This window comes from Saccostrea echinata, unplaced genomic scaffold (assembly GCF_033153115.1).
Source record: "Saccostrea echinata isolate AGI-Se365-2 ecotype Australia unplaced genomic scaffold, CSIRO_AGI_Sech_v1 ptg000045l, whole genome shotgun sequence".
Classification (NCBI taxonomy): Eukaryota; Metazoa; Mollusca; class Bivalvia; order Ostreida; family Ostreidae; genus Saccostrea; species Saccostrea echinata.
In genome coordinates, this window is record NW_026889794.1 from 2,303,541 (window position 1) to 2,375,629 (window position 72,089).

At 33.9% G+C, this 72,089-nt stretch overlaps 3 protein-coding genes across 3 annotated transcripts; all 3 read right to left on the reverse strand.

The window, feature by feature from the left end:
* Positions 1 to 43,642: 43,642 nt before the first annotated feature.
* LOC133201623 (uncharacterized protein F54H12.2-like) lies at positions 43,643 to 45,067 on the reverse strand. Its single transcript, XM_061337414.1, has one exon. The coding sequence runs from the start codon at positions 45,065 to 45,067 to the stop codon at positions 43,643 to 43,645; it is 1,425 nt and encodes a 474-aa protein (XP_061193398.1).
* Positions 45,068 to 48,446: 3,379 nt separating this feature from the next.
* On the reverse strand, positions 48,447 to 49,124 carry LOC133201624 (uncharacterized). The gene has a single exon (XM_061337415.1). The coding sequence runs from the start codon at positions 49,122 to 49,124 to the stop codon at positions 48,447 to 48,449; it is 678 nt and encodes a 225-aa protein (XP_061193399.1).
* Positions 49,125 to 52,592: 3,468 nt separating this feature from the next.
* On the reverse strand, positions 52,593 to 55,913 carry LOC133201625 (uncharacterized). Its single transcript, XM_061337416.1, has one exon. The coding sequence runs from the start codon at positions 55,911 to 55,913 to the stop codon at positions 52,593 to 52,595; it is 3,321 nt and encodes a 1,106-aa protein (XP_061193400.1).
* Positions 55,914 to 72,089: the final 16,176 nt, after the last annotated feature.

The window sequence follows — 72,089 nt, forward strand, 5'->3', positions numbered from 1 at the left end:
TGGGTTTTGCTTTCGCACATCATTACTCTGAATTTTCTGGATTATAGATGTAATATTCTTCATAAATACACAACAAAATTGCTACTTTTCTTAAGAATAAAGGATAGAGTTAAAAATTGTGAAAGTGCAAGGATGTGTTAATCAAACGCCTCCCGAAATTCCTAGTTTCAATAATTTCCAGACTAAATAAGTTTTTAATTTTATTTTCGTGTGAAATGCTATCGCAACATATCAGTTGTGATATTATACAGAAAATTTGAGAAAATATAAACTTCAAATCTGTGTCTAAGCACCTTTAAATGGAGTGTGCAAGATATTTTACACAATCGCTAGTACTAATTAATGATAAGTAAAACTTGACTTAGTCTATTACATTTTGTATTGAATATGCTACAGTTGTGCACTACACATTTTTTAACACTTCACATCCATAACGCTGTGCAACATATCGATCGGCATCATCATGTGACAAAAATCTAGGAAATTAGCACCCGAAAAGTTTACGTCATTTTGTCGGAGTTAATTGGTAAATATATATTTTCAGTATAAGAATATTATATTTGTCTTTTTCGTTTGATGATAAAACATTCAGGGCTACCCTTTAATATCTGATTTTCATATACATGATTTACAATGTATTTACACCGAAAATTTAAGTTTTTTTTTCTGTTGATCTCACAATATGTGATTCTGATTTGTAAATATTATTTTTTTTAAAATAAAAATTTCATACTTTTCTACTTTGGAATAAAAATATGTCATTAAAAAACTCAAAAGTATTTTTGGAGTCTTTCTTGTGGAAACACTTTGAAATGCTTCAGTTAGATTTTTATTGACATTTGTTGCTTTACATCAATCTTAACTTGTTTAGGTGTGATATTAACTACCACGCAAAACATGCTGATAATAGGAACAAAACATCCCCAGCACTGGTGTGTTCGGTGAAAAGAGTACTGAAAAGCCATCTTCTAATCTTCATGAAGGTATACAACATTGTTTAATTCTGTTTTTATTCAGTCCTCTGAAAGTTGCTAAGCAGACAAATCGGCTTTACATAAACTATTTCTTCGTAGGTTTCTAACACAAGAACGCTGTATGTTTTACATTTCATCGCTTTTCCTGATCCATTGCTGAGAATGTTTAATTAAGGTTTTGAATTTTTTGCCAAATCCTGCTAAATGCATACAAAGCACCATATTTTTTTTTTATCAATATTTGCGAAAAATTAATTTTCCTCTCGAAGTGGATTAGGTGAAAACACAGTTACTATGCGTACGTATAACCAAAGTGTCTTTCTTTGTGAATCATTAAATAATATCTTTTATCCATGTTACAAGTATAGATTACAACATGAGTATTTAGACAGTCCATGAACATGATGAATGCATTCCTATCTGTTACTAAATGATACTGAGATGCGAAAATCAACACCATTGATAGCTCTCTACATGGTGCTTAGATGATAATAGAAAAAGCTTGTTTTTAGTTACATTGTCTGAAATAATGGTCTGGAAGAAGAAATATCAATTGGTTTGGATATACATTTCGTAGAACTTTTTTTTTTTAAATCAATTTTATGTAAAAAAAAAATTCTACCCAATTACTTTATTCCAGTTTGAGTTTTAAATACTTATTAAAATCCCATCTGAGTTTTAAAAATATGTACTTATTCAATCACTACATTACATTACCTCATTACTACATCATTACATGATATGTAATGAATCCCTTTAAGGTATTGCACCACGCATGTTTTTTCTTTACTCCTTTGAATTAAATTTCTATCAATATTATTCCATCTACCTGTTTCAATTGGAAAATGATGATTACATGTTTCGTAGTTTTTTAAATGTAACTCTTACATCTTTTAGTAAAATTCAAAAATACATAAAGATGATTATTTTGTAAAACGTAGCTATACATACTTATATTGTATTGGGAACAAATTTTGCACATTGCGACATAAGTTTTAAAGATTTTATTTTGATGTAATTAGTTACTGTTGACCACCAAGTGCCCTTGTGGTATACTTTAAAATTATAACTTGACGCTATATTTTAATGTGTTTTCGAAAAAAACAAACAAACAAACAAATAAACAAATTTCCTGCAATAAAGGGATGCATATGCATTAATATTTCAAAATACAGGCTATATTCCTGCTTAAATAATAATGTTTCCTTGTTCAGTTTTTCAATTCTCAGAATGTGCATGGTGCATGGAAAATGTAGTTTGACTCGTATTACTTAATTATAAGTTTTAAAAAATATCAAAGTTTACAAAGTGGTCGAATATATATTGACTCTCCATTTTTTATTCAAGTTATCCAATCAGGTTTGGATGAAGAGTGACAATTATATATCACTATTAGTCAATGTTTAAAAATGACAATAATGGCTTCATAAAATACTAAATTTTTCATAATTTTGCCAGAAAATGCAACAGGAAACAACTGCAATACACATTATTATAAATTCTTCCTGAAGAGATTCATTTCTAGACTAGCAATTAAGGATATTAATTTAATCTCTTTTTCCTTCATGCTAAATATGTTCGCTTAATGTATCGTTTAATTTTCATTACCAACCAAAAAAATAAATAAATAAATAGATAAATAAAAAAAAAAAAAAAAATCAATACATCTGTGTCTTCTCCTCGATAGATATATGGTCTTGTTGAATCATTTGAAAGACGTTTCCCTACATACGCTGCATCTCCAAATTAGTTGCTTATGATTTTGAAAAGAGTAAATTCCATTTTATTTATACATCTACTTCCCAGATTTTTAAAAGTCTAAGACATAGGAGATTCTTTTTGTTTATTTCAGTGACTTGAATGGAAATTTAACAATAATTAATGTGTTTTTTGATAAAACCTTTCTATTATGTATAGTATTTTTAATTTAAACAATACTTTATTCACAAAAATGAATAAAATTGAGTAACAAGCACCCTATTCCTAATATGTATAATATTTGCTATTACCTGGCTTGATCTATGCTAATTTTGACTACGGATTAATCCGTTTACCTGACCAATACAGAGGGCTCGAGGCAGGTGTGACCGGTCGACAGGGGATGCTTACTCCCCCTATACATCTGACATCACGGCGGGTGTTTCAAGGGGTTGGCGTTCATTCTTAATATATCATTTTGATAAAAGTAATTTTTTTTAAACCATAAGCATTTAAAATGCTTAAGTGAAAGAGTACATAATCAAAGGAATCAAATAAGTAGCAGGACACAGAACTTTATCTAACACCGATCCCAAAGCAGATAAGATGTATTTGCATGTACAAATCTGAGTCAAACTTATAAAAAATAAACTAATATATTTTATTATGAAAGGGTGAAGATGACAAATGTTGATCGGTCCTAAAAATTATACAAATCTGCAGATACGGCGTGAACCCCCGGAAATTCCAGAAGCAGGATTAGGTGCCTTTGAGGAGTAAACATCCCTGGTAACCGGTAACACCCGCCGTGAGTCCTATGGATTGATCAGGTAGACGGAATATTCCGTAGCTAAACTATTGTTTACTTTAGATTAACTATAGTATCAAAGGTTTTACTATAGTACATGTAAATCAAAGTTTTCACTATGGTGAATCAAATTATTTTCACTATCGATTTCTTATTGTTATATTTTATTTTCTATACTATATACATGCATATTTGTTATATTAATTGGAAGTATTATTTGAATATTATCATATTATTTACAAATTTTACATCATTGGTATTGAATTTATGAGTTTTTAAACATTAAAATCTCAGAAAAAGTTCTAAATTAAAGTTTCATAGTAAATCAAAGTATCAAAGTATTTACTATTATATTTAACTATAGCTAACTATAATAAATTTTTGTTAGGGAATGACCAAAACAATTGGTATGAAACACGTCAGCCATAATACGACCCTACCTGCACGTGATTTTTCAGGTGAACACAAGGGTTTATTTTTTCTACAACTGCACCAACTTCCACTCAGGTGAACATAACAATTCAGGCACATAACATCACGCGTGCGCTTTTTTTTCATGAACATAAATGTCTTATTTTAATTTGATATTAAAATGTTCATTGAAAGGCTGGTTGCCCCTCCCCTGTTAATGGATTTACCCCCACTCCCACCCCAAGTAAAATTTGGAATTTGCAGAATTCTCCTCTTTTGGGGGCTAGTCAAAGATTTTTTTTATCAGAATTGCTGCCATTAAGCCTATTTGTTTTAAATAAATCATTGATTTGAAGAATTACCTCAGACAAGCGAAAATAATTTCAAATCCAGTATGAATTGTCTTTAACATTTTTTAAAAGAACCAAACATTTTGAGCTTCGAAAAATTTAAATATATTGCAAATATCTCTGTGCAGATAGAAAGTACCCGGTAATAACTAATCTCTAGATACCTTATAGATGTCTCTAAAATTTCATCACTTATTTTTCACATTTTTTTGTATTATTATAGCAGAAAAGAAATTGTGCTTTGCATAAGATTTGGAAGACAGAACATTTTTCAAGTTGTTTGAAACAAGGACCAAGAGTTATAAATCAAATTTCCATCGTAGTAACCTACTCTAAAATGGTTATCTATGTTTATCAAATAGTTATCTTTGCTCAGGTTTTGTTGTTGTTTTTTGTTCATCATTATTATAGTGGTGCTGTAAATATTGATTGAGGTAATCCTGATTATATTGATTTTTTTTTTTCAGCATAATATCCGTAACATTATTGGAAGAAAATATGCACCAGTGACATTTAATGAACGAATTCAGTACATGACAAAACATCAACTTATACAATATTTATTTCTTAAAATCAAATAAGTAAACTACTTCATCGAAGATATGTTCTCTCTGTAATTCAAATTACAAATTTACATAACACATGTACTTACCATTTGACTTTTTGAAACTCTCACTTCAGATGCAAAATGTTCAGATCACTGGAAATCATTTCAAAAAATCATTATATCATTAAGTTTTTAAAGCCACGCTTAAACAGCCTGCACGGGCGGCAAAAAGAGTAAAAAGACATTAATGCACAACGAACATTCGTTTTCATACGTTTTGTGTCATTTATTGTTCATCTAGAACTCATCAAATATACGTTCGATAAGAATAAGAAATCAAAGTATTGAAAGTACTGGGAAGCGCTAATCAATGTTTGCATTTCGGAATTCAGTAGAATTATTTTGAATTTAAATTGCCTGTTGTATTGGAATAAGTAATATTTTGACAGTGCTATCGCTGGGGTGAGCACAGCTGTTTGATACATATTCACTTTAAAATAAAACTTATATCCGCTTCTTCAAACCGCACGAGGATACGTTTGAAAGTTCGAAACTGTGACATCATATGACGTCGTATATACGTTGTTTTTTTAACATTATATTATCTCCCAACAAAAAAGTATATTTGGGTTAATGTGCACAATCCTAAATTACTCTTCGCCTCGGCCTTCCTTTAAGGGCCACTAGTTTGCAGTTATGAGCAGCACTCGCTTCTAGATTTCTTTTTCTTTGACATTATTACAATTATGCAAATTTGTCCTTGCGTCGTGGGTTCGAATCCCACTGTGGGACGTGGAGACCGGTCCTTTGGATGAGACCGTATAAACCGAGGTTCCTTGTCGCAGTAGGTGCTGGTACAAAAAAGATCCCTCACTGTTCAAAGGCCGTAATAGTCGAGCATAGATCTAAATTTGCAGCCCTCTACAGACAAGTAAATCTGAGTGAAAAATTTTCGAAAAGGTTTTAAATACACACATACACACACACGCACGCACACACAAACAGTTATGCAAGTGTATAGAAATTTCAAGTGCCAATCCTAATTTGCTAAACTTCAAATTAAAATGGCTTTATCAGCCACAATTCTCCGTATTCGTAAAAGTATCAATAAAAATGTTCCAAGGCAATAACATATATTTTCTCTTAAATTTAGTTAACGTGGTTCTCCAAATGTAAGGCAAAATATTTCACTAGCACTTCTTTCTCTCGTGTCTTTAAAAGGTCTTTAAGAAGCTTTTAAAAAGCCCACAGTGATTGATGTCGCGGTGTATTCACCATAGGCGCTTGGTTTCAGAATTGTGTATTTTGTGTATTATGTGTTTTTCTAGTTGTGTCTGTATACATTCATTAAAATACAAAGTCGCTGAAATTACACTGTAGAACTTTTTAAAAAAAAAAAATATCAGAGTTTTGTATATAAAAAGACAAAAGGTTCGACACACGTCATCTTGGATTCCTGGGGTGCCTCGGTTTACGCCTGACTTTATTCAATGTCTATACACTTCTCCTTCGCCTTAGGAGTCCATAAGAGGTAGCTTTGCATATAAATCGCAAGCAACTGGAGGGGGAATGGTCGACGACGAGTTTTCAGACTATACATGTAGCTATACATTTGTTGGAAAATGTGTATTTTGAACAATTTTGAACACTTTAAAATGTCGCTGATATTCCTTTCCTTAATGTGCAATACTGACACATAAAAAGGTTCTGGTGATCATTTTTAATAATAAATTCATTCCGTGTTTAAGAGTGTTTCAGACTGAAGATTAGCTGTTGGTGACTGTGATTTTATTTGTTAGAAATTGAAGTGCAATCGGAAAAAATAAGACGTTATTTTTTATTGCTTCGATGAAATAATTCCTCATTGATAACATATTTATTAAAGTTATGAATGAAAGATCTTAAAAATAACGAAATATTCCGTCTGAATTGCTTTTTGTATTTTTCAATTTTTTTCCCTTATATTCATAAGAGATTTATAAATTTACGATTTTACAGAAAGGATTTTACAAGAAGTACATTGAATGGAGTGTGGAAGATATTTACACAATCGCTAGTACTAATTAATGATAAGTAAAACTTGACTTAGTCTATTACATTTTGTTTTGAATATGCTACAGTTGTGCATTACACATTTTTTAATTCACATCCATCACGCTATGCAACATATCGATCGGCATCATCATGTGACAAAAATCTAGGAAATTAGCACCCGAAAAGTTTACGTCATTTTGTCGGAGATTATTGGTAAATATATATTTTCAGTATAAGAATATTATATTTGTTTTTTTTCGTTTGATGATAAAACATTCAGGGCTACCCTTTAATCTCTGATTTTCATATACATGATTTATAATGTATTTATACCGAAAATTTAAGTTTTTTCCCGTTGATCTCACAATATGTGATTCTGATTTGTAAATATTATTTTTTTTTAAATAAAAATTTCATACTTTTCTACTTTGGAATAAAAATATGTCATTAAGAAACTCAAGTGTATTTTTGGAGTCTTTCTTGTGGAAATACTTTGAAATGTTTCAGATAGATTTTTATTGACATTTGTTGCTTTACATCAATCTTAACTTGTTTAGGTATGATATTAACTACCACGCAAAACATGCTGATAATAGGAATAAAACATCCCCAGCACTGGTGTGTTCGGTGAAAAGAGTACTGAAAATAATTGATCCGTAATTTTTCTGCTGGTTCCATGATAAATAGTTCAACAATCCACGAAAGAAAAGATGATAAATTAATCTCATGAATGAACAAATGAAAAGCCATCTTCTAATCTTCATGAAGGTATACAACATTGTTTAGTTTTGTTTTTATTCAGTCCTCTGAAAGTTGCTAAGCAGACAAATCGGCAACGTAGGCACAACTTTACATAAACTATTTCTTCGTAGTTTTCTTACACAAGTACACTGTATGTGTAACATTTCATCGCTTTTCCTGACCCCTTGTTGAGAACGTTTAATTAAGGTTTTGAATTTTTTGCCAAATCTTGCGCACTGCATACAAAGCACCATATATTTTTTTTTTTTATCAATATTTAATTTTCCTCTCGAAGTGGATTAGTTGAAAACACAGTTACTATGCGTACGTACAACCGCAAACTGTCTTTCTTTGCGAATCAAAATTAAATACTATTTTTATCCATGTTACAAGTATAGATTACAACATGAGTATTTAGACAGTCCATGAACATGATGAATGCATTCCTATCTGTTACTAAATGATACTGAGATGCGAAAATCAACACCATTGATAGGATAGCTCTCTACATGGTGCATAAATGATAATAGAAAAAGCTTGTTTTTAGTTACATTGTCTGAAATAATGGTCTGGAAGAAGAAATATCAATTAATTTGGATATACATTTCGTAGAACGTTTTTTTAAAAAATCAATTTTATGTAAAAAAAAAAAAAATTCTATCCAATTACTTTATTCCAGTTTGAGTTTTAAATATTTATTAAAATCCCATCTGAGTTTTAAAAATATGTACTTATTCAATCACTACATTACATTACATCATTACTATATCATTACATGATATGTAATGAATCCCTTTAAGGTATTGCACCACACATGTTTATTCTTTACTCCTTTGAATTAAATTTCTATCAATATTATTCCATCTACCTGTTTCAATTGGAAAATGATGATTACATGTTTCGTAGTTTTTTAAATGTAACTCTTACATCTTTTAGTAAAATTCAAAAATACATAAAGATGATTATTTTGTAAAACGTGGCTATACATACTTATATTGTATTGGGATCAAATTTTGCACATTGCGACATAAGTTTTAAAGATTTTATTTTGATGTAATTAGTTACTGTTGAACACCAAGTGCCCTTGTGGTATACTTTAAAATTATAACTTGACGCTATATTTTAATGTGTTTTCCAAAAAAAAAAAAAAAAAAAAAAACAACAAAAAACAAACAAACAAATTTACAGCAATAAAGGGATGCATATGCATTAATATTTCAAAATACAGACTATATTCCTGCTTAAATAATAATGTTTCCTTGTTCAGTTTTTCAATTCTCAGAATGTGCATGGTGCATGGAAAATGTAGTTAGACTCGTATTACTTAATCATAAGTTTTATAAAATATCAAAGTTTACAAATTGGTCGAATATATATTGACTCTCCATTTTTATTCAAGTTGTCCAATCAGGTTTGGATGAAGAGTGACAATTATATATCACTATTAGTCAATGTTTAAAAATGACAATAATGGCTTCATAAAATACTAAATTTTTCATAATTTTGCCAGAAAATGCAACAGGAAACAACTGCAATACACATTATTATAAATTCTCCCTGAAGAGATTCATTTCTAGACTAGCAATTAAGGATGTTAATTTAATCTCTTTTTCCTTCATGCTAAATATGTTCGCTTAATGTATCGTTTAATTTTCATTACCAACCAAAAATAAATAAATAAATAAAAAAGATTAAAAAAAAAAAAAAAAAAAAAAAAAAAAAAATCAATACATCTGTGTCTTCTCATCGATAGATTTATGGTCTTGTTGAATCATTTGAAAGACGTTTCCCTACATACGCTGCATCTCCAAATTAGTTGCTTATGGTTTTGAAAAGAGTAAATTCCATTTTATTTATACATCTACTTCCCAGATTTTTAAAAGTCTAAGACATAGGAGAGTCTTTTTTTTTATATTTCAGTGACTTGAATGGAAATTTAACAATAATAAATGTGTTTTTTGGATAAAACCTTTCTACTATGAATAGTATTTTTAATTTAAACAATACTTTATTCACAAAAGTGAATAAAATTGAGTAACAAGCACCCTATTCCTAATATGTATAATATTTGCTATTACCTAGCTTGATCTATGCTAATTTTGACTACGGATTAATCCGTTTACCTGACCAATACAGAGGGCTCGAGGCGGGTGTGATTGGTCGACAGGGGATGATTACTCCCCCTATACATCTGACATCACGGAGGGTATTTCCAGGGGTTGGCGTTCATTCTTAATATATCATTTTGATAAAAGTAATTTTTTTTAAAACCATAATCATTTAAAATGCTTAAGTGAAAGAGTACATAATCAAAGGAATCAAATAAGTAGCAAGACACAGAACTTTATCTAACACCGATCCCAAAGCAGATTACATGTATTTGTATGTAAAAAATCTGAGTCAAACTCATAAAAAATAAACTAATATATTTTATTATGAAAGGGTGAAGATGACAAACGTTGATCGGTCCTAAAAATTATACAAATCTGCAGATAGGGCGAAACCCCCGGAAATTCCAGGAGCAGGATTAGGTGCCTTTGAGGAGTAAACATCCCTGTTGACCGGTAACACCCGCCGTGAGCCCTATGGATTGATCAGGTAGACGGAATATTCCGTAGTTAAACTATAGTTTACTTTAGATTAACTACAGTATCAAAGGTTTTACTGTAGTACATGTAAATCAAAGTTTTCACTATGGTGAATCAAATTATTTTCACTATTGATTTCATATTGTTATATTTTATTTTCTATACTATATACATGCATATTTGTTATATTAAATGGAAGTATTATTTGAATATTATCATATTATTTACAAATTTTACATCATTGGTATTGAATTTATGAGTTTTTAAACATTAAAATCTCAAAAAAAAGTTCTAAATTAAAGTTTCATAGTAAATCAAAGTATCAAAGTATTTACTATTATATTTAACTATAGCTAACTATAATAAATTTTTGTTAGGGAATGACCAAAACAATTGGTATGAAACACGTCAGCCATAATACGACCCTACCTGCACGTGATCTTTCAGGTGAACACAAGGGTTTATTTTTTCTACAACTGCACCAACTTCCACTCAGGTGAACATAACAATTCAGGCACATAACATCACGCGTGCGCTTTTTTTTCCATGAACATAAATGTCTTATTTTAATTTGATAATAAAATGTTCATTGAAAGGCTGGTTGCCCCTCCCCCTGTTAATGGATTTACCCCCACTCCCACCTCAAGTAAAATTTGGAATTTGCAGAATTCTTCTCTTTTGGGGGCTAGTCAAAGATTTTTTTTTTCAGAATTGCTGACATTAAGCCTATTTGTTTTAAATAAATCATTGATTTGAAGAATTACCTCAGACAAGCGAAAATAATTTCAAATCCAGTATGAATTGTCTTTAACATTTTTCAAAAGAACCAAACATTTTGATCTTCGAAAAATTTAAATATATTGCAAATATATCTGTGCAGATAGAAAGTACCCGGTAATAACTAAACTCTAGATACCTAATAGATGTCTCTAAAATTTCATCACTTATTTTTCACATTTTTTTTGTATTATTATAGCAGAAAAGAAATTGTGCTTTGCATAAGATTTGGAAGACAGAACATTTTTCAAGTTGTTTGAAACAAGGACCAAGAGTTATAAATCAAATTTCCATCGTAGTAACCTACTCTAAAATGGTTATCTATTTTTATCAAATAGTTATCTTTGCTCAGGTTTTGTTGTTGTTTTTTGTTCATCATTATTATAGTGGTGCTGTAAATATTGATTAAGGTAATCCTGATTATTTTGATTTTTTATTTCAGCATAATATCCGTAACTTTTATTGGAAGAAAATATGCACCAGTGACATTTAATGAACGAATTCAGTACATGATAAAACATCAACTTATACAATATTTATTTCTTAAAATCAAATAAGTAAACTACTTCATCGAAGATATGTTCTCTCTGTAATTCAAATTACAAATTTACATAACACATGTACTTACCATTTGACTTTTTGAAACTCTCACTTCAGATGCAAAATGTTCAGACCACTGGAAATCATTTCAAAAATTCATTATATCATTAAGTTTTTAAAGCCACGCTTAAACAGCCTGCACGGGCGGCAAAAAGAGTAAAAAGACATTAATGCACAACGAACATTCGTTTTCATACGTTTTGTTTCATTTATTGTTCATCTAGAACTCATCAAATATACGTTCGATAAGAATAATAAATCAAAGTATTGAAAGTACTGGGAAGCGCTAATCAATGTTCGCATTTTGGAATTCAGTAGAATTATTTTATTTAATTATTAAATTGCCTGTTGTATTGGAATAAGTAATATTTTGACAGTGCTATCGCTGGGGTGAGCACAGCTGTTTGATACATATTCACTTTAAAATAAAACTTATATCCGCTTCTTCAAACCGCACGAGGATACGTTTGAAAGTTCGAAACTGTGACATCATATGACGTCGTATATACGTTGTTTTTTTAACATTATATTATCTCCCAACAAAAAAGTATATTTGGGTTAATGTGCACAATCCTAAATTACTCTTCGCCTCGGCCTTCCTTTAAGGGCCACTAGTTTGCAGTTATGAGCAGCACTCGCTTCTAGATTTCTTTTTCTTTGACATTATTAAATTATGCAAATTTGTCCTTGCGTCGTGGGTTCGAATCCCACTGTGGGACGTGGAGACCGGTCCTTTGGACGAGACCGTATAAACCGAGGTTCCTTGTCGCAGTAGGTGCTGGTACAAAAAAGATCCCTCACTGTTCAAAGGCCGTAATAGTCGAGCATAGATCTAAATTTGCAGCCCTCTACAGACAAGTAAATATGAGTGAAAAATTTTCGAAAAGGTTTTAAATACACACATACACACACATGCACGCACACACAAACAGTTATGCAAGTGTATAGAAATTTCAAGTGCCAATCCTAATTTGCTAAACTTCAAATTAAAATGGCTTTATCAGCCACAATTCTCCGTATTCGTAAAAGTATCAATAAAAATGTTACAAGGCAATAACATATAGTTTCTCTTAAATTTTGTTAACGTGGTTCTCAAATGTAAGGCAAAATATTTCACTAGGACATCTTTCTCTCGTGTCTTTAAAAAGTCTTTAAGAAGCTTTTAAAAAGCCCACAGTGATTGATGTCGCGGTGTATTCACCATAGGCGCTTGGTTTCAGAATTGTGTATTTTGTGTATTATGTGTTTTCCTAGTTGTGTCTGAATACATTCATTAAAATACAAAGTCGCTAAAATTACACTGTAGAACTTTTTAAAAAAAATATCAGAGTTTTGTATATAAAAAGACAAAAGGTTCGACACACGTCATCTTGGATTCCTGGGGTGCCTCGGTTTATGCTTGACTTTATTCAATATCTATACACTTCTCCTTCGCCTTAGGAGTCCATAAGAGGTAGCTTTGCATATAAATCGCAAGCAACTGGAGGGGGAATGGTCGACGACGAGCTTTCAGACTATACATGTAGCTATACATTTGTTGGAAAATGTGTATTTTGAACAATTTTGAACACTTTAAAATGTCGGTGATATTCCTTTCCTTAAGGATGGATTCTTCTCATATTTCTTATAATGGCAGAATCTTGATTTTCTGAATACTCAATATTCAGACTGTTTACACTATTTTAACATCCAAAAACATTGGTGTCATCGGCCTTGATTTTCAGTCAAGGTCATTTGAAAGTCAGTCCTAAAAATAGTACATTTACACAGAGAAGTTTTGAAATTTCTGCATATGAATAAATTTTGCTGACTGAAAAAATACCTTTCACTATAAAAATAAAGTTGTTACTTATTTTTGATGACTAATTCATATGAAATGAGCTGGTGAAAAGATAACATGAAATCCTTTATATTCAATAAATATATTTAATCCGAATTTCCTCGATATTTTTTTTCAAAATTCTCAGTTTTCATGAATTCACATGAAATTTCATCTCAATTTTTATAATTGACCATATAATGTCAAATATTTAGATTTTTGTCTTATGAATATTCAAAGGTTTAAGATTAATTTACAAGGTAAAGAAGAAATAGTAATCAGGCAAATTACCGGAAAAAATTAGCCCGAATTTAGTCTCTACTTTCTGAAATCTTCAGTTTACAAAGTGTTTTTAATGTCTATAAGAAAGATTTTTAATCCCCAAAAGTATATCAATTTAGTGTAATTGTGACATAAATACATTCATTTCTACCAGTTATACCTTCTATTTTTATGGTATTTCACACTAATGATATTCAAAATATGCGTTTCGAATTTCCTCTGTCATTTTATTCTGATGAATAAGTCATGTTTGACAATTTTATAAAATACATCAATTTTCTAGTGGCAATTACAGAAAAATTATCACATACATTCTTCGCATGCACAGGACTAATTCAAAGCAACTTAACCTTCAATATAACCAGGAATAAAGAGAAAAATCATACAAAAAATTTTCATAGACTACAGAAAGATTTCAATACATTATTTATGATATAAACATGAAATCAATATACATGTATAGTGAACATGCCATATGAATCTAGACATTCAATGCTTAAAATATGAATATCAGAGGGACTAATATACATGCCTGTACATGTATATGTAGTTATATACATATAGGTCCCTGGTATCATGTTGTTATTGGATATTTCACATTTGTCGACTGAGTTTTGAAAACAACAAGCAAATTCAAAGAATTGTGGTCCCCCGCTTTTGATGTCTTAGTGGATGGAATGCCATTATTTATGGCATATTGTAACTGTTATGTTTGTTTGTCCTGTCTTGTCTGTGCATCATACAAAAAGACATAAATTATTGAATTAATAACAGTTATGGCAAAGACTATAGCTTCTCAAAACTACATCAAACTTCAAGATCAAGGTCATGAGGTGAAATATCATAACAAAATCCAAAAGATCTTCTCACAAGTGATGCACATGTAAAAAAAAATATCAGAAACCAGAGTATACAATCGGAAAGGTCTTGAAACAGGTAATGCACATGTCAAATGTAAATACCATATCCTCTCTCAATCAAACGTTATCAGCAATGCTAAACTTTTTAAAAAATAGGTCAAACTTTAAGGTCAAGGTCATGGGCTTAAAAATCATAGTAAATTTGGAAATGTTTGTCACAGGTAATGCACTTGTCAAATATGAATGCCCTATCTTTGCTCCTTCAAAAGTTAGCAAACTGATGAAATGTTTGAAAATTAGGCCAAACTGGAAGGTCAAGGTCACAGAGTCAAATACCATAGCATATTCAGAAACATTTTGACACAGGTAATGTACTTGTCAAATATGAACACCGTATCATATGTCATTCAAAAGTAATCACCAAAGTTAAAATTTTTGAAATTTAGGTCAAACATGAAGGTCAGGGTAAAGGGGTCAAAAATTATAGCATGCTCAGAAACACCTTGTCCCTAATAATGCACATGTCAAATATGAGTGCCCTAACTATTCTCAATCAAAAGTTATAAGCAAAGATAAAAATTTTGAAAAGTAGGTCAAACTTCAAGGTCAAGGTCATGGGATCAAAAATCAAAGTACATTTGGAAAGGTATTCTTACAGGTAATGTACATATTTAATATGAAAGCCCTATCTTTTCTAATTTAAAATTTAATGACCAATTTAAAGAAATGTTAATTTTTTTTAAAAGTAGCTTAACTTCAAGGTCAAGGTCACGGGGTCAAAAGTAATAGTATATTTTCTAAAGGTCTTGTCACAGATAATGAACAGGCATAATATGAAAGTCCTATCTTTTCTCATTCAAAAGTGATGGCCAATTTAAGATAATGTTAATTTTTTGAAAAGTAGGTCAAACTTTAAGGCCAAGGTCACGGGGTCAAAATTCACAGTATATTTGAAAAGGTCTTGTTACAGGTAATGTACATGTGAAGTATGAAAGCCTAATCTCTTCTCACTCAAAAGTTATGGCCAAGGTTAAAGTTTTTGTGACAGACAGATGGATAGACTGACAGACGAATGAGATTTAATGTCCCCTCGTTTTCGCAAAAGCGAGGGACAATAAATACCTACACACATTTATAAGTATATAGTTTGTTCAGCACCAATAAATATAACTCCTCAATTTGATCATATATTGCATAAAATTTGCTGGAGTTTTAAGATGCAAAATACATATTCAAGGATGAAATTTCTTTTTGAGAATTTGTAACACAAACATTTATTTATCACTGTCAATAACTTGTTTTGAAATTGAATTAAAAATTACCTCTTGAGGGTTTCTACTGCAAGTACATGTATATGTAGTTCATTTGTAAAAATCTAAATTTTAACCCGGCCACTACCAGCAATTTTGTTCGGCATGTTCTTGCTTAAAATCACCCTTTAACTAAAGGATCTAAAGCAGGCACATTTTTATACATTTCAGAACTGTATTTTAAGATTTTAACTGTATTTGAAAATGTAAAGCAACTGAATACATAGAGCTAAGTATATATCATTTACAAGTTGTTGTAATGCCAGTGCATGTAAATCTTCACATTGTAATCTTATGAAAGATAATGCTTGAAAAATTTACTCTGGGAGTAAGAATTCAAATTTGAATCAAAGTTTTGTAAAGTAATCACATTTTACAAAGCGTGCACTCTACCAGGTACTTGGGAATCAAATAATTAAACATTATATGATTATAAATAAACTGCTTTTGACTGAAAGTTTCTGAAAAAAATCAAGAATGGAATCATGCAACAAGCAGCAGGGACTTTGATAACATGCATTGACTTCCATATTTCTACAAAAAAATTTCTTTGATCAGATAAATATGTAGTTCCTGCTTCTGACATGATATATTCTGAGAAAATCTCTTTTCCACAGACAGCCATCATTCATTTGATGCGAGAATTTCTTGCTGAACATTTGTCCACCTGGTGAAATTCCAAATTTTTTGTTGACCTATAATTTAAAAAAATATATATATATTTTACATAGCAGCACAGATGCTGCATTACATGATAGTTAGATAAAGTTGTGTCCATATTTCTTATACATGTACCTCAATAGTCCATCTGCCAGCACCCCTTGCCCAATCATCCTGCATTCTGACCTCCAGTCTTTTTTCTAGTCTAAGAATTAAACATGAACATCCCTTATACTATTTTTTTCTAAAATTAATGGAAATTGATTATAAGATTAAACAACTATTCTCATCTGTATTTCATTTACTGATTTAAATGAATGAAGATATTTTAATAGATTCTACCACATGTATTTCTTATATTATAATGTATTAGATATAAATAAAAATAAACATTTTTTATCCTAAAAATACAGAAAAGCACAAAAACAATAATGTAAATAGTTTTTGAACAATAATGTTTCATTTTGCTCTATTTATTAGACAATTGTGTGTTTCAATATTATTGATATTTCCACATACAATATCAAGTTATTTTTCCGTTTGATTTGTACCGAAGCGGAACACCTTACTTTTCTAATAACTTGATGATTGTTGTGTCTTAAACAAAGTAGGCTAGTTACAGATATAAAATTTGTTATAATCATATACAATAAATGCTATTTTTGTGAATTATTATTCATAAACCTGACGAACACACGAAATATATCCTCTTCAAGTGTTGACAAGTCGCGGGAATAAGCAGACGAAATATTGATAACAAATCAATAATTTCCGTGCGAATCCCCATAAATTAATGCAAACCAGCATGTAATTACATTTCAAAATTATAAAAATATTCAGACATATATATAACTAACTTACATGCTCACTGCACACGACATGACATCAGACGAGGCAACGTGGATCTGCAGTCTTGCACGTGTTTGTGAACTTCAAGTTCAAGCTTCCCTTTGGTTGATCGGAATGCCCCGGGCATAAATAACTATGTATTAATTTTTCATAACTGTCCCTGGGCTTTGCAATGCTTCGATAATGTTCACAGTTTGTAGATATTACAAAACGGCCCTCTCAGGGTTTTCTACGGGAAATGATCTGGACATGTTGACATTCGCTACTGAACTGCGAGTATTATGGCGATTGTCGCAAATCAAAGAAAATATTACGAAAATTTTATATATTTCAAAAGAAATAGATTCAACATTACTTAAACTGGCAAATTAACTTATAGTTTTTCCTTCAGTATAATTAAATATGAATTTTGCATTTTACGACTTGCTGCATAATTTATGGAGACCCATTGACGACGTAAAATGCTGACAAGAATCCATCCTTAATGTGCAATACTGACAGATAAAAAGGTTCTGGTGATCATTTTAAATAATAAATTCATTCCGTGTTTAAGAGTGTTTCAGACTGAAGATTAGCTGCTGGTGACTGTGATTTTATTTGTTAGAAATTGAAGTGCACTCGGAAAAATAAGACGTTATTTTTTATTGCTTCTATAAAAAAATTCTTCATTGATAACATATTTATTAAAGTTATGAATAAAAGATCTTAAAAATAACGAAATATTCCGTCTGAATTGCTTTTTGTATTTTTCAATTTTTTCCCTTATATTCATAAGAGATTTATAAATTGACGATTTTACAGAAATGATTTTTGCAAGAAGTACATTAAAGGTGCTTAGGCACAGATTTGAAGTTAATATTTACTCAAATTTTCTGTATAATTTCATGACTTATATGTTGCTATAGCATTTCATACGAAAATTTGATAAAAATCTTATTTTATCTAGAAGTTATTGAAACTTCGAATTTCTGGACGCGTTTGATAGACACATCCTTGCACTTTCACAAATTTTAACTTCATCCATAGTACTTTAGAAAAGTAGCAATTTTGTTGTTATTTAATGAAAAATATTAAAACTATAATGCAGAAATTCCAGAATAGAAATGTAGAAAGCAAAATCCTCTCACCAGTATTGTCGGTCCGTGTTCAGTGGTGTGTGCAGAGTTTAACAATTGAACACACCCGGTGAAACGTAAACATTAACAACAACAAAGCTCGTGCCCTGTTTACAAAAACAGTTTACGTTTCACGGTTGTATTCAATTTGTTAAACTTTGTACACAACTACACAACACTGAGCACGAGATGACAATACTTAAGTGAGTGGGTTTTGCTTTCGCACATCTTTACTCTGAATTTTCTGGATTATAGATGTAATATTCTTCATAAATACACAACAAAATTGCTACTTTTCTTAAGAATAAAGGATAGAGTTAAAAATTGTGAAAGTGCAAGGATGTGTTAATCAAACGCCTCCCGAAATTCCTAGTTTCAATAATTTCCAGACTAAATAAGTTTTTAATTTTATTTTCGTGTGAAATGCTATCGCAACATATCAGTTGTGATATTATACAGAAAATTTGAGAAAATATAAACTTCAAATCTGTGTCTAAGCACCTTTAAATGGAGTGTGCAAGATATTTTACACAATCGCTTGTACTAATTAATGATAAGTAAAACTTGACTTAGTCTATTACATTTTGTTTTGAATATGCTACAGTTGTGCATTACACATTTTTTAACACTTCACATCCATCACGCTGTGCAACATGTCGATCGGCATCATCATGTGACAAAAATCTAGGAAATTTTACGTCATTTTGTCGGAGATAATTTGTATATATATATTTTCAGTATAAGAATATTATATTTGTCTTTTTCGTTTGATGATAAAACATTCAGGGCTACCCTTTAATCTCTGATTTTCATATACATGATTTACAATGTATTTGCACCGAAAATTTAAGGCTTTTTTCTGTTGATCTCACAATATGTTATTCTGATTTGTAAATATTACTTTTTTAAAATAAAAATTTCATACTTTTCAACTTTGGAATAAAAATATGTCATTAAAAAACTCAAGTGTATTTTTGGAGCCTTTCTTCTGGAAACACTTTGAAATGCTTCAGTTAGATTTTTATTGACATTTGTTGCTTTACATCAATCTTAACTTGTTTAGGTGTGATATTAACTACGATGCAAAACATGCTGATAATAGGAATAAAACATCCCCAGCACTGGTGTGTTCGGTGAAAAGAGTACTGAAAAGCCATCTTCTAATCTTCATGAAGGTATACAACATTGTTTAATTCTTTTTTTATTCAGTCCTCTGAAAGTTGCTAAGCAGACAAATTGGCTTTACATAAACTATTTCTTCGTGGGTTTCTTACACAAGGCCGCTGTATGTTTAACATTTCATCGCTTTTCCTGATCCATTGCTGAGAATGTTTAATTAAGGTTTTGAATTTTTTGCCAAATCCTGCTAAATGCATACAAAGCACCATATTTTTTTTTGATCAATATTTCCGGAAAATTAATTTTGAAAACACAGTTACTATGCGTACGTATAACCGCAAACTGTCTTTCTTTGCGAATCAGTAAATAATATTTTTATCCATGTTACAAGTATAGATTACAACATGAGTATTTAGACAGTCCATGAACATGATGAATGCATTCCAATCTGTTGCTAATTAAAACTGAGATGCGAAAATCAACACCATTGATAGCTCTCTACATGGTGCATAGATGATAATAGAAAAAGCTTTTTTTAGTAACATTGTCTGAAATAATGGTCTAGAAAAAGAAATATTAGTTAATTTGGAAATACATTACGTAGAACGGAAGAACATTGTAAATCAATTTTATGTAAAAAAAAAAATTCTACTCAATTACTTTATTCCAGTTTGAGTTTTAAATATTTATTAAAATCCCATCTGAGTTTTAAAAATATGTACTTATTCAATCACTACATTACATGACATGTAATGAACCTCTTTTAAGGTATTGCACCAGACATGTTTTTTCTTTACATCTTTGAATTACCACTGCAGCAATTGTTAACTATACGTTAAACAAGTGGTATTTGTGCAACGCCCTTATCCACTTACAGCGGATGTTCGTACTCTCATCCTTACTAATTAACACCTACATGTATAATTGGAACTGCACGTAACTCAGTATTAGACCAGTTTAGCCGAAAGAGAGTCCAGGATTTCCAGTTGCATATTTTAGAAGACTCTTTGGAGTTATCTATACTTGCTTAGTGGCGCTGGATCGCGAACGGAAGTAGTTTTACGATGACAGAAAGCGTTTGCGCTGCGCTTAGCGCTTAAAAATGGGTGAAAACGTTCGGTATATAAAGTATCCTACTCGCAGAATCATAAAATTTTATACCGTGACTATGATTTGTATTCATATGAAACTTTTATTATACCTTATGGGTTATGTCGTTAGCGTAATGTAACGTAACAAGTTGTCAATTCCCAAGTCTACACAATGTTGTGCATACTAGACAGTTTTCGTTTACATGTTGCACAGTTCTGTAAAGATAGATAGTTACCATAAACAAATTGTGCAATAAACAAATTCTAAATAGTCGCCCGCGTGCCCCGGTGATTAGAGCGTTTGCTCTAGTGTCATGAAGTAAGGAGATGATCCTTACGTCGCAGGTTCGAATCCCACTGCGGGACGTTGAGACCGGTCCTTCTGATGAGACCGTAAAAATCGAGGTCCCTTGTCGCAGTAGGTGCTGGCACGATAAAAAGATCTTTCAATGTTCAATGGCCCTTAGTACCCTGTAAATGTTTAAAATTTGCAGCCCTCCATTGGCAAGTGGTGGGTCTCAATATGAGAGAAAAATTCTCGAAAAGGACGTTTAACAAACAAACAAGCAGATTCCAGATTTTGAATTTACAAAATAAGCATTTAATAAATAAAGGAGTTGAACCCTTTGGCTATCCATAATTTACAGACTCGCGCGACATCTAGCGTTAACTTGGATTATGTCTGTTCTTTTTCGCACGCCATCTAGCGTTAATTTTGCGTAAAGTGCATACTTTTGCTTTTATATCAATTTTTTATTATACCTCTTCCTCAACAGATAATTTAGTTTATCATACATTTAACATCATAAACACACAATAATAACGTTGAATTCAACATTCCGCACTCGCGTAAATGCCTTTTTAGTTCACGGAATTCTTTAAGTTTTTCCTCAAGGTTTTTGTAATCAGTGCCATTCTTGCAATGCTCAAAAAAGTGTCACTTTTTGTAATTCGATTGCATTTCTTTGTGAAGAATTTTTAATAGTGATTTCATCTGACGAACTCTGATATATGTTTGGCGATTCTGACCTTTGACCTGTATCCAAACATTTCACATTTTCTTCAGGTTGACCATGATATATGGAACTAAATTTTTGTTTAGTGAATGGGTGGCAAACGACAATGAGAAAGCTGGTACTAAAAGGGCGCTCTGGTGAAGTGCGATTTACATAATTGAACGAATTAATTAGCGATAATTAATTCGTTCAATTATGTAAATCGCACTTCACCAAAGTACACCTGATAGACCGGACGCAATTCATAGCTCTCCGGATTTCTTTCTTTACAACTGTTTAATATAAACTTCAAATTAAACATGTAACAATGTAAATATTTAGTGTTTGGTTGTTTGATAGTAATGCTACTTGTTTTTGTTTTTCTATTTCCTTTATTCCTATGACTTCTTAACTTTTTAGCTCACCTGAGCTGAAAGCACAATTGAGCTTTTCTGATCACCCGTTGTCCGTTGTCCGTCCGTCCGTCCGTCTGTAAATTTTTTACATTTTCAACTTCTTCTCAAGAACCACTGGGCCAATTTTAACCAAAAATGGTACAAAGCATCCTTGGGTAAAAGGAAGTTTAAATTGTTAAAATGAAGGGCCAAGCCACCTTCAAAGGGTAGATAATCAAGAAAAGACAAAAATTGGATGGGGTCATTAAAATATCTTCTTCTCAAGAACCACTGGGCCAGAAAAGGTGAAACTTATGTGGAAGCATCCTGGGGTAGTGTAGATTCTAAATTCCTCAAATCATGACCCCCGGGGGCAGGGCAGGGCCACAATATGGAATCCAACTTTAACATTGAAATATGTAGTAAAAGCCTTTTAAAATCTCAAGAACAACTGGGCGAGAAAAGCTGAAACCTATGTGGAAGCATCCTGGGGTAGTGTAGATTCTAAATTGTTCAAATCATGACCCTCGGGGGTAGGGCGGGGCCACAATAGGGAATCCAAGTTTTACATTGAACTATATAGAAAATATCTTTAAAAATCTTCTACTCAAGACCCACTGGGCCAGAAAATCTGAAACTTAAGTGGAAGCATCCTGGGGTAGTATAGATTCTAATTGTTTAAATCAAGACCCCTCGGGGTAGGGCGGGGCCACAGTAAGTACTACAAGGGGGGAATCAGGTGAAAAACAGCAAGGCCGGAGTTACTCAGTTGAGCGTTGTGGCCCATGGGCCTCTTGTTTTAAGTGTCGCCAGTGGCGCAGTGGTTAGATGAGTTCGCTCTAGAATCGCGGAGTTAGGAGTTGATCCTTACGTCGCGGGTTCTAATCCCACTGTGGGACTTGGAGACCGGACCTTCGGATGAGACCGTATAAACTGAGGTCTAGTGTCGCAGTAGGTTCTGGCATGAAAAAGATCCCTCACTGCTCAATGGCCCTAAGTACCGAGTATAGGTCAAAATTTGTAACTCTCCACCGGCAAGTGGTAGCGTTTCCATATGAGTGATAAAATCTCGAGAGGGATATTAAACAATAAACAAACAAACAGATTTTTTTTGGACTGGTATACCCCCCCTATAAAAAAATTCCTGGATCCGCGCTATCCACCGTCAGGCAATTAAACACCCAATTTTACGTTAACGCCCCTAAAATCTACCCGATTCAAGATCAATAATTTACCGCCTGTCAAACATAGATAAAACAATAGCTACTGATTTGATTGACAGGCCAGCTACCCGTGCTACCTGATAATCTGAATTTGCAGGTTTTGAAAATGATCACCTGGTCACGCGTCAAACACTTTCATGTACCGCGTGAAAAGTCGCTTTGTATATACACTCTTGTTTAAAAAAAATCAAGTCGCTGTTCTATTGGTTGGTCATTTTATTGATATAATTAAGAGTAGATAATTAAACCTTGACTTCATGATACTTTTTTTTCAATCTTCACTGTTGTTTGGTACTATTTAAAAGCGATATGATGTCCATGTCCAAAATAAATGTAACTCTTTTTTGAAGAAAAACTAGCGGCTCGATCTTTTTCCTGGAACTTGGATCCGGAGAGAATCGAAGTTCCCGTAGCAGCTACGACCGATAATTCTTCCGAGCCCCTTCTTCAACCTTTGCCTAGATTTTAGTAATCACCGTAATGCCCCTGTCGACCCTGCATTTGGGTGCACAGAAACTCAATGCGAAGCCCACCAGTTGAAATCATGACATAATTAAAATAGAATGTATAAGAAAAATACTTAGCATTAACGGCATGAATTACGAAAGATTCCTTTATCACATGCTTTATCTTTGCATATATATGAATAATTAAAATCTTACAAATAATACAAATCTGTGAACACGGACCTTCGGAAATGCTGAATATTTAGGACAACACTGTTGGCAGAAAAAAAAAATAAATACATTCCGATTGTGGTAAAAATCCACAAGCCGGATAAATTTGATAAACGGAATTTTTTTTATTTCAATGTTCATACATGTACTTATTTAATAAATTTTATATTAAAGTTTTATTTTTATTTTGCTCAAAATTAGACATGAAACAATGTTGACCCTGATTACCAAAGACAGACTTCCTGTGTAATGCAATGTGTATAGGGATTTTGACACTTCGAGTATAGGGGGTATCCAGGTAAATAACGCAAGTACTACCAAGACCACTCCCCCTCCTAAGGTAACCGTACGGTAAAAAAAAAAAAATTGGGTCTTTAAAGTGAGGACAACGCAGGCTACATCTTTGCATCATCCCCCTCCGTACCAATTGATATATAAATTACGAGAGTGCATTTTCTGGCATCGTTGCAAACCACGGTTTTCAGTCCACAAGCTACCTGATGATAGAGAGAATCGATGTGAATCACCCGGGGGTTACCTACGATGATTTTCTGGAAAATGTGTGATCTCTCCATTATAGCAATGTATTGTTATTCTGTGAAATCGGTCTGTGTTGTTTTCCAGTTTCACAACTTGGCCAAATTCGGGGAAGGGGGGGGGGGCGTAATCGTACGATATCATGGTTATTCACGCTTTAGTGCCGAGGCCATCTTTAAAGAAAACGTTTGGTGCCTGTGCATCGAAAAACACGTTGTGTTCGCTCATGTAAATATCGAATACTGGCTATTCTTGTTGATCAGAGTGGTCTTTTATAAAGTTAATTCACTCACTCATATTTTACCATAACGTTATATATATATATATATATATATATATATATATAAATATATATATATATATATATATATATATATATATATATATATATATATATATATATATATATATATATATATATATATATATATATATATATATATATATATATATATATATATATATATATATATATATATATATATATATATACCATGTGTACGGCATTATATTTTATGTTTTCCGAACCCTATGCTTTGCTTTTGTACAGGAAACTTCATATGAGAATAAACACGAATAGATCAACTCGTTCTTGATAATCAAGGTTAAATATGAACAACATATATAATATATATCGGGTTTTTGGGGGGTTTAATTTATATATTTTCAAGGACTTTAAACTGATATCATATTTTCCGTTTTTCGTTCCGCGTTTTAGCAACACCCGTATTTGAAGATGGACCGCCAACAATTATCAATAACTTCCTGTATTAGATATAAATTAATATCGTTGTACTTTCTATTTCTGATGCATGTAAATTTAAGAACAATACAGTATCTCATTTGCTTGTTTCATGTCTAAAATAGAAAGTATTGAGATAGGACTTTAAACTGTAAAGATAATCAGTTCGTTGAAAAAAAATACTATTTAAAAAAAAAATCAAATATTTTCTGATGAGATCAACATAAAAACAACAGCACAAAATCAATATTGAATTAGATATTACTTCAAATTATTATTTGAATTTATCGCATTTTAACTAATGTACAATCTTCACAGCGGGCTTGAAGGATAGCACTTAAACCAAAAGTTGTCGACATTATTTAAGTCCAGTACAGAACGTAACATTAATCACACAATCACAGGGATGAACTCAAAGAAAATATATTGAGGAATAGAATCGATATTTTGACTCGACCTATAGACTAATTTTAAAAATAAACCGTTATAAGTCCTCTTTCTCGTCACTCTTTCCTCAAACATGTATCCCAAGACTCTGGATAGGGATCAGCATATTTTTCTGTAGATCTGTAGTACGAGGAGGAGGGGTGGAGGGGTTCCCTACATTTTTTCTGAGAAAAGTCTTTTGCTGTAGTTTTAATATGTGAGTTTTGATTTGGATGCTGCTTGCCTCTCTCCGCTTTCTTTTGTTGTACAGTCATACATAGGCAAATTCCAGCAAAAATGTACTGAAATGTTAAAGAAAGACCTACCCTCACCCCCCAACATACACACATTTTTCAAGATGTATTGAAATAGGAATTAAAATTCTGAAACATTTTTCAGTGCATCGAAAAATATAACTAATTTGAATATTATTTTTTCCCTATTTCGGTGTGAAATCGGCATAGAAAATTATATACTGAATGAAATATTTCTTTATCTTGTTGTAACGCAGACAGTATGGCCTGCCTTAAGGAACATGATATGATTGCAAATCATAATGCACTTTGTACTCCTTTGTTCAAAAGGATTTACAGATTTAAGGCCAGTACAGAAACCTAAAGATGCCGCCATTTTTCAGTGTCCTTACTTAACATAAAACATTTACATTGAACCTTTAAACCCGTGAGTTGAACCTTATACATGTAAAATACAAATTAAGACGATATTTTGATTCGATATATGTTCTATAAAACATTTGTGAACTTTTCTAGTCGGAAAAACAAAAAAATGGTATCGCTGATATCATGCAGAGTGTGTCATGGCCATGATTCAAGTTCAAGGTCACTAAGGATACGATCTTTTAACGGATGTATGGTTTGAAAGAATATCTGTGAATTTGTCGAGTCGTTAACACCAGATAGGGTTTGCTTAAAACCAGAGTGTTTCATGACTTGATGCAAGGTCATTTGGACATGTTCAAAGCCACCACTGTACACTCCTTTGCTATCTTTCTACTGGCAAAAACATTGCAGGTTTATACCCCTTACAAGACTGCTTGTAACGTTAGAATGTGGAATAGCCTTGACTCAAGGTCCGTACTTCCTGTCCACAGCTCCAACGGAAGACCTACTCGTTGCTTTGCAACGAGCTCTGCTCTAGTTACATCCTACCTCTATACTTTAATACCACAACCCCCTTCTAAACTGTAATATTACATCCTCATTCTATTCTGTAATATTACATCCTACTTCCATTTTGTGATAATGCATCTTTATTCCATAGTGTAATATTAAATCCTACTTCCATACTGTAATATTGCATCCAATTCCGTATTAGAGATTACCTTTAGATCCATAGTGCCCTTGTCTTTGATGCCTCACGAGGACGCGTTCCTTCAGTGGAGATTGTAACTTTTGAAAATGATTGTTACATTTGAAAATGAAAATTATTTGTAAGTATATAGTTCAATACGTGTAGTATATTTTTTCCAATCTAAATCTTTCTCTTATTTCAATTTCTTTTTCCTTCTATTGCATGAATTATTTACGTTTTCTGCTTTCATTCTATTCTTTACAAAGAATGATCATCCTGAGTCCATACAAACACACACTTAATGGGTCACATCGATTTTGGAACGGTGTGATATTATACATTTATTGACTGGGTTCGAGAGCAACATGCATTTTGTCCGACTCAAGAACCAAAATGTTTACCTGAGGCCGAAGGCAAACAGTTTGGGTCGAGGGGTTGACAAAACGCATTTTGCCCGAGAACACAGTCAATAAATGTTTTATTTTAACTTTTACTTATTACTTTTTTGACATACATATATCTTGTGCTGGCCTCCATGAAGTAAATTTCCTTTACCCACACTTCGTTTAAACTCATCACTGTCGAACACCAACTAATGAGATTTAGCTGATCCCGCCCATAGTGTGACGTAAAAGGGCCAATATCTCACCTACAGATCCAATATCTCACTCCGCGGTCAAACATCTATTTTTTATGAATGCTCAGTAAAACATTAGAAATGCTGGACTTTTTTAGTATAGATTTATATAGTACCAATTTTTAAAGGTATAACAATGTTAAAGAAATGGTCGTTTTGATCACCCGTGATAGAATCTACTAGTGCCCATGTTCCTGATTTCTTATTCACCATAACAATATATCTCCCTGAAGGAAAGTAAAACCTTCAGGAATATACACACCCCTTTGTATACACAGTACACTACAGCAATGGCAGTCGATCCAGTAAACAAAGTCTACTATACAGAATCCAAAACAGTCCATGATACACTCCAGTATTCACGGTCCAATATACTCAGTCCAGTATACACTGTACACTATTTAGATTGCAGTATACACAGATACGATACATCTATTATATCTTTGTATACTCCGGCATATACATGTACACAGTCGTTACATATTCTATGATGAACAACTAGTAAGGATGTTCATTAAACCCTCCATTATACACAGTCCAGTATGCACAGTCCATGATACAGAGTCCAGTATTCAAAGTCCATGACGCGGCACAGTCACTTATACATTGTGCAATTAGAGGTCATCAGGGAAGGGTTATAAATACAACCAATGACAAAGTCCATATTACACTCGCCATTATAGACAGTCAACTTCACACTCCACTTCACACAGTCCAGTATTCAAAGTCAATAATATACGTCAGTATACAAATAGTATACAAATAGACCATGATACATAGTCCGATATACACAGTGCAATTAGAGGTTAACGGGGACTAGAAATTATAGCAATATTTTGAGCAGGAGATTTCTCTTTTCCCTTTTTTCGGGGGTACGGAGGTCTACTACCAAATACACGACAAAATCACGAGTTCCTTTTCATGCAATATAGTAAACAATCTGAGGCCTGTTCAAATGATCTTTTTTCAAAGCATCTTTATTCTTCATTCATTTCATAGTATGGATCGGTAGAATCACGAAATATGAAGACTTTTTTTGCATTTTGACTGTAAAAGGAATTTAATTTCATTTAGAGAATTTTTCTTTCTACATAACGATCATATTACAGAATACATCTGGGTTAAATCATTATGTACATGTTGTGAAGAAGTGTACAAGTACTCTATACAAAATAATCATGAAGTACGATGGATTACTCTTTTATAAAAATAAAATATCGTTACGATATAAGCGAAAAAGCAAAGGAATAAAAAAAGATTGAGCATTTATTTCGAAGAAATATACCATTTTTCATTCTTATAGATGTTGGTGGGATAGTATCTTAACTTTCATGGAAGACTGTTTTTAAATTAAAGGTCAAAGGAAACGATTCTTAACACTAGGTTTTCACTTTTTAAACCTAAAGCTATATATGAAAGAATGTTAAATTACGAGTAGTAATATTTTTTGGCCTTTGTTCCACTGAAAAATAAAGGTGAAAACTTTTCCACTTGTTACTTTTCTTACCCGCTTATCGTTCTTGATATTGTGGTTTTATGACGTCACAAGAGCCCACTGATGTAAACAGAGCATTATACTAATGTATTTCTATCATATTTTATCTAGTTAATTTAAGCTATTTTTTTAAATATAAATGTGTCTATGTTGTCAGGTGAGTTATCTGATTTCGTAGTTCGGTCAATTCAGTTTGAGCGAGTCGTTAATAAGGCACGGCAACTCAAAACTGGAGCTTTTTTTCGGAGGATGATCCTGATGAATATCCTATATAAAATTACGCTTAAATTAACAAGCATTCTGAGAGTATGGCATTAGCAATACTAGTCCCCTACCGGTAAGTGTAATCTGGTTCCCGCTAAAAATTGAAAATGCCATAATTCCGTCAAAAATCAGTGAAGCGGAACGAAATGCTTACTGAATCTATAACTCACCAAGGTAACGTCACATACCAAAAATCAGCTCAATATCTGCAAGCGTTTAGAAAAAATTGCGGAAACCCCTGGAAAATTGAAAAGGTCGTAATTCCGTCAGAAATCATTGAAGCGGAACGAAATGCAAACTTGATCTCTAACTCATCAACATAACATCATCACATACCAAAAATCAGCTCAATATCTACATGCACAAGCGTTTAGAAAAAAAGTGCGAATAACCAAGTGGGACAGACTGACAGACAGACAGAGGGACAGACAGACAGATTGACAGCTAGACAGACAGACGGACGGACACACTCAGAGGAAACCTATAGTCCCCTCCGGTTTCACGGTAGGGGACTAATAATAGATTAGATAGAACCATGGCATTTGTTAGAGCCAAGGCAGGTGAAGGAAATATAACATAATGCTGATTTTTTTTTAAAATATTACTTTATAACACAATTATAAACCAAGATGTCTGATACATCAGATAAATAAATAAATAAAACCTTCACAAACCACACCCTTAGGAAAGAGCAGGCAGGGTTCCGGAGAGGGAGAGGGACTGTCAATCAGATCTTCATCCTCAGGAACATCCTGGAGCAAGTCAGCGAGTGGAATGCTACCCTGTACATCCATTTTGTGGACTTTGAGAAAGCTTTTGACTCGGTGCACAGAGACAGCCTTTGGGTCATCATGAAGAAATACGGAATACCCATAACACTGATTACAATGGTCAAAGCTCTCTATGACAATTTTCAGTGTTCTGTGATTGATGACAATGAGACCACAGACCCTTTTCCTGTGATGACTGATGTCAAACAAGGATGCTGCATGTCAGGTTTCTTGTTCCTCCTAGTGATAGACTGGGTGATGAAACAGACTGTCAGAGAAAAGAGAACAGGAATTAGATGGGACTTCACCACTATGCTTGAAGACCTTGACTTTGCTGACGACATTGCCCTACTGTCATCAGCAATGAACCATCTTCAGTCCAAGACATCAAAATTGGAAGAAAACTCTGCAAAAGTTGGGTTGAAGCTAAATGTCAAGAAGTGCATAGTGATGAAGATAAACAGCAAAAGTGAAACCAGCCTGACAGTCGAAAACAGTGAAGCCAACGAGGTGGACAGCTTCACTTGCCTCGGCGCCAATGTCACCAAGGATGGAGGAGGCACTGTTGACATCAGGAAGAGGATAGCACTGGCCGGCGCATCCTTCAGGAGGCTAGCCAACATCTGGAATGCTACAGACATTAGTAGAAAGACAAAACGTCTCCCTCTTTAAGAGCCTGGTCCTCTCTGTATTGCTATACGGATGTGAGACTTGGAAGCTTACCAAGACAGAGGAAAAGAAGATTGACATCTTTCAGACCAAGTGCCTCAGAAGGATTCTTAAGGTCAGATGGTAGCAGCATATTCCAAACAAGACAGTTCTGGAGATGACATCAGCAGAAAGCATCAGTGGCGAGGTGAGGAGGAGGAGATGGAATTGGATCGGCCATGTGCTGAGGAAGGACCCAACAGATGACTGTGTTGTGGCCCTCGGGTGGACGCCTGAGGGGAGAAGGAAACGAGGCCGCCCCAAGACAACATGGCGGCGGATGGTGGAAGTGGAGCGAAATAATGCAGGCTGGAACTCTTGGAACACGGCACGCCGTGCAGCCTTAGACCGGCCCCAATGAAAAAGAGATGTTCAGGCCTTATGTGCCTCCTGGCACGGAGAGAATTAAGGTAAGGTAAGGTTCACAAAGATAAGAAATGATAACTATATAGAATAGCAATGGCACGCCAGAAGCAACATTGTAATGCATTTTGTAACCGTCTTGTTTTATAGGTAAAATTGGGATATATTGATTTTGACTTTTGATGATAAAAATTACTCTTTAATTAAAGTAATCAAGAGTAGTATAAAATAAGTCGCCCGGGAATGAAAGTTAGATATGTACAAATTTTAAATTTATTAACTTTTTTCATAATTCGAATACAAGAAAAAAATTGGATTTTTTTATGTCCCGTAATTGAAGATTCAAGGGCATATAGTTTTTTTTTTTAGCTCACCTGAGCCGAAGGCTCAAATGAGCTTTTTTGTTGAAGGGTGTCCGACGTCCGTCTGTCGTCTGTACACTTTGCACATTTTCGACTTCTTCTCTCCGCCGAAATATGGCTGAAATATTGCCGTTTAACAATAAGTAATCAATCGACTTCTTCTCAAGAACCAATGGGCCAATTTCAACCAACCTTGCCACAAAGTATCCTTGGGTGAAGGGAATTTAAGTTCGTTCAAATGAAGGGCCACTCCCTCTTTCAATACTTTTGAAATACTTTAATCTTTGTCATAACTTTTAAACAGTTGGTGCTACGGCTTTCGCTATTTCACTTGTGTATTCCTTGCAACAGGAACTTCCTTTTAATACCAATATTTACTACGTTTTGACATTGACCTTGAAGTTTAACCTACCTTTGAAAAGCTTTAACCTTGACCATAATATCTGAACGGTTGATACAGGGGCTTTCATTTTTCACATGTATATTCCTTGTGACAAGACCTTTCTTTGCTTTTAACATTTTTGACCTCTTGACCTTCACTGTGTAGAAACGGACTAGGGTAAAGTGCGTTACCCTAGTCCAAGATGGCGACAGGCAAATACGCTTCGATTATTTTACACTTAGTTTACATATTATAAAGGCTTATATTATGAAATGGGTGGTTTTAATTTAAGTATTTTAAACAGAAGTACGTACCTATTGCAAAAAAATTGCATGATCTGCTCTGATTAAAGCCAAATTACGGATAGAAAATTTGAACAAGATTAGAGTAATGCAAATTTACGACTAGGGTAAAGATTTTGTGACCTTTGGGTGTCTAGGGTAAAGCATATGTAAAATATCATTTTGCTTGTTTCAGAGTTTAAAAAATGCTATTTCAGCAGAATCAGAACGCACACTGCCAGTAAATTCATAATTCATTACACCAAATACTATGTAATTGAAAAATTCTCAGTGCGCTGACAATTTCTGAAAGAGTACAATGGCCTAATTTTGTTCAAATCAGTTAATGTTTCTGTTTATAAAAAAAATTTGAGTCTTGAAAACAGTCTTCTTCTGATTTAGATTACGGCGAAAAACTTTTTAAATATCTACAAATCAATTAAAGTATCATCAATGAAATGTGAAAATAACGAACAGAAATCATACTCAAATTCCAATTTAAACAATACAAATTGTGAGCAGAGAATATATGGACCTCTGAAAAGTGAAAGCACAGGTGGGATAAGATGCCATGGAGGAGTGAACATACCCTGTCGACCGGTAAAACCTGCCGTGTACTCTTTGTCATGATCAGGTAAATGGGGGGAAAATATATATAATTCGTATGAAAGATGTCAGTCAACATTCGACTTAACGATAGATTGTATTTGCAAACAAGGTCATTTTATCAACCATAGAATTTTTGAAATGTCAAATTTAAAAGAGATGGTTGATATCCTTGTGTCATTAACTTATGTGTATACTCTCTAGATCACTTTTTTGTATTTAGATTTGCATATTATACAGAAAATATTATTTTACTAGCACTTATACATTAAACCCTAAATTGAGAAAAACGGGCAAAATAAACTTTACTGTACCTATAATGAGAAAACTTTGGCAAAGCATTTGTCAAAGAGTAAGATAAATGCACATTAACATGGGCTTCGATTCAGAAAACTTGTATTAGTTTTTTCATAAAAATTGCACCTAAGTACTTAAAATATTCTGAACAATGAAAATAACTGGTATTCAAGCATTCAATAAATTATTCTTAGAAAATCAGACCACTTACATGTAAGTTTGATCTCCTTAGCAACGCATAGAAATTCTTTCCGAACAAAAAGTGCGCTCTTTTGTGATGGAGGTGTTTGGTTCGACTACTATCTTACATCATATTTGTCAAAATCATTTCGTAAATAGATATTTATAGAGCTATGTCGTCATCACTGCACAATGTCAATACCTTTTTATGTTTCGTTTTGTTTACGGATTTATGAGATTGATCAATGTTCGATATCTTCACAATTTACATTATTATACTTTAAAAACAAAATTCGACACTTGTTTCATGTTTGCAATCAAGTGTTAAAAAGACGTCTTTTGCTGTGACCTTCAATTTAACAGTTAGATATATTGGTGATGCTTTGTCAATTAACAATATTCATTTTCGTTCAAACATTGATTCGATATGTCCCATTAAACTCAATAAAAGATTCAACAGATTCTGACACATTACATATTTGGATGTTTTACTCAAGAAAGACATTCATTTGATGGTAAACTAACACCTAAGCTTAAAAGATAACAAACATGATCATCAACTTCCCTTATTTGTGTAGCAATATATCATTTTCACCTGCAATTAGGGTTATGTCACCAGCGGATTCGAAGAGCAATAGCAGACGATCAAAAGATGATGCCTACTCCCCCATGGCACCTTGTCTTTGTTTGCTCTGCTCACAATTTGTATTGTTTAATTGGACTTTGAGCATGATTACTGTTTGTTTTTTTCGCATTACAATTGATAAAAGTTTATTTCAATTACCTGCAATGCGGATTTAACTCCGTTACTGAAGAGTATCAACAAATGCAAATTAGATATAGGTTGTTGACTCATTTTCAATGATTTCGCCCAAAGTGGGGATTAAAAGATGCAAAGTAGATTTAGATTTATACAAGAAACAATATTTAAAGTTAAATCAAATAAATTAATTACATCAATTATACATGTACATTTATTTAACAATAAAATAATATATGTACCTGAAACGGAAAATATAACGTTCATAATAAGAGTAATATTTTGAATTAAAATCGTGGTTATTAAAAAAAATTGCAATCGTAATGACCTCTTTGTGGAAGCAACAATTCTTGAACATTTTCGAGAAAGCCTTTTCCAACTATATAAATTGTGAAAAGCAGTTAAAAAATAAAAATTGTGCACAATCAGACTGTAGAATAACTTTACCCTAGTCTCGAAAAAACTTTACCCTAATCGTAAATAAATAGTTCAGAAACTTTACCCTAATCTGCAGCAAAACTTTGACGTGCATTTTCTTTATAATTACGCTAAATTTGAATACAATCTCCAAGCGAGCATGTAAAACTGAAGATGCTCGACAGATTGGTGCAAAATAAGGTAAAACTTTTCGCTAGAAATCACCAATATTTGTACGAGAAAATGTGAAGCGTTTTTGCCTATCGCCATCTTGGACTAGGGTAACGCACTTTACCCTAGTCCGTTTCTACACAGCCACTGTTGGACCTTTGTCTTAGAGTTTGATGAATTACATTTAGAAATTCTAACTTACATTCGAGAATTTTAACCTTAGCAATGAGTTGTAATACGGGGGCATCAGTCTTTCACAAACACATCTTGTTTATTTTTTATTCTCGTCATTTTCCTAATGATCAACTGCCCTTAATATTTCATATGCGTTCCAAAGAAACATAACATTTCGTAAATTTTATTAATTTCACCAATATGTAAAATTGTAATAAAAAGCTTAGTTCAAAGCAAATTCACACATCTCTTGATTCAAAAAATGTTTTAATACATTCGTTCTCAAGAACAGATAATACATGTACATGTGATAAACGAGGTTTGAACCTATCTGGGTCTCCCGATCACGACCTTTCCACTAGGCTCCCTTGAGTTAACAAACATACATCACAGTATTATAAATCAGTGATTTTCTCTATATTAAACTAGGGTCTTCCCTTTTCATTACTGTTATGTTCAAACAACTGGAAATATCTATTTCAATGTTCCAGTATGCTTTGATTTCGGATCTGCCATTTTGCAAAGAGATTGTTTCTTTGAAGAAAAAAAAATCAATACCACAAACAAACATATTCACAATAAATCAGGCCAAACTAACTTCATTCTTTCATTGTTGGAAAAAATTTCGGTTTCTGACATTTAACCAAATTTTAAATTCATTTTCATAACATTTCGAAACATTTTTCGTTTTTAACACATAATTTTACAGTATATAGCATCTATGGGTAAAGGGGAGCAAACATTGTGCATTAATTTTCATGTTCCCAGACCCTGAGGCCTGAGGGGTGGGGTAAAAACATCAAAATTAATGCAATATTTAAAAATCTTCACTTCCGGACATCAAGCAGTGAAACTATTGGCATGATTGTAATAAGCATTGAACATGAGCTCTATTCCAAAATTGTGACACATTCATACAGAAAAAGCCGATAGGTTTGAATAGACTTTTAAAAAAACTAGGATGCTAATTTGTTTACAGACAAATTAAGTATTGTGTGCATGGATATGAAAATAATCTACGACATAAAAATGTACCATCTGCAGACACACAGACCGGAAAAGTAAAAATAAAATAATTAAAAAAAAATTATTCAAAAAACTACAATAAATGCAACTTATAACATTAACAAAAACCTTCTTTCGTGTAAAGGAAATTTGGACTCCAATCTCAAGTTTTGAAAAAGAAAAATAACTTTTACATTTTTCTTAATAACACCAACTATCGCATCCTTGAGATTCAAAATAAGTGAAAAATATACAAAATAAGCTTTATGATGAAAAAAGACACTGTTCTTTTTTTTTGTTTTTGTTTTTGTTTTGTTTGTTTGTTTGTTTTTTTTTTTGTTGTTTTTTTTGAATACTCACAAGTATTGCTTAAATTATATCTTAAACGAAGACAGTTGTCTTTTGGTCAAGGAATAATCGACCAAAGTAAATAAATGTTATATATGCAAATCGCTATTCCACTTGAATGGTACTAGTAGTTAGTGTAAAAGCCGACGTAAGGCAATTATTCTTCTTTGATACCTGAGCGGCTGCGGCTGACATTCTGGAAAACGTTGATAAAGTCGAAAGATACGATGACAGAAGCAACGAGACATATGATGATTACTCCGACTAATCCTAGGTTTCTGGCCGAGGTCCTGTCGTCCGGTGCGCTGATTAGAGTGCGCATGTACTTAGTAGTATTTTTCCTGTTGATGGTTAAATTAGTTTGAATAGCATCAATCTTCTCTTGAAGGATCTCTTGAGTCATTTCTGTAAAAGAAATAATATATTGATCAAACTTTTCATCTTCTTAAACGTTAAACACTGACGTAACTTGTTAGTCGAAAATAAGAATGAGCAGGGTTTGAATTAAAATTTCGTCACAAGTGTCAAAATAAAGTCAAAATAAGTAAAAAAAAAAACCTCGCCATGAGCTTCGAATATATATATATATATATATATATATATATATATATATATATATATATATATATATATATATATATATATATATATATATATATATATATATATATATATATATATATATCTCAAAATTAAATCCAAGATGAACAAACAAGTTCACATTTAATTGTAACACTAAGCGCTCTCGCCGTGAGACTCCTCAGAGTGTAACAAAGTTTAAACTTAACAAAAACTTTGTTACACTCTGATATATATATATATATATATATATATATATATATATATATATATATATATATATATATATATATATATATATATATATATATATATATAATCAGTACATACCAGGACACCACTTAGACAGAGGCTTGGGTTTAGAGGCAGGGTACGAATCTTTGCTGAATACAAAGTAACCTAAAAAAAAATATGTTTACAACTCTTTAAGTAGTTTTTAATCTATATATGTTTACAGTTCTCGAAAAGAAAGTTTTTATGAACAATTTTCGTTCAAAACTCAGCCCAAGTCTGTGGGAGACGAAATATCTAAAAAAAAAAAAAATGTAAAATTTACATTTCAAACTATAAAATTTTCATGGAATCAGTCTAATTAACACTTTAATCTGTATAATCACTGAAACAATTCTTCATAAATAAACACGCGTTAAAACCAATATAGACCACGAATCCTGCATGGTATAATTTAAGTTCAAATTTTAGTCTAACAATAAATTTGGAAATTAATTACTTATCAGATTTTGATTTTGGATGTATGAATATAACTAAAGTGTAAATTTTACAGATTAAAGCTTGGAAAATGAAAAATAAAAAGTGTCAATGTAGCACTAATATTAATACCGTACTTATGGTCTTGAGATTTAGCATTTGTTTATAAATGTTTATCTTTAAAGTATTTGAAGTCTTTTCAATCACATCAAGGAAATGAAATCGTCAGATATTTGCGGAATAGCAGAGAGTGGACTACTGACTTCAGACTTCGGACTTTTAAATAAGGAGAACATCTCAAAGTGTAGAATTTATGAATCACCTTTGAATTTGAATTAATGCGAGCACACCTCTTCAAATGCACTTAATATTTTGGTTATCGAATAAACTACATACTTCTGTAATATTTATAAATAGGAACAAAATTAATGCGGAACACTACTTTACTTTAACGTTTCAGTCAGACTCTTCGGAATCAGAACCAACACCGAAAACCTAAAATAGTATAGCAACTTTTTGGTTACGAAAACATTGTATTCTATCGGACCCCCACCTACCCCCTTCCACACACACAATTTAAGAATCTGAGTTTGTTAAACTGCTTATTTTCTTTTTTCTTTCTTATTGTATTTAGTTGTTTGTTTACTTACTTTTTTAATGTATGTATTTTTATTCGATTATTCTTTATTTTTATTTTATTTTTATTATTTGACTTTTTAAGATTTTTCATTATTAACGGTTTTTAATCTCCCCCGCAAAAAAAAAGAAAAAAGAAAAAGAAAGAAAACGATGCTATTGTATACCAGTAGTAGATTACTCCAGGATAGCCGGGTCTATCCTGGAGTATAGGGGCCTTTATAGCCTGTAAAAAAATGGAAAAAATGCGAAAAATGCAAAATCCGCTGGACCGGTCTATCCAGGCGTATAGGGGCCTTTATAGCCTGTAAAAAAAAAGTCAAAATAAGAAAGTCTATACAGGATACCGTATCAAAAAATGCAAAATGCGCTGGACGGGTCAATTAAGTGCACTTTTTGTCTCTCTTTTTTTAAAAAAAATTACAAAATCCACAAAAAATTTCAACAAAAACCTTTTATTATTGATCCAATCCAATCCAATACAATACAATCCAATACAATACAATATGAAAACAAGATCAGAGAACAGTCCTATACAGGAAAATCACAAATTTTTTTTTCACTGTACAAAAAGGATTTTTTTTGCTTACTCACTAATACCTAGGACGTACACAGTCTTGGCATCGATTCAAGTATGTCCATTATGACGTCATTATCACACAAAAACAAGGAAAAAAACATCAGAGAAACAGTCCTAACAGGAATATCATAAGGTTCACAAAAAAACATGAAAACTTACTGTTTCACATCCATTATTCACAACAAAACTGTCAATTATTTTTCTGGAGTTTCAATTTTAGTTTCTCCTTTACATTGGTATTCTCAAGTTTTCTTTTGTTAGTGCCTTTGGTAGGAATTTGATGTTCCTGGTGTTTTTTCTTCTCTTGATTTTTCTCTAATTTTTGTACTTCTTTCACTAATTGTTGATCATCTTCTGGGCATTCATTAACCCATCTTCCACATTTGTAACACAAATCCTGTTTTTTTCTGGGACAGTCTGGAGCCCAATGTCCCAACTCATTACAAATGTAACATGGATCTGTTTCTTTTGTCTTTTTTCCTGTGCTGCTACTCCTGCTGCTACTGCTGCTACTCTGTTTTTTCTGATAAAATCCACCATTCATTTTCTCCTGGATATTAGTCACTTTAACTTCTAATCGGGATAATTTCCCCCTTATCAAACAAAATTCACTGGTGTTATACTCTTTTAAATCCGTCAGCATTTTAATAATTCCATCCATAGTGGTGGTTAAGATGCTCATATCTTCTTTGGTCATGGGTTCTGGCATATTATAAAGTCCTAAATCCAATCCGATGGGATCTTGTGTATCAGGTGCCGTGGGTAAGGCATATCCTAGTCCTGTACTCTGAGGTGGAATATAATTCTGACCTGTAAGATTATTAAGATTCATCATTGCTTCTGCCATGTCTATTCTTTCTACAGGTGTCAAAACTAATGCTATAACTGACTGAACTCTGAGTTTATATACCTTATGAAAAACTATTTTTAGCTTTTTGTTACTATAATTATAATAGCACGAGATCCTATTCTTAAAACACCTGCACAGGTAAAATTTTGGCACCGATTCAAGTTTGAAAAAACTATTTTTACCTTTTTGTTACTATAATTATATATATTAAGCACGAGATCTGATTCTTAAAACACCTGCAGAGAGGGGTCATGTACCTAATCTTGGCACCTATTCAAGTGTCTTAAAACACACCTGTGTATTATAGTACCGTGTGCAAAAAAAAAACTTAACTTAAGTCCTATTTTTACCTTGATTGGTTTTATTTCTATAAATAGAAAACCAAAAAGTATAAATAAGGTCATAAAAAACATTTCTTTTTAAAAAATCATTGATATCATGTTGAGACACTATCACACTTTAGTGTTGGAAAGTTATGATACTTTAATGCAATGTCTAGAACAACAGGAACAACCATTACCCCCCGAAGCGGAACAAGTGTTTCAGAAAGCAGACAACATCATAGAAACCACTCAGGACTTGTGGTTACAATGCCTGGCTTTATCCCATCGTACGACAGTGGGGAGATTAGCAATTATTCATTTCCTATGTCAACGAATAAAAAAGACTTTACCCGAAAAAATGTACGGGATGAACATGATGCAATATTTACAAAAACCCTACAGTTTTCTATGTCATCCCCAAGGGAGCAAAGTGATTCTACTTTGGAAAGAAATAGAAACGATGGAGAAAATCTGTATTCAATACTGAATGAAATCTCTGGAAATATCAGATCTACTAAGAAATGTGTGACCTTTAATACAGACTTGAATGAAATTTATGATTTACCCCCCGAAGATCGGAAAAGTGAATGGATGACTGTAGTAGCGGATCGATTAAGATTTCAGAGGAGAATTCAACACTTGGAACAATTGTTAAAACTAAAAAAATAAAAAAAAGAATGAAAAAAACACAATCAGTTCTTTTTTTTTGTTTGTTATTATTTCTATATAAATAGGACGCCATCTTGTGTCCTTGTTTAGACGCTGAGATGTTTTTTTTGTTTTGGTCTTTTTATAAAAATCTAGACATTTCCATTGGAAATAAAGTAGATACCAATGATTTTTATAAGTTTCCGATGGTATTCATGTCAAAATTTTCATCATCAAACATCAGGATTGAAAAGATTCGTATAAGCTCTATACAAGTCTATACAGTGATTTTCTGAAAATGACTGACCTTTGACCTCCCTTGTGTTTATGTTTAGACCGACGCTAAGTTTATTTCTACACTTGTAAGGATTCTTTTGATTTAAAAACCCTCTCAACACTTTTCCTTAGGTTCGATCTTATGATAGACATTAAGTTTTCTTGGTGTCACACTTTTAAAAGTTTAAAACTCTTTATTTTAGGTATTCAGGTCACTCAAGGTTAGGCCTTCGCTTCGGCATGAATGAGCCTGTTCTAAACAACGGAGGAATGTCATGTATGAATAATACTGTGAAATCATTCTAAAAACTTACCTTCCTTCTTTCACTAGAAGGTTTGAAACTATATATCATTCCATAATATGTTATTTAATCCAATAGAGATATTCACAAACACAAAATAACACAATTTTGAATTCTCCATGATTTTTTGAGCTCTGTTTCATCCGGGCTTTTGGGTGCTTTCTTTTCGGGTCGCGCTGTGTGTATAAATACCAACGCTCGTCAGCTGTTAACTGTCATTCGTTATTAGCTGATTTCCAGTGACCCAGACGATATGGCTCATGAAGATTTTCATGAAGAACTTTTTCTAATCCCAGGGATCGAATTAGTATGTTATTATGCTGTCCGGAGGATAACAGACGGGGAAGAATTGCTGCGCTGCCCGATGATGAGAGTGCAACTAAGTGAAACTAGGAATGCACAAAGAAGATCTGCCACGCCTTATCAAAGACCTGAGCGTAGGAGGAGAAGATCACCCTCACCAGCAAGGCCACCCTCACCACCACCAAGGGCACCCTCACCACCACTAAGGCCACCCTCACCACCGCCAGGAAGACCAGTGATTCCACCTATATACCACCCTAGACCCCAGGAAGAAGGGAGGAATTTTTCTATCCCCGATTCACCGGATTCCCCTTCACCATCCCCTGGGATACCCTCAACCGTGGATGAGGTCCTTCAGCAACAAAGTCAGGCCAGGTTTCAAGGGTGTATCCCCAGCTGGGGTTTACAGGTACCAATATCAACCATTTTTTGCTCCCTGTGCCTCTGTGAGGAAGAACAAAGCAATTATATATGTGATCAATGCAGACAACGACCGGCCTGTTATTTGTGCTCAGCCCGCATCATCGATCGGCGTTTACCATGCCCATTATGCCGGTACAATCCATACCCTTGGAGAGGATTTGGCCTGCAGCCGCACTAAGGGAGTAAACCCTTAAAGAAAAAAATCAACAACGGCCCTTTTAAGGGCCACTTCAATGATTCGAATAGATACCTTTTTGATACACAGTTGGTTATAATAGAAACGTCTCATAAAAAACACCCAGAGGTCACTGTTTTTTAAAAAAAATTAAAATTAAATTTTTTTTATGAACATTAATTTTTTAAAACAAAGAAATAAGAAATATGTATTTTTTTTTTAAAATTTTTTTTTATTTTACACATCATCATTTTATTAACACACAAAGATTATTTTTTAAATTTTTTTTATAATACACACTGAAATATATTTTTTTAATGTCACTTTTTTTAAGCTGAACAAAAATAACATTTCTCTTTTTCTTTTCTATGAAATTTCTCCAGGCACAATTTTGCTGTTTCCCATTTCTCCAGTAATTCTTTGTTTCTCTCCTCAGGTTTCAGAATTCCATATTCTTGATAGTTGTCACCTTGCCTATAAAACATTCTTTCTAATTCGGGTGTACTGTGGGACATATCAAATCTTGCTGTAAGATTAAGTTTATGCACATCCAGTCCTCCTACAGGTTCTTTCATTTGAACGAAACCCCTGATTTGATGCACTTTTCCTGTCCAGGGATGAATTTCCTTTTTTAGGATCAAGTACTGAATTTCATCTTCAAGGTTCAGAAAAATGTCTATATCTTCTATTTCTTCGTTCACTTGATTTAAAACAAATGTCCAGTTAATGGCTACTCTGTAACTTCTGTATGGGTCCTTTGGGTCATGAATCTTCTCATTTGCTGGCAAGTAAACATTACAGGGTTCTTCCTCCTCCTCCATAGTTTTTAGTTCTATTCTTCTTTTGGAAGGACTGGAATGTTCTTCTACTTCCATAGGCATGATCATTCTTTTTTCTAATAATGGTATTTTCTCTTCCTCCATATCTTTTGACTTTTTACTCAAACTCATCCTCATCAAACTGATTTTCATACACCTTAGTCCCTTTGTATTTATACCTTTTTTTTTCTAAGTTTATTTTTAACTCTCTGTGTTAGTTTATTTTTAACTCTTTTGTTACTATTTTTATATATATAGGAGCATCAGTTTCAGATTCTTTAAAAAAAAACACCTAGGCAGCATTTTTTTTTTCTTTTTTTATTTTAAGAACAAACAAACAACAATAATAATAATAACAATAAAAACAATTTTTTTTTTTACAATACATTTTGATAGAAACATTGACAAGTTTGTCCATGACCTGTTGGTCTTTTATGATAAGTGTCTTTAAACCATTGAGCTACATAATGATCTCTTTGTAAAGCTGTGGGATGGTCAAAGGGAAATAACCATTCATTTGCTTTGATTTTCTTCATATGTCTTTGATGTAAATAATACACACAATATTGTCCACACACATCGGTATTCCAATCTTGATATCGATACGGATTATAAATCCATTGATGACCATGACGCTGGATAAAATCTTTAATTTCTTTTTGTAAGGGAGGAAATCCATAAGAATCAAAATATTCTACCACTGGACTGCTTACATATAAACACACCCAATGTTCTCCAGGTTGATCTTGAGGATCTGTATTGACTACAATGGCTTTTTCTCCAAATTTTAATTGATCTGGTAATAAATCTAAAGGATACACTCCACCAAACGAACTCTTCAATTCTCTAGATAACACTTCTCTCAACTGTCCTGTATCCATTGATAATCAATGCTCACTTCTCTCTGTTTGTTGATTTCTAAGAGGTTATCAAATTCTGCATACACCACACAATTTAAAGTGGTAGCCGTATTGTTCGTAAATTGGACTTCTACTCTTAAATTTCCTGTTTCTATGAGATGAAATTTATCCGATTGGGCTTCTTGATCTTTCGTGAAATCCCACCCCCATAAAGTGTATCCGTTTTTATACTCTTCTAAGGTAATGTCCGGAGCCCAATCTTCTCCTAATTTTCCCAAAGCTTGATACATACTCAGATAAGATCTCAGATATAAATCTTCATTAAAATTAGGTTCGAAACAACGAGTCATCATGGTCTCTCCATTGATACTAACATCTAATTTTTTAATCCCAAAATTTTGAAAATTAAAGGGATTTTTAGTTTTATCTCCATTAAAAGCCGCATTCTCCACAAACCCTAAAATGACCCTTTTTGGCATCTGGCCTTGAAACAGATGATCGGTAATCTTAGATTGAGTTCCTGTAGGTATGGTAAAACTTTTGACTTCCACTCTTCTTAATGGATATTTGGCTCTGTAAGTATTCAAAGTTTGATTGATCTGATTCATTAAAGTAGGGGAAGGTTTCACTTTTCTCACCCACAAGACCATACTTAATATTTTGACTTTTCCCGTATTGGCTTGAGCCGTCATCATGTAGAAATCAGGTCTAGCTCGATTAAATCTCAAACGGACGTCAACTCCATTCGGTAGAAATCGATCTTGTTGAAACAAATCCAGATGTAAACGATCCAACAAAGTAATTTTCTTACTAGCATCTATGGCTTCATGACGTTTTCTGTATCCTTCGTTTTTAGAATTGGCTGGGTATGCTGGAATGATGGGTTTGTTAATGGTCACAGTATTAGCGTTGGAAACATTAAATGTCTTATTAGCAGCCACATCAAGAGCTGCTAGCCCTCTTTCGTCCATATGTCCTGCCGTATCTTTTTCCCATAGACTACAGGCTTTCATTTGTGTGGCTAAAGTTCTGGGTTTGTAAGACAGTAATTTCTCCAGATAAGCTTTGTAAGGATAAGTATCGGTCCCTGGAGTGATTATTTTTCCATTGACATTGACATCAATTTCCGTAAACAAGGAATGTAAGATATTATTCACTGGGGCTGTTTTAGCAGGATCTCCAGCCAGATCACTTCCATCATTTTGGACAAATTGACATACCATTTGAAGATAAGTTTGAGATAAATCTAGATATTGATCTCCTTGTCCTTTAATTTCAAATTCGATCGGAGCTGTCTCTGAATCTAAAGTACTAGAAATAGGATAATATTCTTCCCATTTGGATTCTTCTAAAGCAATATTAGTGGGAGGGACTTGGAACAATTGTAAATTGTCCATCCCACAAGCACAGGAATCGGGTTGTAACATGATGTCTGTCTACCAAGATTGATTTTTCACAAATGAAACTCTTTTCCCTCACACCTCTCTATTTATAGTCTCTCAGTCAAAGACATCTAAAGACCGTGTTTTCTTCTTCTTCACTGGGGCTGTTAATGGTACATTACCTCCTTGATTTTTTCTTTTTCTCTTAGGACCTCCTCTAGCCAACAGAACTTTTTCTGTCTGTTTTCTTTTTCTTTTCTTACTATCTCCTAGATTCATTTTTTGTTTTACCATTCCCGACGTATTTTTCAGGGCTTGTATTCCGTGAGTTTTAATAGCGTCTTTTAAAGATCTCTTATTTTCTAACACATCTAACCCCGTTCTAGCAGCAGCGGTCAAGGCATGTTTAGCTCCCGTTTTCAGTAAATCTGTAAAAAATCCTTCCCCTCTTTGATGGTTTTTTGGGGGTGGATAATAATAAGCTGGTGGTGGGGGTGGGGGTGGTTGCTGTTGACCCCCTCCTAATATTCCACCTAATAGATTACTGACTAGTGGAGCTGCTAATTTCAACACTGGAGCTAAAAGACCAAACCCGTGTCCTTTTTGTCTTAATAAACCTTTATGATAAGTCCAACCGTGTCCTCTCTGTCTTAATATTCCTGGATGATACTGCATGGTGATCAGTTTTCTTAAAAACTGACTTTTCTGCACTCTGAGGACTTCCTTTTATACCCCTTCTTTTTAGGGCTGAATACAATATAGACAACATATCAGACAAATCATGACTCCCAATAGGATGTAACAAAAAAGCTGTACACTCATCTCAGTACACTTTTCTAAAATGAAGTTTGACTAGAGTTTTTCCACTTAAAAAGGGCATGGGTTTTCCTAAAGGTGTCATGATGTGTATCTCAATGGTATCAAAATGTTTTTTACTCAAAGGGAGATATTCCGCACGGATGGGTTCCCATTTACATTGATTGTCTTTATGTTCAAATTGACAAGGGACCACTCTTAATAATTTCAAGGCATTCGATCCTACGGTCTGGGGTTGAATCAGATCACAATACACATACATGGATTTTAAATTTCGATATAAATCTACAGTGTCTGGAGCCAGATAACTGATGTTAATCCATTTGGTCGTGTCTTCTGTCCAATTTTCCGGGACTAATTTAGAATCATGAAATCCTAATTTATAAGCCAGACTTAAGGGAAGACGTACAAAGATGGGAATTTGACGTAAATGAGTGACATAATTCACTCGATTGAAATCCTTCCGATAATTAAATTTCATCTCAATTTTTGAGGGTTTTTCTTCTTCTTCTTTCAGGTCTTGTATCACTGTCTTTAAGCTTTGTTTTAAATTTCCATACACATCATCATCGTCATCACTTCCTTGATCTGTGGGGTTTTTTTTCTCGGTCCATTTGTGATACTTTTTCCAGATTTTTTTCATGGTCTGTACTAAACCTTCATTGATTTCTGCCAGGATAGCTGTTGGGTTCGGATAAGGTCCCGGTCTAAATCGAAGTCGATACAAATTCAATTTCTCTTTAGGATCATAAGTACCGATTAACCAATAAGCTTTACTCCAATCTACTAAAAGCTGGGTTTGTTGAAAATTAATGGGAGTACTTTTCAATAATTGAAACCGTCCCCACTGGTACTTATCGGGGTCCTCGAGATCCAGTTTCTCTGAGGGTGAAACGCCTTTAAAAAAAGGTGGAACTTTTTCCACTATACACACTTCGATATAAGATTCATCCTGACTTATATTTTCTATACTTCAAGGATAAATCATTTCGGTTAATGCTACTTCCCATTGACCATCCGTTAAATCCACAGATTGTGGTAATAAAGTTTTAAATTGAGCGGTCGTATTCCCCGGAAAAGATTGCATGGAGCTATCACTAGGTAATGTCATGTAAAAACCACTATTCTCAGCCATGTTCAGTAAGAGACTGAGACAAATTCACTTCTGACCTTTCTATTTATAATAATAATAATTTATACACATTTCATTTTATGATTTATTTCCTTCATATCTACATAAGGGACAAAGTCTGTAGCAAGTCACGACAAATTTCTCGACACATTTCTCACAGCATGGATATTGTCGACATTGTTGACACTTCCATCTCCCCTCCGTATTTTCCTCCCAGCAGGTCAGGCATTTCTTTAAAGCTCTTTTTCTGGTCACTTTGACCCATAAGGGCACCATATTCTCTACCCCGAACTTCCATGTGAAATATTTAATGCACCAGCTACATCCACAGGTCTCCATAGAAGGGGGATCATTCACAAACCAGTGAGGAAAAGTCATTTCACAATGCTCGCAAATTCGATAAGTTCTGTGATGCCATCCGGGATAATCATACACCGTAAATGTACGCCATTGGTTCATTTTCCTATCACAGTAATGACAGTAATACTTTTCTACGTCAATCAAATAGGCCAGTCTCCAAGAAAAAATCATGATTGAGCGCAGTGTACTCAAAACTAAGCTTTATATACCCTTTTTCTGTGTTTTATTTTTAGAATTTTGTTACTATATTTATTTTTTAGCACGAGATCTGATTCTGAAAACACCTGGCCACATGAGTGTGCTGTGTGCAAAAACTTTTTTTTTGCTGAGTCATTAATACACAGGTAATACACAAATCTTGGCATCGATTCAAGTATGTCCATTGTGACGTCATTAATCACACTAAAAAAAATGTGATACAGATCAAAAAATAAGACTTGTAATTTTTGTGTGTTTTTTTTTTATTCATAATAACAACAATCATAACAAAAACAATCATATTAATAAACATTCAAAACTTTTGTACACTTCTTTTGTTTCATCTATGGGAAAAGATCTTCTCATGTACAAATATTCTGTTTCACAAGCACAGTCCATGATACTGTATCCTTTTAAGAGCACTTTTAGATAATCTTGGATACACTCTTTGGCTCTTTCCATCCATTTTCCTTGAATCCAAGTCCTTTCTGGTCCTTTTTGTTTGTGAAACAAGACATATTTCACTTTCCATTTGAATTCCTGATACTTAGGTTCCTTTCGACCCCCTAATATTGCCATCTTATGTGTAATTACCCATGGATGGTCTGGAAACTTCATTCTCTTATACAGGGTGGCATCTTTTTGTTTTCCTGGATTCTTATCTTTGAAATCTTGAATACATTCTTGTTTGTTTTTCATCCATTCTCCTTTCTTAGTAGAACCTTTCATTTTCCAACGATACTCTGAGGTTAAATACTCCATTGTATTTTTTTGTGTGTGCTCTGTCTCTCTCTCTCTCTCTCTCTGTCTCAGTGAAATCAGAAATGATCAATTTTTTTTGGACTTGTTCCATTTTATATACTCTAGGGTGTTTCTATTTTTAGACTCTCTGGATTTGTGTCTATTTTTATATATACTCTATTGTGTCTCTATTTTTAGACTCCCTGGATTTGTGGTCTTCTTAGGGGTATGATGCATTAGGGTAGGACTAGGCATAATGTATCCTACGGAAGAACTCACACAGACCATCCAATATTTGCGATTAGTATCATGTAATTGTTGAATGAGATCCGTTTGGAGAATCCATGAATCGAAACTAGGAGGATATCCTTTCCACCGCACTTTGACTTCTTGAATGATTTTTTTCCCGACACGTCGCTTTTTATACCCCAAAATTTCTTCTACTTCGTACACATCATCTTTTTTATTAATCTGTTGTAATTCTTTTTCGTAAAAAGTGCCTTCTAATTCCTCACCATGATCATCTTGGATTTTATACACATAAGGATATCTTCCAGGTACTCTTTTAGAAATGGTAAACAATTCTGTAGTCCAATTGGGTAAATATCCTTTTTCAAAAATGCGTTTAGCTTTACTAATGCGGACCCGATCTCCTTGTTTAAATTGAGGTTTTTTAGGGAATGTTTGAGATTTTTCCCCATATAAAGTTTTCCAGACTTTTAATACATTAGAAGCATTCACTTGAGCTGGTGCTCTTTTAATACTTCGATGATAAGAATGATTGTAAGCATATACTAAATCCGGTAAGACGTCTACATATCGTCTGGTTTTATGACGAGTGAAATAACGCCACATGCGTGCTTTGAGGGTTCTTTGAAATCGTTCCACGATACTGGCTTTAGTGTCCGTATTACGAGTAGTAAAAAAATGAATGGATTTAAAAGTGTGTAAGAATTCTTTATTGGTAAATTCTTTGCCTTGATCGGATTGAATGCGGATGGGACGTCGTCCGTCTTGTTGAAAAATCTCTTCTAATCCTCAAATCATTTCTTTTCCCGTTTTCTGTTTTAAAGGCACTACCCAGGCATATTTAGATAAGACGTCAATGGCACACAATAAAAAAGTATATCCATCATTATATTTCTTTAAACCGGACACATCTGCTAAATCTAATTGCCATTGTTCATCTATGTCGGTCACTCTAGTCTGTTGTCTGCGGAATTTTCTTTGAATGGGTTTATGTAAAGTATAAGTATCTTGTTCTTTTAACCAGTCTCGAATCTTTTTCAGGGAAATTCCTGAAGGTTTGACCTGACGATACAAAGCTTGTATTCCTCCGTACCCTCTTTTAGGATCATAATAAATCTCTTTTAAAATATCTTCCACTTGTTTCTTTTTCATTTCTTCATAGGTAAAGGAAGCCAATTTTCCTCGATCTCTTCTAATCTCTTTTTAGGTAAACTTGGACTTAATTTAGATTTTTTGATGGCCTTCGATAAATTTAACAGAGGTCTAGGAGTGGATTTTTTTATTCCTCTATCTCCTACAGGTCTACTAATAGGGGTCAAAAATGAAGAAGCATCTTTAAATCCACTATCGCCCTCGTCCTCACTATCACTGAAGATACTTTTAGGAGTACTGATTTTTCCAGGTTTCTGCATGGCTTTTATAAGGTTTCCATTACTCAGGTATTCCAGAGGAGTACGGGTCTCTTTTAAAGCTTGAGCAAATTGTTCTAATCCTGTAGGAACCGGATGATTTTTACGAGACTGAGATCTCATACTATCAGCCATTAAATCCACAATGTTAGAATTGGCAACTTTTTGACCTCGATAACTAATTTCACCTTCTTCATTCCAAGTTAACACTTTAGGGTTTTTCTTTAAATGATTTAATAATAATCCAGCTTTTCTTTTCATGTTTTTATTGACGGTTTCAAGAATTTCATCTTCAATCTCACCTGGGGCTGCTGGTGATGCTGCTGCTGCTGCTGGGGCTGGAGCTGCTCCTGCTGCTGGAGCTGCTGCTGCTGGAATTTTCGGTTTAGAAATAGGTTCCTGTCTAGCTTTTTCTAAATAATTTCTATAGCGATGAAGTTCTTGACCATATAAAGCGACTTTTTCTTCTGGGGTTAAATCTTCACGTCTTGTAATGTCCTCTAATTCCTGACCTAAACTGAGAGTAGTTTGAAATTCAGGAGGTTTCGGTAATTTTCCTTTAAGTTCATTCAATAAGACTTCAGGAACTAATACCATTTTACGACTCATTTTCCCCCTAGGAGAGATGCTGCTCCTATTAGTAAAGGACCGAGTAAAAGAGGGAAGAGGCCTCCTTTTTGCTGGACTAACAAAGCTCGTCTTTTCTGAATAGATTGAGGTTGAATTAGTCTCCTTAAGATGTGTTTCTTTCCAGCTAGTTTTCGTTTCTGAACCGAACTGAGAGGTAACACTCCTTTTAATAGGTTGTACACAATCTCACAAATCTTCAGAATACAATCTCCAGAACAATGTTTTAAAATACTTGTCTTTAAGGGTGAAGAATAATGAGGGTTAGATAACACTCTTAAAAGAGCCCCATGAGATTTTAATCTTGTAGAACAACAAGTCTTCTTCTTCTTCTTCTTCTTAGCCATCCTTTTCAAATAATGAAGAGGTGTCCCTCAGTGTGTCCTCCTTTTATACTCTTTTAAGGAGGAGGAGCATACATGCCATGTTTGTCTTTCTCATGTTTATCTCTATTTTTTTCGGTGACATAAATTTTGGAACAATATCGACATTTATATCTCATTCCTTTTGGAAGTTTAGGTGTAGAAGCAGATAAAGGTTGAAAGCGGGCTATTTTAGGAGTCTGTATGGGTACTTTAATTCCAGGAGAAGGAATTCCTACATTAACTTGAGGAAATAAATCCGGGGCTCTTTGACTGCCTATGGGTGCCATAGCACGATCCATTCTCATTTCAGCTTGTTTCTTTAATAACTCTCCAATAGTTTTTTGTCTTTGTTCTCTATAATACTGATTAATTTCATTTCTTAGACTTTTAGGCATAGCTTTACGTTGAGCTGGAGTTTTAGGTGGACCTGGAGTTTTTGGATTTTTTCTTTTCTTCTTCTTCTTTTGAGAAGGTTTTTTCTTATTGTTTGAGCCCCCACCTAGTCGAACCATCCAATTGGGTAAAACTCTCTTTTTTGTCTTTTTGTTCTGGACTCTTACCACCACACTTTTCAAACGACGAGCACGTCGTTTTTTAGGGGTATTCCATTTAAATAAATGACGAATGATGACTCCTTCTAAAAATCCTGCTCCGCCACGTTTTAAAATAGCTTTTTTTCTGTCTTCCTCGGTAGCTGATTTATCAGCGATGATACCTAAATCTTGACGATGATGATCAATAAATCTCTGAGTCTGTTTATTAATGGGTAAGACTCCTTTCATTAAATTTCGAGCTCCCATAGCAAACCAATTCAATAAGGCTTTACGCCCTAATTCAATTAAATGAGCTCGCTTAGCAGGATCTTTTTCCCGCTGTAAACGTCTTAAAGTTTTCACTAATTTACTCTTGGCTGATGGTGCCATGATGAGAGTTGAATGATAAATGACAAGGGTGAGGATGATACATTTTTATTTATACTCTTGAGGCATGTGTATAGTTAACCATTCAAACAATCGACTTCTCAATCTGTATTCGTCTGGGGTGTGTGGACTCAAATCCACCAAGAGATACCCATGAGGAACATTGGTAGCTTCTTGATAAGCGGACATCAAATGAGGTAAGGCTAACTGACGACTTAAGACACTGATTTGAGATTTGTCTCGGGGATTTTTAAACAAGACTAAATAATGAGCATTCAAACTAATGGTGCGATGTGATGCTGCCCTATCAAATAAATTCTGAGTGATGTAAATCACACTGGTATTCCGATGATGAGCTTTACGGGTAAACCAATCCACGATGGATTCAATGGCTTTTCCTCCCATCATGTCGTCAAAAATGAGTAAGTGTGGTATATTTAAATTAGCCACTAATTTCTCATCGTCTTCGGGAATATTTCGAATGAAAAACACCCGATCTCTTAGAGAAGTGTAAGCAGGTTGCCATTCCCGATAACACCACACAATTTTTTGTGGCAGGGGGTAATCCAATGTAAATTTTCTACTAATTTCTTGACAAATTCCGTTTTGCCAGATTTAGAAGGTCCTGCTACCACCATGGTAAATTCATGTTTTAAAAGAAAAGAGGGGAGAGGTGTCTCCTCATGTTGCATGATGACAAATGAAGACAAAGGTAGTTCCAATGCTTTATTTATAGTCAATAACCATCATTTTTTAATAACCATAAGGTAAAGTGTTATAATCTTTCAAGATCTGTCTCTTATCGTAAACAATTCTATATTGTTTTTCTAAAGGTACTGTCTTGACTTGATGATCTCGGGTCCTCTGTATTTTGTAAGGATAAGACACTGTGACTTCATCTATTTCTTTCTTGAGCATTTTTTCTAGAGTCTCTAAGGATACGATATTAGAAGCCCGATAATTGAGAGTTAATCCTTTGACTTTAAGGCTGGAATTTCCCTTGGAGGTAAGGTAAGCATAATTTTTGGGGCCTCCTGACATGAATTTGATAATGTGATCCCCGTCCAATTCATCAGTCCATTCTCCTAAACTGTTTCCAAGAATCGGATTAAATTGTCCTTCCTTATGTTGGTAAATGATACTATCCGTATCGAAATAAAGCACCCGATCTCCTAAAGGTTGTAAAGTCTCGTAGAGGTGTAATCGGGCATGAGCGGTAGTGAAACAGGCCAGTATTATGTTTCCAAAGGGACATTCTTCTACAAATTGATTTTTGTCTTGATAATTGACTAACATCATATCTAAATCCGGATTTTCTTTATTTTCTAAGAGTTGGATCCCTTTAATCTCTTTGGTCGAATCTTGTAAGAGTTGATGTAATTCCTCCTCTTCCGTTAAGTATTTCGTTTTTGGTAATAACAGACGTTGAGCAAATTTTCCCCACAAACAATTTAAAAAAAGTTTAGCTATGGTTCTTTGCACTGGATTTTTTTCGATACTTAACCAATCCATTCTAATCCCTTCTTTTTCTAACACTTGACGAATGTAATTTAATTGCTGTTCTTCCGTCTGACACTTAGGTGGAAATCCAGACGCTTCTTGTTTGATCTTTAAAAAAGTATCGATGTAAGGTCTGAATAAATCTGTGCTGCTTTCTGGAAAATGCCAAACTTCGTATATCTTCTCTAAAGTATACCCCATGTCCAAGGCTTTGTGTAATTCGGTGGTCACCCAGGTACCTGTGAGACTGCGTTCATGGGAATTGTGTCGACATCGATGTTTAGGGTCTTGTTGTTTTGCACAAGTTCGGCATAAGGGAAATAATAACTTACCTCCTGTGCGATAAGGTAAAACGGGGTGATAGAGCCCTCGAGGTGGTAAGACCCGACAATGAATGAGTCCAAAATAGGATCTGACGTCTTGGAATTGATCGGTAATGATTTGAGGATGCCCTACAGGAAAAGGTCTGTGTTTTAACACGTAAGGGTACAGAGAACAAACGTCTATGTATCTCATTTTTCCTTCCTCACAATATAATCGTGTAGCATTGGTCCGACCTCCATACAAAGCCTCTCGGGGGTTTAAAGGATCTGAAATGTTGAGGTCTGATAAAAAATTCTGTAAAACTTCATCTCTTTGCACTTGTTGATCGAATTCGTGCTCCCAGATAGAGGTGACATTGTACCCCATTTGCTCTAAGACTGATTTCCTTCTTAAAGTTTCTTCATATAATTGTTGGTAAGTCCATTGGGGTTGATGAGGATGAGTTTCGGTCTGTAGATTGGAAAAGCAGGTGGGGCATCCGTGCCAATAACATCCGTAAAATTCGTACAGGGTGTGGTTATCTTCCTGATATCCGTCTACAGTATAACTTCCGATCTTGACTTCTCCCCCGTTTCTCGCATGTTGGATGTGAGATCCACTCTGTTGACTCAAAAAGGTTAACCACCGACAGGCTTTGGCCGAATATTGACGCGCAGGTTGATATCCCAGGTTAGGAATGATGGCAATGGTATCTTCGGCCATAAATCCTCGACGGTAAGCTAAATTGGCCGCACTGGCAAAAGTGATAGATTCCTGAAAGGGATCTACATTTACTAAATTCTTGAGGGTGGATCTAAACTGAGCACAACATCGTCGTAAAATATCGACGTCGGAAATACAATACTCTAAAAATTCCTTCTGGAAATCAAACACTTTTCCAGCTTGTTGTTCATACCATTGGTAAAAAGCTTGTCGTCCACTAATAGTCATGTCGTCCGGATTGTAGAATGCCGCAGGTGGATAAGGCCCCACGTAATTCTGATTCTGTACCGTATTGAAAAAGTGAGGGAAATACCCTTTTTTCAGTTCGGTGAATCCAAAAGCGGAAGGCATCTTGGACAGAGCAAAAGGTAAAAAATTATAAGAATCGATGAATTTCAATCCAAGGATTTCCATGGATAAGATTTTACTCCCGTTTTGGATGACGGTGGGTTTAATGCAAGCAGAATGCACCAGGTAATTTAAAATGAACTGTCCGTCATATCCTTTGAAATTGTGAGCAATGATGATGGCCTCGTCGTGTAATAAAGCACCATTCTTATTTCCTTTGCTGATGGGTTGTAATAACCAGTCCATGAAGTCTTTTAAGGTATTTAATCCTTTAAACACAAGTTGACGGGGTCCCATGTGGCGACAATGAGGACAAGGATCCTCAATGGGTAAATGCCCACAATGTTGACAGACCCGATGTGCTACACACAGATTAGGAATGTGAATACCGTTTTCCTGGGTACATTCGAAATCGAAATAAATGTAAATCTGTAATGTCTCTTTTCCCTTCTTCTTTTTGGGAGGTTTATGTTGAACGTAACACTGATGATCATTCTGTACAATTTTCTTACAGATCTTACATTGTTTCCGTCCTCCGCATAAGTGATGAGATAATAATTTTTTAGGCATCCATTTCTGACATTGATCACATCGTCCCATTAAATTACAGATGGTTGTTGTCGTATTTTTACTGTAAGGTCGTAAATGATTTTCATAACAACCTCTATTCTTAAAAAATCCCTGGCAATGAGGACATGAAATCTGGCTCCCGTCTTTAGGACATGGAGGGTAAGATAAGCAAAAATCACATCGAAAAGGACATTTGGATCGATGGTCTGTGATGTTTCTGTACCCTACATCACAATGATCACAATAATATTGACACCCTGTCATACCAGGCATGGATAAAATGGCATGGTAATGATGATCTTCTAACAAAATGTTTAAAGAAATTCCTTGTCCATTCCCTTTGTAGATAGGTTCTAAGGAGAATTTAGAAGACATAGACTTGATCTGAAATATTTTCAGTCGATATTGAGGATATAACACTTGTTGTAATTTCCCCCATTCTTCGGGTCCACAAGATTGATGAATATCACACCCGGCTTGTTCCATGAGAGCTTTAGCTTGATTTTTCTGATCATTACTCCTTACATCTCCTATCCGCATACGTTTCCATCTTTTTTCCCATTCCAGGTCGGGATTTTCTGGTTTTTCACTGTGTAACCGGGTGATGACAATAGCTCTAGCTAAACACATCTTATCCCAGGGATTATCGATCTGAACGATAGATTTTTTTCCTTTAAGGAAAGTGTCCTTATTGATCATCAGGTGTTTGGTATTATTTCCACCACTTCCTTGAGGATATTTCACATGAAACATGTCGAATTCCATAGACCCGTCTCCCAGTTTAAAATCTTTTTAGATTGTTGAACGGCTTCTATTTTGTTTAAAATGACCTCCTCGTTCAAATGTTTACATTGGGTAAACTCGTACCAGATTTCAGATTTCAGAGAAGGATGACGTATGTTCAAACGTAAGTAATCGTTAGGATTACACTGCATTTCATATTTGACCGTTTTTAACATGTCTCTAAATAATCGCCGAACAAATCCTTTGTTTTCTTCTTCTGGAAATTCCTCAAAATTGATATTGTATTTATTTTCTTGGGCTTTAAATTTTCTGGAATGTCTGGTGGAATCTAATCTCACTTTATAATACTGGGAAATGGACTTCGGTTTCCCTGGTGGTGAATGAGGTGGTGATAAATGAGATGAAGAACTTGGTTGATCTTCTTCTTCTTCATTTACATGACGTAAAGCTTGTACTTGTTGATGATGATTGGTTTTCTGTATTCTTTGTAAGTACAAGGCATTTCGTTTTCTAAGATCTAATTCTCTATCTCTATTGTTATGAAGAATTTTATCTAATTCTTTCTGTCTTTTTTTCCATTTGTTAAGTTGTCGTGTGAAACGATCCATGTTTATTTTTAACAACAGAATGAGCTGAAAGTCAAAAGAAGACGGTTTTTATACAATAGATGACGTCACAATGCATAGGTCGCTGTGATTTGGATCGGTGCCAAGATTTTAAGTAGGAGGAATTTTTTTTTTTTGCACACGGCACTAATGCACAGGTGTTTTAAGAATAAGATCTCGTGGTGTTATAATTAGAGTTACAAAAGAACTAAAAATAGTTTTAGACTTATAAAAAATAGTGAAGATTAAAAATAGATTAAACTAAAAAAAAAAAATAGTAGAAACTAAAAATAGAATGGATTAGAAAGGTATATAAACCAGACCTGAAAGTATATAGGATCAGTCTTATTTTTTAGTCAGGGACTTTAAACCAAACCTTAAGATGGAAGAAGAAAATTCCAGGACTCTGAATGATATGTTTGACTTGGCAACAATAATGGCTGGTATTGAACTACAGGAAAGAAAAGGGATAAAAAAAATCCTAGAGGATATATGTGGTATAATTCAAATTCTGAACGAGAACCAGAAGGAAATAGCCTGTATAATAAGACAAATGATTGAGGATCAGGAGAAATCAACTGATTTAATGGTACAACTTCAGAAGGATAACTCTGAGTTTAGAAAAATCCTAACAAAAGAAATTGGTGTGTTTAAAGAAGAAGTGATGGCTGAGATTCGTAAGGATAAATAAAAAGGAAAAAAAACAGAGAGAGTGATAAAAGAAATGTGATTTTCGTGTTGTAAAAGGACTGTTCTCTGATCTTTCTTTTCATATTGTATTGTATTGGATTGGATTGTATTGTATTGTATTGGATCAATAATAAAAGGTTTTTGTTGAAATTTTTGGGATTTTTGGATTTTTTTTTAAAAAAAGGGCGAGAAAAAGTCCACTTAATTGACCCGTCCAGCGCATTTTGCATTTTTTGATACGGTATCCTGTATAGACTTTCTTATTTTGACTTTTTTTTTACAGGCTATAAAGGCCCCTATACGCCTGGATAGACCGGTCCAGCGGATTTTGCATTTTTGCCATTTTTTCCATTTTTTTACCGGCTATAACGGCCCCTATACTCCAGGATAGACCCGGCTATCCTGGAGTAATCTACTACTTATACCTTTTTTAAAAACTGAATAGAGATATAATAAGTCCGTCCTCTGTGCAATAGCGTAAATAGAAATCTGGCTTTAATCAGATTGGATATACTTTTGACTTTGAAGGAAAATATTTTTCAACACCCCTGCTTCATCCATTTAATAGATGTGAGACACCATTTATGTACAAACATAATATCTTTTTACTATTAATTGGTGTGAAAATTTTCATTAGAAGGTCGATTGACAACCCCCACCCCGTTGATAGAGGATATGTATAGTGAAATCCTATAAATGACCTTGGTTCCCATCCCTAGGCCTCTAGGAAGTACGGCATTCTTGTAAAATAATAAGGATAGTCATGTATATGAGGTAAGTGAGTTGTCCTACCCCCCCCCCCCTTCCCAAAGCGAAATATAAGTGTTTCGTGTTTGGTCAATTTTTTTTTTTACGTTTTTCTTTTTGCTTTTCAAAATATTTACGAGTCTGATATTTGTTTGAGTTGTTGTGCATCCCCCCACCTACCCCCCAAAAATTCCTAGATCCGCGCATGCAGATATATGGTCAAAATCTGATTTTGAAAAAAAAAAAACAAGAAGTCTGTGAGCCAGTGCTCAATAATAATAACCCCCTTCTGATGTGAATACACAAGTTCATTTATGGACAGACACAGTATAAACAAAGAGTTGACATCGGATTCATACAAAAATGAATCCCATCGTATGACATGCCTAAACAAAGAGGGTGCTAAACTTGCAAGCATCTGCGATAAGTAGTTGCTGAGAAATTTGCAACAAAAAATGTTACGCACAGATTAACATTAAGTTGACATCAGATTTGAACAAAAATGAATCCCGCCATATGGCATGCCTAAACAAAAAGGGTGCTAAACTTCCAAGCATCTGCGATGAGTAATTGCTGAGAAAACTGCGACCAAACTTTGTTATGTATGGTATGGACAGACGCACGGATAAACAGGAAGTTGACATCGAATTCGCACAAAAATGAATCCCACCATATGGCATGCCTAAACAACACATAATTTCGATATTCCGATTAAAATAAGCGTAGAGAATTGTTGTCAAATATGAATAGTAATTTATAACCCTGAAATAAACTCTCAAATCACATGTTCCTTCTATTTTCAACAATAAATTGACTTAGAGTGTGAAACTGTCTTAATTCTGTCTCCTTTAACATTTCCAAATTGTCTGTAAATTAAGATATTATTTTAGATTTAGAAAGTTTAGTCTATTACAAGAAAAACAATTCCAAATTTGCCATATTCTATTGAAAAATTAAAAAAAAGTTACTGCCAATTAAAAGAACACAACAATATAGATTTGACTGTCCTTAACATGATGATGGGTGCTTTCTATGAAAATTCAAGTCTTTTTACAAAATTTTAGTTAACATTTAAAAAGTATATGCTTTTACAAGAAAAATGATACCAAATTTGCCATATTTCATTGAAAAATAAAAAAAAAATTAGAGTCAATAACATTAATTAATAAGAGAACACACGATTATTGATTGACTGACCTTAACATGATGATAGATGCTTTCTATTGAAATTCAGGTCTTCTTACAATATATTATTTAGATTTAGAAAGTACATGCTATTAAAAGTAAAACAATACTATATTTGCCATATTTCAATGAAAAATAAAAAAAAAAATTATGGTCAATTAAGAAAACACACCAATATCGATTGACTGACCTTAACATGATGCTGCTATGAAATTTCAATTTTCCTACAATGTCAGAAACTCTATTTTTCTAAAAAGTAAAATAAGACTTTTCAAGGTTTGTACTAAAGTGCTCAGAGGTATCCCTCATCTTCCTGTTTGTTAAAATGAAATATGGTTTATATATTCTTCATTCACATGATTTAACCCAAATTTTATACAAGTAGAATGTAATCCAGAATATCACTAAATTTCGATCCTAAACATTTAGTTCTAAAGAGAAAAATACTAACTTTACTTTAACTGAATGGAGTATGCACTTACAAGTGGCAGTCACCTACCCCACCCCTCTAGATGGCTGATGCTGATTTTGGTCATGATGTATATGTAGGAATATTAATTTGACTTTTTCAAACAAAATGAGGACGGGACATTTACTTTTTTTCATTTTTGTAAGGTGTGGGACCAAGATTTTTTAAAATTAATTTATTTGCACTGGTCCCACCCTGGTGATAAATATTGCATGTCCCTCAGTTTAGAAGTTGATATACATTTTTTTTACATACTTTCTATATAAATTAAACCAATCAAAATACGATTTTAAAGATCCTTTGATTAAAATTTATTAATAGTTATTACAGACCTATAACGTTCGGTTTTTAAAAGTCTGAAGTACAAAGTCCGCTCTGCGCCATTTCGTAAATATCCAATATGGTGCAAGTACATTGACTTCAGGATAAATAAACAAACACACTTTTTTTCAGAAATCAGCAATATTTTTCCCATAGATTTATATTCAAATAGGTAACCGGAATAATGTTTGCCGTGTAAAGTGGGAGAATTTTGTAAGATTTTGTCACAATGTTAAAATTATTATAGATTATTTTATGAAATATACAAATAATCACTCTTAATTGACGGAGGACCTGTAAGCTAAGCCTTTTGGAACTAAGAAACACTTAGGTACAACCTGTTCAAGTGCCTCCACAGGAAGTCAATAGTGGTACAACTTAACAACTTCCTCAACTTCCTTTCACATCTTCCCGCCAAGATAGATACATTGTTTTCCCAAGCTCATCTTAAAAAAATCAAAAATCAATCAACATCATCATCATGCCACCAGTTAGAACAAAGAGAAGGACCCTGTCCAGGAGGGAGATCCAAAGCCAACAAGCGTCACCTTCCAGGGGAAGAGGAAGGCCCAGGAACCAAACGAGAGCAACTGAAGCAGCTGCAGCCCAAACAACAACGTCCGCAGCCATGGTTAATGTGGCTGCACAAAACAGTCCAAGGGACCCTTCCACAAGTGAAGACGGTGAGTCAGTCATGAATTTTCCAACAATTTTTGATGAAACACCAGCTCAAACTCTAGATTTCACCCCTTTTGATGTAAATGAATATCAACCTATTCAGATTCCAACAACCTTTGACCCGTTAAGTGGTCACATTCCACTCAAACTTAAGCAAAAAATATGGGAGGGAAAATTCATTGATTTGGCCCTACTTTTAAAATCTGCTCGTGAATTAGCTAATGAGATGGATTCTAAGGGGGAACTCCAAATTAGAGATGGGAAAATGTGCCTCATTAAACAAAAGTCCAACACATATTTATCAATAGAAAAGTGGACATCCGCCTTTATCATTTTCTCCAGCGTTCTACTCGAGAAATACAGGACTAGGGCACAAGAGCTGCTTAAGTACATGCGTGACATTCGTCTCGCAGCATCAAGATCTGCGGGTTGGTTTAGATATGATGAACAATTCAGACTAAGAAAGGCTTCTGACCCCCATTCATCATGGGGGCAGATCAATAGTGAGCTATGGTTACTACACATCACTAATGCCAATGTCACCTACAATTCAGAGCCAATATCCAAAACTCGTATGCTCCCTAACAATTATCAAAGCAGGCCAAATTTACAAATGACTACTCGTTACTGCAATAACTATAACAGTGGTAAAAAATGTCAATTCTCCCCCAATTGTAGGTTCAGACACACCTGCAAGTTGTGCAGTGGGACCCATCCAGCAATCAACTGCAGAAAACAACAGTCCAACTACTAATCACCTAGTCCTGTTTAACACCGCTTTATACTCGTTAGGCAATACACCAATCAAAGTAACTCGACTGAAAACATTTTTAGAAACATACAAAGAAAAAGAATTTTTGATAAATGGTTTTCAATATGGTTTTGAATTACAATACAATGGTCCTAGAAGACCCAGACAAGCCAAGAATTTAAAAAGTGCATACCAGCACCCCGAAATTGTTCACCAGAAAATCTGCAAAGAATTAGCTTCTCAAAGAATAGGTGGCCCTTTTCAGCATCCCCCTTTCCCAACACTTCAGATTTCACCTTTAGGTCTAGTCCCTAAAAAAGAGGGGGATTTCAGACTTATCCACCACCTGTCATACCCAGAAAATGATTCCATTAATTATTATATAGATCATTCAGCTTGTTCAGTTCATTAATCCCACATTGATGATGTAGCAGCCATGATAGCTCGTCTGGGTCAAGGGACATTGTTAGCTAAATCAGATATCAAGTCAGCATTTAGACTTATACCAGTCGCTACCTCCGACTTTGACTTACTAGGTTTCAAATTCCAGGATAAATACTATTTCGATAAAATGATGCCCTTTGGTGCCTCAATCAGTTGTGCAGTCTGGGAAAAATTTGCTACTGCGTTGCACTGGATAACCCAGAATATCTCACGTAACCCAAATATCCTACACTACCTGGATGATTTCTTATTCGCAGGCAAACCGCATTCTCAACAGTGTAACAACATTCTTTCTACTTTCCAAAATATTTGTCAAGAGTTGGGGGTCCCAATAGCAAACGAAAAAAACTACAACCCCAGCCACAAGTTTGACATTCCTTGGTATAGAACTAGACACAATAAAAATGGTAATGAGACTCCCACAAGACAAGTTAACCCTTCTTAGACACACTATCCAAACTTGTTTGTCTAGCAAAAAGATCACCCTTAAATCCCTACAATCCCTTATTGGCCTGCTTAATTTTGCCTGCAAGGTAGTGGCACCTGGGAGAGCATTCTGCAGGAGGCTGATTGATGCAACCATGGGCATTCGTAAGCAGCATCATAAGTTAAGAGTTACTTTAGAAATGAAGGCTGACTTGCTAGTATGGTTAAAATTCCTACAAAATTACAATGGGGTCACAGTTATATCAAACAACACTTGGACATCAGATACTTAGTTACAGCTATTTACCGACAGCGCTGGGGGGCAAAACGGGGGGTTCGGAATCTTTTTCTCTGGAAGTTGGGCTTATTCAAAATGGCCACATGAGTGGGTGCAATCTGAAATCATCCTAGATATGACATTTTTGGAATTATTCCCAGTATATGTTGCAATACTGATCTGGCACGACTCTCTAGCAAACAAACGTATCTTATTCTACATAGATAACATGGCTGTGGTACAGGTCTTGAACAACTCCACATCCAAATCCAAAAGAGTCATGAGAATTGTTAGAGAGTTGGTCCTTATCACTCTACAATATAATATCACAATAAAAGCACAGCATATCCCATCTAAACAAAATTCTATAGCAGACTGCATTTCTCGTTCACAGTGGGAAAAATTTCACCAGCTGGCACCAGATGCAGAACAGTGGCCCACACAACTTCCACCCCAGATATGGAATGTTTGGTCGCCGAATCAGAACGCCTAATTCAAACATCTTTGTCACATAACTCAAAACAGGTTTATAACACAGCCCTTAAAAAATTCCATGGCTTTCTGAAATCGTACAATCTCAGAAAAATTTGGCCCATACCCACCGATATATAGGACTTTCCGCAAACACAGTGGAACTTTATGTACGGGCACTCTCCTTCCACCATAAGCTAAAAGGACTACAAGATACCACTAAGTGATTTCTGATAGCCAAAGCACTTGAAGGTCTCAAACGCATAATAGGCAGGGCAGTTGATACCCGCTGCTCAATCACCCGCCCCCTGCTGAGAGAGTTAATCTTGTCTCTCTCCTCAATATGCTCCTCACCATATAAAGCCACATTATTCACCTCCGCTTTTTCTCTTGCTTATTTTGGCTTACTTAGGCTAGGGGAATTCACTATCACAAACAAATTGAAGTACTCACACTGCATAAAATTGCAAAATGTAACAGTACACAATCAACAGTCACATATCAAAGTAACTATCCCTCACTCAAAGACAGATCAAATAGCCCATAAAACAACACTTATCATTTCCAAAGAGTCGGAGATGGTCTTGTGTCCCGTTCGAGCTATCAGCAATTATTTGAGCATTCGCCCCTCAACATCCCCAGCAGACTCTTTTTTCATCCATGTTAACTTGAAACCTTTAACAAGATACCAATTTAATGCAGTCCTCCAGAAAGCCCTTATCTCTATAGGTAAACAAGGACATTTCTGTACCAATAGTTTCAGAAAAGGGAGGGCAACAGATATGGCCCTACACGGGATGTCAGATGAAGTCATAAAAGCATCAGGCAGGTGGACGTCTAAAGTTTACTCCTCTTATGTCAGAATGTAGTTAACTGGTAATTCCCGAAGTCCACAATTTTTAATATACAGTATTATGAGGGGAAAAAAAGAAAAGAAAAGGAAAAAAAAAATAACTTCTACTAATCCAAGCAAAGTTTTTCAGGTATTCTGAAAAACATTTGGATAGTGGGATCCTCAATCCCTTTCTGGGCCAGAGAGCTGGCTGCCACCCAGCCGGGGGGCAGGAACCTAAACCTACCAGCCAGCATCAAATGGCATGCGATAAGGGGACTGCATTGGCAACAACTCGATCCACACATCTTGAAATTGCTGAAAAACTCCACACCCCCTGAATTTTTAGTTATTCACTTCGGTTCAAATGACTTGACAACAGAAGGTTTGACTAGCAAAAAACTCATAGAAGAAATACAGTGGACATTCCTGCGGTGCAATGCACTATTACCCAATACTAAATTAGTATGGTCCTCTATATTACCCCGTCTCTACTGGCATGGGGCCCCACTTAACTGTGGAGGCAAAATTGATAAGAAGAGGAAAAAGATCAACAGAAAAATCAGATCATTTGTTTTGGACTTAGGTGGAGCGGTTATCTCTCACCATAACATATCTGTAAAGTCTATAGAGTTATTTAGAATTGATGGGACACATCTCTCAGAGATGGGTAATCACTTGTACCTTCATAATCTCCAAGGGGGGCTATCATCATTTTTGTCCAATACAGCCACGGAATTTCCTTAGAGGTTTTTCTACATTAGATCCATTCCCAAATGATGGGATTCCATGGGTAAAGAAGTTACAGTATAGGTAGATGGAGGAACATTATATCAATGTTTATGGCGGGTCTGGGGGGACCTAAGGGGGGTTTTGGGACATTTCTGGCCTGTGTTTCCCCCATCTGTCAACTAAGACAGAGGGCAGGTCTTGTTTAGTGGGGAAAGTATTACCCCTTATGTAGTGTATGGTTGGGGTTCTACAAGTTTAAGCCATACTTGGTGCCCCCTTCACCTCTTTTAAAAGGAGGGAAGGCTCACAGTCTGGAGTACTCAGTGTCAGTAAGTACTATCGAACCAGGGAACAATCCTTTGGAAACAGGGTAAACAGATATGTCCCAGGCCATTCCCGTCCACATGCTAGTTGTCAAGCATTGGGACTTCGCTGGCACTTGTGCTCAACACAAGGCCTCCGTCATGCCCGTTATGCACCTTTGTGTGTTGGTATTTCGGTCGTAACCCCAGACCTCCTATAAGATTTGGGGACAATGTGGCCATTTATCTCCAATGTCCATAGACTGTTCAGTGATTGTTGTATTGGAAATGTGATTATAATAATTTGTGTAATAGTACTGTTGTTTAGTTGAATAAATGTGAAATGAATTTGACAGTCTTGTTTTACATTCCTTAAGGCATAGGAATAGTGGAAAGCTAATCCACGGTATGAATTGTAGTAAAAATGTAGTATGGTTCTATGTAGAGTTAGCAAGCAACTCAGATACTAAGAAAATTGGTAATGGTTGAGTCAACATCCAGACTGTTCAATTAAGTGCAAAATTTTGTATAGAATTAAAAAGAAACCGAAACAAAGTGTTTTAGCACCAAAGAAAACTTACGATTTCTTTATATTTTAGGGATTTATTATTTATGTAATTTCTATTCAAAATCAGTCAAAAAATATATATCGATCCAGGCATCAGATTTTGTTTGTGTTATGTATCCTTAAAAACATACCATTCCACTCAATGTACAAGGTATGTGATATGTATCGAATATAGGATTTTAATCTGAATTATAATAAAATATCTCCTAATATTTAATCGATGGGTAAATGTAAAAGTAAACGTCAATGTTAATTAATTTTATTTTTGAATTTAAAACAAGTAAAATCTTTAAGATAAACAAAGCCATCATTCTATCAGAAATAAGAATTTTACTTAAGATTCTAAGTGTTTCAGATTCTATGTAATTTTTTTTACAGTATGTACAGCATCTTTTCTTGTCAACAAAATTATTTGTAGTAATCAGTATCTTTGTACATGTACTTTTATGTTGTACTTACTTTTATGTCTTATGGTACTAATATTTTTAACAAATTGGATGTCATTTGAACTTGACAAATAGCGGACTGCAGTGCAATGATGCCCTGTCCATATAACTGCATAACACTCGGCATCTTTAATACATGCAAGTGTACAAATATTCTGGTTGTCATCACATACAGATGGACTTCCGCATCCTTTTGGTACTTGATTAAAAGCCAATGGGTATTGTGAGTCGTTCCTCAAGCTTTGTGTATTAGAAACCATCATACAATACAAAGGAGCTGAAAAAGGAGGGAGAAATTAAAGTTTCACAAAGTTCGGAATCCAGAAGTCATTTTATTATACTGACTACTCGCTAGAAAAAACTTTAATTACGCCTTGGCAGATGAAATTGTACACAAAGAAATGAACTTTGTAATTTGTGCGATAATAAAAAGATAGGAGATCTAACCTTAAATATCCATCATGTATGAAATACTTTGATATCAGCTCAAAGCATTTTAGAGTAGAAAATGATTACCTGAAGAAATTTTCAAAAGCGTAATTACCTAAGCAGTAACTGATCAATGAAGATTACAATGAGGTATGTGGGGGCAAGCAAATTTTTGAAAATAAAAATTAAATACTAAGAATATCAATAAATGCTGTGGTGGAAAGATGTATTTTCAAAGTCATTAGGAATAGAAAAACGATTGAAAACTTTTTTTTACCAGATGGATTATTTAGATTTGATTTTTATTGATTAAATGCAAAGGGGGATAACTCTTCAAGGACAGGGCAAGGCCATAGATTAGATAGATTAGGGCATATTCTGTTCTTACATACTGATACATGATACTAAACTTGAAAATTATGTCTAAATATACTGAGTATTCGGCCCATATATATCTGATATGCATTTAATTTCATTGAATCTGAGGCCATTATGGGTCGGATATCTTAAGTAATATGGGTTTATAAATAAGGGTATTGTCCATTTCCATATATTATATTGATCAGATGGTACTGTTAACTTTGGTCAGTGATAGTCATGGGGGGGGGGGGCTTTGTTTTACTATTCTATTCATAGATTTTTTTTATTAGAAGGGTGTATCTGTATCTGGTGTCTACACTTGATATATTTACTTTAGATTATATTAAACACACATATAAACTGTAAGTAAACCTTTTATTAAACTCATTTTATCATAGAATAAAATCAAAGATAATGAATGAAATAAAGAATTTTAATTTAACCTTGCTAAATGAGTATAACTATGCTAGAGTGAAAGTTCTAAAGTTATAAAGTTGAGATCGTTATTGTAAAGTAGTAGTAGTAAGTTTTGTTTTAATCTTATTCATGTAGATCTTTAGAATCAAGATCTGGGTTTGAATTATTATGATTTTATAATTTATTAATCCATTAGGTCATAATGTAAATAAGATCCAATTATACAGTCCTGAGAGATAAATCAGTCAGTTCCATACATAGGTATGTTAAACTTATATTCTTCTAGTATAAAAATATTTCAATATAGAAAAATATTATTTGTTTCAAAGAGTTATCGCCCTTTGAATGTGTTTCGATGAATGCAAAGTAATGGCCTTAATGAATGAATTATGAGTTTAAATTGTGATCGTTTTGCATTGTATAGCGACTATGCTTGTTTATATGGTTGTCTATGCGCTTATATGTTGTTTATTTTAGGTTGAAAAATTATCATCTATAAAACATCTTTCACATCTATAAAATTTAAGGACATACGCAATGTAGTTTGATCTTTATTGTTTTTTTCCCTGGATTTGAAGAGTTCTAATACTTAAAGGAACTGTGTGCTACATTTTAACGTCTAAATATGCTGTTGTACACTTCTTCTAAAACAAAACATCTAGAATATATGTTTAGTAATTTTTGAATATTTTTCTTTGAATTATACAAGAATTTTCATCAATTGATATCTTTTCAAAACCCCTGGTAATGCATGCTGATTTTTTGTCTACGAACATCTGATGGCACTTTAATCTTAATTTAAGAATATCTTGAAAAAAATATCAGTAGGTAAGGTACGTTGCATATGTCCTTAAATATCTCCAAGGAATAAAACAGAATCCAACCCTATATATACCATCTTGCAGTTTTTATATCATTACTACAGGAACAGGTTACATATGTATTATATGTATATGAATTTTTGTATCTCATGCACCATTTACATGGTCTTGAGAGAATAAACTGAACTTTGACTTTAATTCGAGTGATCATATAAAAGTCAGACTTTGACTGAATCATGGTCATGAATTGTTTTTCATTTATAATGTATGAAGTATTAGATCTGAAGTTCATAGCGAAACAGTTTTTAAAAGACAAATACAAGAAATGTACAAGCATAAAAATCAAAAAGAAGCAAAACAAACACAGAAAAAACATTTTAATTTTGATACACCCTTCTGATAAACAGAATTTTGGACTGTAATGATGAATGTATCGAAAAATCAAAATTACTTATCCCCCCCCCCCCCAAAAAAAAAAAAAAACGGTGCATCAGCAAAATGTGCATCTACCTTGATTCTTGTTTTCGCATACAAACGTTTTATTTCTTTCACAGTTATCCACGTACAGTTTCCTGTCTGTGAGGTTAAAATAGAGACAGGTCATTTCATCTTTCAGTTTCGTTTTAGGTATATTAATTTGAGGATACGAATAAAACGATTTGCAGTCAAGATGCATGCTCTCATTGTTAGATGTCCGCATGATTGCACCAATCCAAACATCTGAATAAATACTACAAAACAAAGTTAATAATAACAATTAAAATTTAAGGGTTTATTGATTGATCGTTGTTAATGTCCCATGTAAGAATTTTCATTCATGTAGATCCGTCACCTAAATTTTAGGCGAAGTACAGCAAAAATTAATGTTGACTTATGCATGGCGTTTAACAGCCAGAGCACTGAGGGTTGTTGCGTGCCAACGCCTATCGCCACACGAGACCTCTGTTTTAAGGGGCTCTTCAGAGAGACCCATGTCTTTTAATGCCGGTACACACGCTAGGATTTGTATCATGTATAATAAGTAATGTAATACTTTTGCATTGTAGTACTCTCCTGTACACATTTTAATACATATCTTACGAGATTATAAATTTATAAATATACGTAGATATTTTAAGTTTTTTTTTTTTTTTTTTTTTTTTTTTTTTTTTTTTTTTTTGCCATATTTTTTCTAAAACAAGAGGCCCAAGGGCCTTAAAGGTGCTTAGACGCAGATTTGAACTTAATATTTTCTCAAATTTTCTATATAATATCACGACTTATATATTGCAATAGCATTTCACACGAAAATATAATTAGAAACTTATTTTATCTGGAAATTATTGGAACTACGAATTCCGGGACACGTTTGATTAACACATCTTTGCACTTACACAAATTTTAACTTTATCCTTGATATTTAAGAAAAGAAGCGATTTTGTTATGTATTAATTGTAATATTTGGATGGCGTAACTTTGTATTACAAATCAAGCTGATTTGTATTCACGAATACACAACGTGCTGAATCAAAACGTTTATTTATACACAAGCGTCTAACTGACTATGACAACAAACAAGTCGTACATAAAATATTCTATTATGGCATCTCCCCCTTTTTAAAGAAATCAGTGTTTTAATTTATACATAGGTAATAAGACTTTATAGCAAAAATTAACTTGACTAGATTGTACAAGACTACAGTACAGGCCACGAGTTTTCCCCGAAAAACACGGGGCCCCGTGGACCGAAAGTCCACGCTTTAGCGTGGACCTCGATCAATGTCGCCGTCTTTGAAGTTAGGGTGTCTGCGCACCGTGTAACACGGTGTGTACGCGCGGTGTATCGCAGTGCCCCACTATGATATCACGCATAACTTATGATAAAAACTTTTCATTTCTTTATTTAATCAAATATATCAATTTCCTTTAAAATCAGATTTTTTTTTTCACTTTTCTCTGTATATGTTGGTAAACTTTTCCCGAGCACCATGAGATTTGGTGTCGAGCGAAGCGAGGGACCACATCAAATGGCGAGGGAAAAGTTTAACAACATACTTAGTACATGTTTCACACGAGAAATTAAACCCTTTGTGTCTCTATCTATTTCATGACAAATCTTTGTGTGTTTCTTGTTATTTAATCAAGATGATGATTTGATCCTGATTGTTGCCATTTTGTACAGGCCCAGATGTGATAATTATACCCTCAGGGGGTATATCTACCTGTCTGCAACAGGTCAGGTGACGGTCTATAGTGAGTAGTTTTCAAACACAAAAAGGGTTCATTTCTATAGATTCAAAATCTCTGTATGAAGATATTCATGTCGTCTTTAATTGAGTCTTGTGGACATTAGTAAAGATTTGTTTTTAGCGGAAAAATGGATAAATTGTTCTTGAAAAGCACATATTTCCACAGAAAACGAAAACAGAAAAAAGGAAAAAAAAATCTGTATACGGTTGGATTGTCTCGGCTTACAAGAATTACAGGGAAAGTTTACACACTACTTGAGCAATACAGGACTTGCCTTGTGTATTTGTACATTGTAAAAAATCCAATTTTGACTTCTTGCTGTGTCCTCTTAATCTGTTAATTATAATCGAAGACAAGATGGTGAGTAAACTTTTTTTTGCACTAGCTGATGAGATATAATTCAAGGTATTATCTATATATTCAAACAATTACTAAACCTTTCTTAAAATTCTGTTTTAATTTTGATTTTTTTTTTTTTTTTTTTTTTTTTTTTTTTTTTTTTTGAATTTAATTATTTAATGTTTTAATTTTGACTAAAGTTGGTTAATTCAGAAAGAAAGACAAGGGAAAAAAGACATTTTTTCCTTTACTAATTATGTAGGTTTTATTGACTATTTAGCACATCAAGTCCAACATTCATTGTTAAGTGACCTTGCCCTGTGTCCATAATTATAACCTATCATTGATAATGATAAGTTTAATAATTATGCACACAATGGCATAGTCATCCAACCATGAAGCTTGGGCTTGGAGTGTACCAAGTGATTTGGTAGCAGCAAAAACCCTTTGTTCGAGGTGTGAAACGTGTAAATAAATATTACTACTTCTTTACCGATATACAGATGTTTGAACAAATAAGATGCCATAAAATCTAAGATCCACGTGCTCTTGTCCAGCAAAATACAAACTCTTCAAAATGTGTACGTACATCCATGTAAGTCACGTTTCAAAAGCCTAACTATACGAGAGAAAAAATATGACTGTTCAATAGTCATACTATTATTATACTACGAAGGAATACACTTTTGTAAATTAATTACCTGGTTGTCTTTTCTCTCGATTATAACTGTGTTCATTTAAATTAGTCATTTCCGTAACAAGATCTCTTTTACCGTATGTATGCATTCATATGTGGTATTTATCAGATGCATGTTTTTTTTTTTATAAATCATAAAAAATATGCATCTAAATAAATAAAATCAAAAAACGTGTCAGATACACACACATGAACTCTGCTCTCTGATTATTACTCGGCGAATTATACTTTAGATTAAGGATTATTGCAATCTGTAATCATGTAAAATATGGAGATAAATATCACACACACACAAAAAGCCGACTGTTGTTAACTCAAATCTGCTTTTCAACTACTGTACAAATATTACCTTATTCTGAGATTATTTTATGAAAAATGTGTCGTACGGTTTAAGAAAAAAAAATCAGTTAGCGAATGTAGAGCGGGGATGTATAAAACAAAGCTTCTCATGGTCAAAGTATCATCATGGTGTTATGGAAGAAAAAAAAACTAGCCTCTTTCAAGCTACATGCATTATGTTTGCTACCCCCCCCCCCCCCCTCGCTTTCGAAAGTGATATGATTCCGCTAATTAAAAATTGATCGAAAGTCTGTGGATTTATACGTTACAACAGTGGGACGGACAACTTCGGAATGGACATTTTTCCGAAGTTGCGCACCCTTTTCCGTTAAAGCTATCATCCTAGAGTTTTTTTTATATGGTGGGGTTTTTATAATCAAATTGATTTGTGAAAAAAAAAATCAACATTTTTAGCTAGTTTTTGAGATATTTGAGTTCAAAAAAAAAAAAAAAAATCCCATGGGGAAACATGAACTTAAAAATACCC

Coding starts and splice junctions, on each gene's coding strand:
- LOC133201625 (XM_061337416.1), bottom strand. CDS start 55,913: ATGTGTTTAGCTAGAGCTATTGTCATCACCCGGTTACACAGTGAAAAA.
- LOC133201624 (XM_061337415.1), bottom strand. CDS start 49,124: ATGTGGCGTTATTTCACTCGTCATAAAACCAGACGATATGTAGACGTC.
- LOC133201623 (XM_061337414.1), bottom strand. CDS start 45,067: ATGTTACAACCCGATTCCTGTGCTTGTGGGATGGACAATTTACAATTG.